The 55,110-nt window shown below is 48.9% G+C and overlaps 3 protein-coding genes across 5 annotated transcripts; all 3 read left to right on the top strand.

Annotated features, from left to right (window-relative positions):
- The first annotated feature begins 9,236 nt into the window (after nucleotides 1-9,236).
- LOC149284160 (endothelin-converting enzyme 1-like) lies at nucleotides 9,237-19,475 on the top strand. Of its 3 annotated transcripts, none has more exons than XM_089497053.1 (18): nucleotides 9,237-9,365; nucleotides 11,254-11,395; nucleotides 11,520-11,729; nucleotides 13,987-14,111; nucleotides 14,307-14,453; nucleotides 14,730-14,795; nucleotides 14,892-15,080; nucleotides 15,346-15,488; nucleotides 15,567-15,681; nucleotides 16,263-16,373; nucleotides 16,504-16,602; nucleotides 16,703-16,780; nucleotides 17,167-17,270; nucleotides 17,579-17,676; nucleotides 18,002-18,091; nucleotides 18,171-18,361; nucleotides 18,895-18,990; nucleotides 19,299-19,475. In XM_089497053.1, the coding sequence occupies exons 1-18, from the start codon at nucleotides 9,237-9,239 to the stop codon at nucleotides 19,473-19,475; spliced, it is 2,310 nt and encodes a 769-aa protein (XP_089353179.1). The 3 variants fall into 3 exon arrangements, with proteins under 3 accessions (XP_089353179.1, XP_089353180.1, XP_089353181.1); XM_089497054.1 differs by having other exon boundaries at nucleotides 17,579-17,689; nucleotides 18,024-18,091; XM_089497055.1 differs by having other exon boundaries at nucleotides 9,279-9,379; nucleotides 11,274-11,395; nucleotides 17,579-17,689; nucleotides 18,024-18,091.
- A 12,457-nt stretch (nucleotides 19,476-31,932) lies between these two features.
- On the top strand, nucleotides 31,933-46,180 carry LOC149284159 (eukaryotic translation initiation factor 4 gamma 3-like). The gene is made up of 30 exons (XM_089497102.1): nucleotides 31,933-31,962; nucleotides 33,802-33,981; nucleotides 34,146-34,254; nucleotides 35,160-35,269; nucleotides 35,476-35,595; nucleotides 36,911-37,019; nucleotides 37,183-37,959; nucleotides 38,377-38,465; nucleotides 38,801-39,008; nucleotides 39,156-39,337; nucleotides 39,701-39,820; nucleotides 40,127-40,300; nucleotides 40,376-40,573; nucleotides 40,907-41,053; nucleotides 41,240-41,476; nucleotides 41,628-41,732; nucleotides 41,822-41,954; nucleotides 42,047-42,141; nucleotides 42,317-42,410; nucleotides 42,598-42,712; nucleotides 42,816-43,050; nucleotides 43,447-43,557; nucleotides 43,878-44,050; nucleotides 44,191-44,316; nucleotides 44,435-44,516; nucleotides 45,046-45,144; nucleotides 45,250-45,396; nucleotides 45,601-45,682; nucleotides 45,767-45,913; nucleotides 45,999-46,180. The coding sequence occupies exons 1-30, from the start codon at nucleotides 31,933-31,935 to the stop codon at nucleotides 46,178-46,180; spliced, it is 4,716 nt and encodes a 1,571-aa protein (XP_089353228.1).
- Nucleotides 46,181-46,939: 759 nt separating this feature from the next.
- LOC149284158 (heterochromatin protein 1-binding protein 3-like) lies at nucleotides 46,940-53,327 on the top strand. Its single transcript, XM_089497101.1, has 12 exons — nucleotides 46,940-46,952; nucleotides 49,617-49,715; nucleotides 49,840-49,999; nucleotides 50,212-50,371; nucleotides 50,645-50,788; nucleotides 51,079-51,159; nucleotides 51,330-51,487; nucleotides 51,896-51,986; nucleotides 52,072-52,216; nucleotides 52,508-52,619; nucleotides 52,725-52,805; nucleotides 53,051-53,327. The coding sequence occupies exons 1-12, from the start codon at nucleotides 46,940-46,942 to the stop codon at nucleotides 53,325-53,327; spliced, it is 1,521 nt and encodes a 506-aa protein (XP_089353227.1).
- Nucleotides 53,328-55,110: the final 1,783 nt, after the last annotated feature.

Raw genomic sequence — 55,110 nt, 5'->3', positions numbered from 1 at the left:
ATTATGGGATTAACACCCCAGATAATTCCTCCTGCAGCGATTACCGAGAACTGAAAGAAGACGGCACAACTTGGACATCCTACAGACGCGGCCACCTGCTCACCTCCTGAAAACGGCCACCCAAACTAAGCAGGGGCATTATTCTCCTGTACCCAGCCACACGGAGGCTTTATATTCACTAAAAGCAATGTAATTCCTACAGAGACGGGATCACAAGACCTGTCAATGAGAAGACTAATCTAACACAACTAGAATACAGATTATTGTATTCAGGATTCCCTTATCTGCCACATGGATTGTTGGGTTGGAGACCACTTGAGACTATAATGGATCTGTTGACCAGTGTAGGTGTGTTGGGTCCTTCCTTGCTCTATAAATGTAATGCCAGGTCCTTCACTACTAAGTCACCTGACTTCTCAAAACGGGGAGAGGGGCTCTTAAAATGCCCCTTCTCATGTATTGGGTACAGTCCAGCTGTTCGGCACTAGGGTCCGCCTGATGTGCCCTCCTATGCTTCCTCCAAACCCTGGCTCCCATAACTGCTGTCCTCATTCCCTGTCGGCCCGCTGGCACCTCTGTTAGAGTTAATATCTCCAGATTTTTTTTTTGGGGGGGGGGGTTGTTGGGTCACTTCTCCTTGGCTTTTTGGTAAATCCATGATGCTCTACAGCCCAATGGTTTACTCTCCAAGCCTATAGCTCGTCAGAGGGATTCCCTTATAGAATGTGTATCTATATAGCCTGTTACCCTACACGGGGATGTTCGTCACGCTGCAGGGATTTAGTTTAATGATTGTTTTTGTAAGAAACCTAATTCTTGTGCCAGCTTCCTGCTGTTTTGCGCATGCTTACACGATCGTAGCCCCTCAGCGGCTCCGGAGAACACACTTTAGCTAATAAGTTCCTGCTGGGTCGCTCTGGGAAAACAAAGGTGGTGTTAACCCTTTGTGTCAGATCACTTCCTTTAAATCCTAATCCTCCCTCCATGCACCGCGTGGTGGATGGTGCAACGTGGTAACGCGGCTTTGGGGAGCGCGTCGTCATTGCGTCCCAATTGGGTTATTGTGAGATGTCCCCCAATAATCACTGGGGGTATTTGGGCATGGATCTTTTATCTGTCTGCTAAACAAATAACACCCTTCCATGCTCGCTGTAATAAAATCACCGCTTCTCCACAGCGATAGGACATACATAAGGTCGTACATACATCTGTTACGTATAGCACTCCAAACTTAACCCGAACCACTGCGGAAACGAGACGCGTACAAAGCTATCGCAGGCGACAGAATTATTCGTGTAGACTACATTGTAAGAGTAAAGTGATGCATTATGTTAACCCATTGTACAGCGCTGCAGAATATGACTGCGCTATATAGATCATTATTGGTCTAGTAACACGGGTCACACGTCTCATACACAGAACTGCCCTCCCAGCTGCCGTAACGCATTCCTTGTTCTGTGTTCGTTCATTACTTGGGCTGACCTGTTCTGTAGCGTTGTACAATGTCTTCTGTGCCATGGATAATGTTAACCTGTTAGGTGCCAGGTGGGTGAGGAGCCTGCAATGTCTTGTACTGTTCTCTGGCACTCACAGGGAGGCTCGCGCTTTAAAGGGTTTAAATAATAACGCATGGTTCACGCTCAGAGTACCCTGCTGTTAATCTGTTTGTACAGCGCTGTGGAATATGTTGGGATCGTCATAGGTAACGCCTTAAATGCATTAGAATAACAGAATTGACCGGTAATTTCTTAGATTCGCTCCGTATAGCCGGCTGCCTGAAATATGCCATTTACAGAATAAGCTTGGCAGCCGCACCGCGGTCGCTCTGCTCCCCAAACTGCCCTCTGGGTCAGTTAATAACCCCTAAACTGCTGGAGTACCAGAGCCTAAATACTCCTCAATCGCCTAAATCACCTGTACTCCTGCAAAATAACTTTTAATCTGCCCATACACACAATCATGATGAGCGACATACACAAGTCCCACATCTAGTCAATGCGAGCCTACGATTTAAAGTGCGATTAGAACAGACCTGAACAGCTGTGATCATAAAAATTTTGGAAAATGCACATCAAATGTTTTCAGAACAGTGATTTTCTGCCCCTGAATGCCCCACTTCCACCAGCAGCACTTCTAGATAACCCACCCGCCTGGGATTAGTGCCCCTTACCTGCCAGCCCGGGAGTGCTGAGCGCTCAGCCAAATGTCCTTGCTGTGTCAAGAGTGAGTGAGGTGTAACTGGACAGCCCAATACACCAGAGCAAATACTTCTATCCCTTTCTTTTCCTTACCACCCCCTCCTTTGATCACAGCCCTTCTCCTTCCTCTCACCCCCCCTTCAGGATTTCCCTCCCTTACTGGGTGAGAATTTAACCCACAAGCTCCCTGCTGGGGCAAGCGGCTGGAAACATGAGCCCCAGTCTGGGGGATGTAAAAATACGAGAGGGGGGCAGGTATCCCTGCGGTCAGAATTTGGCAAAATGTTTGCATGGAAGACACTCCTTTCTCAGGTTTCTCATCGTGTGCCCGTTGGGTTTGGCATGAGTGGTCCTTGGACCGGGGGCTCATTTGGATGCAGCCTGCATCTTGTTTCATCCATGGGAGCCAAGTCTGTGAACACATGGTGGACAGGCTGATCTGAGACATCGGAGGCGCAGTAATGCTTTACCGCTGCTGAAAAGCCTGGCCGTCTGCATGCAGTCGCTTACAGATCTACAAGCTTCTGACCATATGCTTAATGCCGTAAGGTGATAAACTTCTGTGTGATTCATAAGCCAAATATGACCCGTGAACCCACTGGTCAACTCCAAACATGACTTCTTAGGAAAGTTCAGCCCAGCTGCTTGCTTCGGTCTCTGCGATTGCGAGGTGACACACACCAGAAACTTTTATGGATACTTCATGCTGTGATCCCCAAACTGTGCATGGTGAAGGAGCCCAGCAGACTCCAATATATTCTGAAGGAATAGTGGTCTCTAAAACCCACCCCTCCCCCAATAAACAGGCTCATGAGGCCATGCAGGGAATATGTTGAACTCCTGCTTGACCCACTTTCTGGATTAATACCAGATCTTTAGGTTAAGGGGTCTGGTGTTTTGTCAGATTAGACTGACGTTGCTGAAACTCATGGAATTTCCAGCTGTGCAGACACCTCATTGAGGAACCAAGTCTTGGGCTCTGCTGGTAATCCTGACTCAGGCTGCTGGAGAGACTAAGACGTGACATTGATTCACTTAATATCATCTCCGTTAGTGGAATCTGGAACCATGGAATGAACCTTAGCCCTCAACCACCCCAGATACCGAGCCTAAGGCAGATATCTGGTCTATGATCCTGAGCTTTACTCCCAGTTGAGGATCCCTCATGAACACATTTGCCCTGGTGGGTTGCACATAAATGTTTAAGATTTTGGTTGTGATTGGGCGGCTGATGTAGAGAATGGGGGTAAAGCAGAATATCGCCAGCCATGTTCCAGGTCCTGAGTAAGCTTTTCCTGGGTGAGCAGACGTGGCTTTCGCTCGCCACCACCCATGGTCTTCAAACAATATAAGCGAAACTTGGTGACCTTATCAGACAAAGGCTTTGGAATGTGGAGTCTGTTTAATTAGCTCTAACTTCAGTCTTTTGATTTTGTTTAGATTGTTTGCTGATGTCGGTTTCCCTTTTTGCTAATTCTTCATTTCCTCACATTCTATAGAGGTAATTTGTCTGAAGACAGATCTAATTCTTTCCAGATTGACAATCGCATACAAGGAATGTAGATTTAGGAAACCTGAATCTATTTGCAGAGAGGGGAAAGCTTTGTCCATAAACAGCCATAATCCGCTGTTTTTTTTTGTATGCAGTTCTCTAGAACTATCAATGGTTGAAGTTTTATCAGGAGCCATCAAGGCAGGAATACGTTGGATAAAATCCTTGGATTTATCTAGAATCGGGGAAATGCTGCGGACATTTCAGCCGATCCTCTGACTTTGAGTCTCTTGTTAGCATGCATAACTTTTTAGCCTTGGGACCTTGTCAATATTTGACACAAATGTTCAATTTGCTTTAATGTAACAAAATAACCAACCATCAAAGTGTTGCAGATTTCCTGAAATTAGCAGGAAAATCAATAGCTTTCAAAACAAATTTGGTTACAAAAAAGCTTTCTTCCCAAAAAGGAGGAGGCGACAAATTGGCAATTGGTTAAGTTTTTTTGGGGCGCTTGGTCTAGACATCTCAGCTTCTTCTAAAAAAGAGTTAAAGTTTGATTATTCCACTAATCCTTGACGTTTGGAGGATTATTTACACTTCAGCGAGTGGCCCAATGGGTAACTTATCAATGGAAATGTACAACGTACGATCCGCGTGATTGCTTCAATTTGTTTCTAAAATAAGAACCACAAAGTTAATGGACCAAATGCCTAGGGTTAATGGGAGTCTCTTGCCATGGTGGGTGTTACTGAATTCATGTGAGTTGAGATCTTCTTCACCATGTGAGGTTAGCAGGGAGTCTCTGGTCCATCTTGGCCAGTTTCAAATGCTTGGAGAGCTTCGGACCATCGGGTCAGCTTGGAATTTGTGGGTGTCGGAGTTCGGCTCTTTAGCTAATGCTCAAAAACCACCATGCTGTAGACTTTACTTTGGCTGCTTACGGTCTTAATATGAAGCACACTATCTGCACAATGCACGGGACAATTTTTATTTTTGGAACTTTTGCTGTGACTCAGGCTCACATGGATACTCCTGGTTTGCTTTTTCCATGGCATGACCACCACTCTACTGGTCTGGATTCTGAGTGTTCCTGCACCATTAGTCGCATTTCTCCAATACATTTACTTCTGGTTATCTATGTCCTCGACGTGAGGTCGGTCCTTTAAGTTTCCAGAACCTGAGTTTACTCCACATGAAGCAATCTATGAAGAGAATTGTGTTCTTTGGGGTCTTCATACTGAAAAGGTGGAACTTCTGCTTCTAACTCTGAAAATGTTTGCAAAACAGAGTGGATGCTGCCCCCTAGAGGCCACATCTGCTTTGGCACATCAGCTTTGGAAGGCTGTGGCACCTCCAAGAGGCCAACATTGAAACTGAGCTTAATAACAAAACTCCCACCCATTCAACCCTTCGAACAGTAGAACACACTTTGGGACTGAGTACCCCCTTGCCAACACTCACCATATGCCAGTCTGATGTTCTGATGCCTAGTGCTGGCAGAAGTGGATCAACAGAAGTGGAAAATCCTCTCGGCAGAAGTGGTAGAGGGTAATACAGTGAAACATAAACATGTTTAGGATAGACATATGGCTTCTGAACCTAGACAAGACCAAATATGCCGCTATTTCTTTATAATCTAGTATATAAAACAAAATTTCTCGCAAAACTAATTTAGGTTACAAACAACTGCTCAAGGCAAGCAGAGGGGTTATATTCTCAAATGATTATTCTTTTGGGTAATATCATCATCTGAACAAAGTTCATCTGACTTTTAAACCAAAGGCCTTTTGGATCCTTTATCTGCCGGCACCTGGTTCACTGTCCCTATCAGTCCTGCAGCTCAGACAAACGGCTGATAATGCACAATATGGTGCCCACAGACAGTCTCCCGAGCAGAAGAGTCCAGTCTATGCAAGGGCCAGTTTGCTAAGACATTATCCGGCATCCAGTCTCAGCTGAGCATCAGATAGGTTTTTGTTTATCAAGCAAATCTTTCTTCCAGGTATATTTGAGTGCTGACAGTTTCTTAGCTAATGGCCATTGAGGCTTCTTGTTACTAGCTCATGCTCCGGCCCCTCAGTTGCTGAGATTAGGTATGGGGTATTCACCTGAAGGGAGTTGAGGGACATTCAAACACTCCAATAATAATCCTCAAAGGGAGCCCGATTAATGTTGGCGTACGGTGTTACTGTAAGGTGTTTGTGTTTACAAACATGCGGTTAGTGTGTGTCTATTACTGTATGGTGTGGGAATGTCAGAGGTGATGCTAGGGTTAGGGAGAGGAATGTTTTCTCTGGGAGATTTTAGGTGTTAGTAGGTGTGTATGTTATGTGGGGGGGCTGAGGAAATACTGCGCCAAAGCCATGAACAACTAGGTCCTATCCAAATAAACAAATATTGCAATCAATATCTTGTCAATGTTGTTTAAATGAGGACATATTCTGAATGCAGTCTGGCACTGGACCATGGCCAGCCAACCAAGGGGTGACATTTCCTCCGATGACCCCTGGGTGATGTCTCTGAGGGTTGGTTCCCTGTATTACAGGTGTCTGTGCTGTGGCAGTGTGCTCTGGTTGTCACTGGTGGTGGCTTCAGGGGATCAGATCCTGGTTTTGGGCACCTAGGCTGCCCAGTGTCGCTGTTTTCATCTCTCGCATGAAACTCTTTCACTCGTTACATTGTTGCAAGGACACTAACACTTTGTGACAAACACCTCTCTGATTTCCCAGAGACACAGAGGGGTTAAGTACGCCTATTGAGAGCTCCACCCCAGGGTGTGTGTTGGCTGCTCTGCCCTATGTGCAGGCTGCTGATTGGCTGAGAAAGCTGTCATTCAAATGGCAGGGGCACATCTGCTCCTTTTCCAGTCCTAAGCTTCCTGAAAAGAGAGCTGATCGAGAAAGTGAGTGCTGTCCTGAGTGGGGTGTGTGTAAAAAGGGGTCTGTATACAGTGACCACTGCCTTGAGGGATGTGGTGGGGGGGGGTTCTGTACAGAGAGATCACCGTCTTGAGTGGTATAGTGGCGAAGGCACAGTGTGATCACTCTCCTGTCTTTCCTCTTCTGTCGATGAGGTTTGAGGGGTGTCTGACACTAGTGACCCCTGGGTTAGTGTGAGATATTGGGTACTTGGCCCCTTCTCTTCAACAACCATGAGGAAGGTTTTACGGTAAGAATAACACCCCCTTTACTATCAATGCTTCCTAAAAATAGGCCAGAATCCACAGCATTAAAGGGGTATAGAGGTGTCCTTTGTATCTCCAACTGGTGGAGTATTTTAGGGGGGGCTGTAAGGTATCCCTCAGCATCAGAACTGGGGCCATGTAGTACCTAATTATGTTTTAGCAGCGACGGGTTAATTTCTTATCACTAGCATGTTTCACGATCACGTGTGTTTTGTGGGTACGCACTCGGACAGGCTTGTAAGAGGTGTAAGTAAATATTGTCTGCCAGTAACATGTCGCCTGAAGCGTGTAAAAGCCACTGGCAGAGTCATCTGCTTCTGAAACCTCATTTGCCTCCTGTGAAAATTTCACAACCTTCCTGCCCTGCAGTTACGTCGGCTCCCCTGGTGAACGACGCTGCCTCAGGGTTTTAATCTCTAAACCCTATCCCACTGGTTCCTCCCTGTTCTCTTGCGTGGTAACCAGGCCTAGATTAGTCTTGGCGTCTGTATGACCTCAGCATGGCGTTGGGTATAACCGTCTGTTTCCCTGAAGTGACTGGAAGTGGACAATGGGTCACTCCACAAGGTAGAAGTGATGACCTCATACCTTTCTGGGAGCTATCTCTCATTCCTGTACTTTTAGCTGGAAGTCAGAATGTCCGTGTTTCCTAGGGAAAGTCCGTACAATCGCATGCATTTGCTTTCCCATGTCTTGGCATCCTATTGCAGAATTAATTATGCCCCGTGGGCAGGTATTTCTAGTGTACAGCACCTTCCCTGTATAGGCCGGGGTTGTACACTGTGAGGATAGGCATGGCTCCTGACTGTACTGCAGCTGGATGTGGCACGGGTGATTGGAGCTCAGTCTTGGGTTCATCAACCCCACTGTATCCACTATCGAAAGCGTCGTCAGATCTTTGCGTTCCACCACCCACCCGAGGAATGCTTGCTGTCGTCTGCAGGTGTAATTGGAAAGATTCGGTAATATGGGGTAGAGCTTGGGACTTCTCGTGGCATGAGTTGATGACCTTTCATCTTCTGGTGTCACCTGTCCAAATGTCATTTCATTTATTTGCCTGGTGTGGGGTAAACGGATAAAACTAGGGTAAGACTGAGGCCTGGGTGCCGCGCATTCTGTCCAGTGTGGGATACGTAGCATATTAATTTACTGTATCATCGGTGCTATTTTGTTTGTAATTAGGGAAACTCTGGGTAATTTAGATACTTTGTCATCGAAGCTACCGCTGGCCTGTGGGAGACATACGTGTATGCCGTGTGATTGCCAGTCACTCACTCAATAGATGGTTGGCTTTTGGATTTACCCTTAAGGTATTATACAGTGTGAGTGATCATTACTTTATAATAGTGACAGGGGATGACATTCTGTCGGAGTTCCTTGTTTCATGTTGAGTAGGCGCAAGGTTTTGGCGTACGTCACATCTGGTTAGGGAAATAACAAAACTTTCATTTTCAGTGCGAAGATGTCACCCTTAAACCGGGTGTTTAAAATAAAGCTTCATGCGCGTTCCGGTCTCTGTTTAAACATAAAGCATGGGCTGTAATTCCCGTCTTAGTGGGATTTGGCCTTTTAGTAAGCGCTGCTAATTGACCTGTAGACCTGTCCCAGCGTGTTACTAATTTCCTCTGATCCCTGGGCTCCCACGGCGAGTGCTGCAGCAGACCCAGCGGAGCTGTGCACAGAGGTGTGTTGTAGGGATCTGGTCAGGTTCCAGTTGCGTTTTGGACATTAGCAAATTGGGTATGTGCTTTAAAGTTGCCAAATTGAAAAGCAGGTCAATTACGCTGCCATCACTGCCCCCTGGAGCTTGGTGCCTGTGAGCAGTTGTCAGCCTGATGCAGAACTTCCTATACAGCACACATAGGGTTAGCAGAGCATGTGGTTGTCCCTCCCCTCCCTGTGACACCAAATAACCCCCCCATGTAGGAGGGAGAGGAGGCGCTATCTGCCAAACTGAAGGCAGGACAATAGGGCAGGCATGTCCCCTTCCCCCGTTCCCTCTTCTCCCTGGGATGTTTTGTAAGCCTGGCTGGTCAGTGCTGCTCTCCCCGGCCCCCTAGTCCTGGCTGGGTCCTTTATCTTGGTCAGTGGCCCTAGCGAAGGGTCCTGGGGGTGAGGGTTACATAAGGTGGCTGTGTGGGTGGTCCTGCCCACAGTCCTGTGTTTGTTTGAGTTCTGAGCCCCTGTGAGGATACAATGTTCCCACTCGGTTCTGATCTTTCCTCCTCACTGCACTCTCTGGCACGGCAGGAGGGGAAGCCAGTGTGGGATTTACTATTAAATCCACATCTTCCAATCCCCCTACTGTTTTTTTGGGAGTTGTCTCTGGATACTGTATGTGTGCTCTGTTCTCATCCCAATGGAGGCTTTAAGAGACTCTGTTGTCCACATTACTTTTCAGATGTCTGCCTACAAGCGAGCAACTCTGGACGAGGAGGAGCTGGTGGACTCTCTTGGAGAAGGCGAGGTGTACCCCAATGGGCTTCAGGTAGGAACATGCATGTAGCAGATGTGTAATTCCAGGGATCGGGTGTCTGCTCGAAAGGTTTGCAGTAATCTGAGGTGTTTTACCCCACATGATCCAGTTAGGGGATCATCTGGATTTTACTCTTCCACAGGTGTGGGAGGAGGTCGGTGCTACCTGGGACTGTGGCACAAACCTCTTAAAGATAGGACGGCAGACAATTTCTAGCTTTCATTTAAATCCAGTGCAATTTCTTTTGATTAGAACGAAGAGTGAGTCTGATTTATAACTTCTTGATTATAGGATACATTTTTATTAGATTAGTGGGTGGTTTTGTCACTTGGTGGCTTTAGCCTGGCCTGTGCCTTGGTCTTTTGCTCTGCTTGGGGCAAGTTCTAGATAAACCGGCCTGATCAGATAGTCCGTCTGTAAAGTTAACATAAACAAGAACAGCCAACCTTCGGATGTTGAGCTGAAAACCTCCCATGATGTTTAGCCTTTGACTAGAAAAGGGGCCAATAATGGAGATGATTAACCAGCTTCATGTTCTGTAATTTTCACAGGGAGGTGAATGGTTTAGTAATGTGCCTTTAGTCTCAGGCAGACGTTGTGCTTTACCGCTGGTGCAAAAGCAGACCATAGCTGGGCTTATTGCAGCCCAGTGCCTATGGAGGGTGCCTGTTAGTGAGGCGCTCCTGGGTGGAGCGAAATTTCCACTTAAATTAATCCTGATGGAGTCCTGCTTGTAACAAACAGGAAATCTGATCAGGCACAATGGGGAGGAGGTTCTGCTTGGATGGTTCACATTCCTGATATGTCAGAGGCAGGTAATGTGAGCCCTACCCAGTCCTGTACTAGTAAGGGTAAACCAGTAATCTCCCTAGGATTAACCCTTTCCTGGGTGGCTGCCAGGCATGTGGCATGGGAATGGGAAACTTAATCTAATGCTTGTATCCTCCACCAGCTTCCCCGTATCAGGAAGATTTTCCTGTCCGGAGAGAATAACAGAACTTTGGTCATTCAATGTGTGTTAAAATGACAAGAGCTCGTCCTGTTTGGCGTCTTGGGTCTTGCGCATAAATCCACACACTTCCTGGATTTGAGATTGGAGCACTTGGAAGGGAATTGGACAGTGAAGGCTGTTTGGAGGCCCCCGACCTCTAGCTGGGGGATCAAGAACTCCTGGAAACCCCTAGTATTGGGTTTGGGACCAGAATTAAGCACAATTAGGGATCCCTGGCCTAGTTTTTGCTGGAGACCATGGAAACCTCTAATAGGAAGGGAGCAAGATGGGATCTGTTTCGGTGGATCTGTGTGCCCTGGCAAGTTTGTGAACATGTTGTACTGATAAGCACTTTGCAAAGATCAACAAGGAGACCTTTGTGTCCTGGGTCATTCACAAAAGGAAGATGCTGGAAGATCTGCTCCAGTTGAGGTGGAAGCAGACTCGATCCAAACCTTACTGTCTGCTTATATTATTATACCTCTTTTCTAAACATATTATCCATTCTCTCCCATGCGTTGATGAGACGTCAGTGAACTCGCAGGCTACTAACCGCAGATAAAGGGCATCCTATGAAAAAGGTCACGCAGCATCCTTAACATCTGCGTGCAGATTAATAGGACCTGTCAGATCGCACTTTTTTATGTAATGCGTGTTTTCCTGGTGATGGGACGCTTTACCGGATGACTTCAGGTTTTTTTGGAAGTCATTTGTCAATACAGTACTCCTGGAATGTGTTGACTGAGTGGCTGTCTTTTGGCACCTGCTGTACAGTGCCGGTGACCAGGGGTTTCCTTCCTTTATCCTGCAGGGATATGGGGCCGTCGCTGTGTTGGATGGTTTAGTTCTCTTGTGCTTGGCACCAATCTGGTAAGAAACACTAATTACCTTTTTTTGTTTGGTTTCCAGGTCAGTCTGCGTGGCGTTAGGCAGCGCTCCAGCTGTTGGACGGAAAGGACACATGTGGAGAAGAGGCTGCTAGCCCTGGTTGTCCTTCTGTCTATAGGACTACTAGCCTGTGTGCTGTCCCTTGCCATACAGTACAGAAACAGTAAGTTGTGCATGGAGTAGTTTTAAGGAGCAGGTTAATGATGGAAGGCATTGGTGTTGAAGCAGCTTTGTATATCATCCAGATGTTGTGCCTAGTAACTTCTTGTATCTTCCTCTGGTCACAGATCACAATGTCTGCCTGTCGGATTCCTGCATCTCCGTTACCAGCTCCATACTCCGCTCTCTGGATCAGTCAGTCGACCCATGCCAGGATTTCTACAGCTACGCGTGTGCCGGATGGATCAGATCCAACCCCATTCCTGATGGACATTCCCGGTGGGGAACCTTCAATGATCTCTGGGAGCACAACCAGGCCATCATGAAGAGACTGCTAGGTAAGGAGGCATCCTGACCTGGGGTAGCTTTGCTTGTTTTTCTTTTGCTATGGAATATTTGTCTTGGGTTAATAATTTGCTGTCTGGTTCTAGGAATATAATTAGGATGGTGGTTGGCTTTTTTGTAATAGTGTGGCATCTGAAGATGCTCCTTGCGCAGTCCATGCGGGGCAGCTTCCATTAAAATACTCATCCCAGCCACATTCTGTCCTATGCCTTGTGGTTTTATTCTGAAAGATTTGCGGACCATTTGGTATCGGAAGGCGACTCTAGCAACCTGATGGACTTTCGACTTCTTCTCTTCCCCCTCTTTCTACTTCTTACTATTTCTTGCTTCCCCCCCCCCTTGGCTTTATAATTTATTTTTTTTTCCTCCTTCCTCTTCTCTTCCCCCCCCCCCCCCGGTTTAAAAAAAAATAAAAAAACTGAGAGCTGTATGACATATTGTATGCCCATTATACCGATGTGTGTACATTTTTTTTTTTTTTTGTCTTTACACACTGTACGGCAGTATATTTACTACGTTATCCGACTGTAATGCACATATGTTATTTTTCTTTTTTCTGTTCGCTTCTCCATGATGTACGGATACTATGTGTTCTCTTATGTCTGATCTCAATAAATTTCAAGTGATGATAAAAAAAAATAAAAATAAATAAATACTCATCCCAGTGATATCTGGGAAGGGTTTGTCTTGGCGAGTGGCATCCAGATGTGAATTTGGTTATATAAGCCTTGTTTGTAAATTATTCAGTTGCCGATGGATCAGGAGTCTGTTTTTACAAACGCTCGTCGCTGTAGAGGAGTCTCGTCTCAGATCAGAGATCTCTTCCTTCTGCTGCTCGTCCCCAAACAAGTCCTGGTGACACTGGGGCAGGGGAGACTCAGACTCTATCTGGAGCATTTTAATTATACTCCTGTTCCCTGCACCATAAAAATATACATATTAACCCTTTTAATTGTCTGAATCTGCTTTGTTTTAAGGAGCAGGTTAATGGTGGAAGGCGTTGGTGTTGAAGCAGCTGTATCTGCTTTGTATGTGTCTTCCAACAGAAGTGGTAGAGGGTAATACGGTGAGGGTATTAAACACGCATGGGATAGACATACAGCTCCTGAATCTAAGGCGAGACCAACAAATTATCAAGGTTTGAGTCTTTACAGCAGGAAAAACCGTGACTGGAGGGGCTGAATGGGGCCGATCTGCTGGCAGGTTCAGAGGTGCTCAATATTTATCCAGAGCTCTATATAGACAGCTGAGTTTATAAAGTCAAGAAATCGGTCCAGTAATTTGCTATAAATTGGGAGACATGCTGTAAACAAGTCCTTTTAGGGGACTTCAGGTCCTAAAGTGTCCCTCTCTGGCCATAACACTGGTTTCCAAAGGCTTATAACTGTCCCTTTAATTGGAGTATGGCCCCCATATCTGTGTGTTTAATGGCACATATGATTTCCCTGCGTCCCAGTTGCCTTTGATGCAAGATGTTCATTTAGCCCAAACAGATTGGCCACGACTGCTTTTCTAGTCCTTGTTTTGACTGTGTCTGTCCATGAAACTCTTCCGACAGCTGGTGCCTTTCCTGATGATGATCCGATAGTTTGGGCCGACATGCTGATCACGCATTGGATTAACTTTGCGTTTTTTCCCTTGGTCTTTGAGTGTCTATTACCCGACTTACATCTCCATCCATAGAAAGCACATTCACTGGGGCGTTAAACCCTTTTTAATAGTGTAACTTTCAGTGGCTTTTAGAAATTGCTTATAAATCTTATCTCTGAGGACACTGACAGTTTGCTGGAGATATGGGGACATAAAGAGGCACATCCCAGGCCTCATGAGTTACATGGTAACAGCGGGGAATGAACCTCTGTCTTTAATAACATCCAGACTCACACAGCTGGCTCCCACTCGTCATAAAGACTGACAAAGCCTGCAAAGCTTATGGAAGATTGTGGCTGTGAACTGGTTAAATTCCTTTAGTGACCCTGGGGCAGTTTCTGCAGTCATCTCTGGGATTTATCAAACGATGATAATATATGCAATAATGTGTCGCCAGCACCCTGCCAGCGAGGCTTTTACACCTTTAAATCAATTAAAGGGCTGCCTGGCATTTAATTGCTGAAACATGAACTCAAACTGCGATGTAATTAGCCTTCCACGCCTGGGTGTTTAGCATGAGATAAGAAACAAGAACCTGTTGAAAAATTCAAGATTTGGGTCTTGTCCAAGTATTAAGTTTCCCTTTTTTTCCTAATCTAGAAAACTCGACAATGAACATCAGCAGTGCAGCCGAGCACAAGGCGCAAAGATACTATCAGGCTTGCATGAATGAGACCAAGATTGAGGTGCTCGGCTCAAAACCCCTGAAAGACCTGATCGAGAAGGTGAGGACTGGGCACCCTCTACAAAAAAAAGTACTACTCTGCAACCATTTCATTGCGTTTTAGGTGCAGACACAATAAGTGTATAGGGAACATACAACTGGTGTGTTATACAACATCGCTGATCTGTCCAAAACACAATATACTGTGATTTTTGGTTGGTGAGTGACTGTGTTTAACCCTTTGATTCTCTCACAGCTTGGTGGATGGAATATCACAGGCCCTTGGCATCAGGATAACTTTCAGGAGACCCTGCAATCAGTAACTGCGTATTATCGCACCTCTCCCTTCTTCTCAGTGTCCGTCAGTGCGGATTCCAAAAACTCCAACAGTAACGTTATACAGGTGAGTTCGGCCGAGTAGGATGGTATTATCAGAACCTTACCGTTAACATTCTTTTAATACTGTCAAATGGGGAAAGCCGGATTTGCGAATGTCTTTGTCACACACCATGGGGCGCAGTCAAAGGAACTCACAACATTGCTGAAAAGCAAAGCAGAAACTGGAAAATAAGATTTCTCTCATAGGATTGCTGCTGGTCACAGTATTTGAGCTTCATTTTAGGTGTATAAACATGCTTTTTGTTCTTTTGGTTCAATTGATCCCTGTCATCTCTTCCAGATCGACCAGTCTGGACTGGGATTACCATCCCGAGACTATTATCTGAATAAAACTGAAAACGAGAAGGTACTGTTTGTCCTTCAATGCTTTCTATATCAGACACATTTCCGATTAGTTTTGAGGACTAAACCTCTTTGAACATAACATGATCCCCTCTCTCAGTTCCTCACAGGTTACTTAAACTTCATGGTGCAGTTAGGAGTGCTGCTCGGGGGGAGCGAAAACTCTACGAGGGAGCAGATGCAGGAGATCTTGGATTTTGAAACTGCTTTGGCAAATATCACTATTCCTCAGGAGAAGCGCAGAGATGAAGAACTCATCTATCACAAGATTACAGCTGGAGAGCTGAAGGTAATGCTGCCAGAAGATCCTTAATGCTCTAGCGTGTGCAATTTGCCATACCTGGGCTATACAGACCTCCCCACCAGAGGACTTGTTGAAGACGGTTTTTGGCTTGGTAGAACCCATAGTGCTACATCATGGGTATCCAATGGCAGATCGTAGGAATTATATTTATGCAGTACAAAGCTTTTGGCTGGGTCCCTGCTCCTATTGGCTGATTTTATTAGGACATGTATTTACTACAAAGTGAATAATTTTAGGGTCTACTTTGCAGAACCTGGCACCTGTGATTGATTGGATGCCCTTCCTTCAGTCTGTCTTCCATCCGGTAGAAATCAACGAATCTGAGCCTGTGGTGGTTTACGCCAAAGAATATCTTACAGATGTGTCCACCCTCATCCATTCCACTGACAAAAGGTAACGTGTGGGGTGACATTGGTTGGGTGGTCAATGCTATTGGTTTATCTCGTGCTCACTTATCTCTTCTGGTCCTAGGATTCTTAATAATTACATGATCTGGAACCTGGTCAGGAAGGCCAGCTCCTTTTTGGATCAGCGTTTCCAGGATGCCGAGGAGAAGTTCATGGAAGTCATGTACGGAACCAAAAAGGTGAGACTTAGGTCAACAATTCAAAGGTCTTGGAATTATTCTGGTGGTTTCCTAAATAAACAGTATTGGTGACGTGACGGAGAATTCATCTGGTTTTGGAGATTTAGGGCTCAGTTTCTTTTACTCTGGGGGATGGTGAAAAGAAGGGCAGATACTTTTTGGTTATGATGCCCCCTCTGCTAAGCAGATAGCGGTTGTTTCACTGGTCAGAGAAATCTTTTACTAATGTAAGATATGGCGTTCGTCATCCTCCTCCACAGCATTTTCTCTGTTCCTCCCCGATTGCGGGGTGATGGGACTTCTTATCTGGCCTGATGCTTTTACAGCTGTGGGGCTGAGCTGTTTATTTCCTTCCTGTTGTACAATATGTGAGGATTCTTTACATTCTCAACATTTTTTGTTCTGCAACCTAAACCCATCAGATGTTCACATCCTAGATATTTGGTCTCGGAATAAAGGTAAACATTTTCCATACTAAGAATGAGTGCCCTCCGGAGGACCAAGAGTTGACACCTTCAGCTTGTGTTGATATTTTAGGTCATATTTCAGGCTCTGTTAATCTGTATTCTCCTCTTTCTCAGACCTGTATCCCTCGCTGGAAGTTCTGTGTCAGCGATACAGATAATAACATGGGCTTTGCTCTGGGTGCCATGTTTGTCAAATCCACATTTGATGAGAACAGTAAAGGTCGGGTAAGTGCATGTGCAGGCAATTGGGTGAAAATACAGTTTCTCAATCACAAGAGATTCTGGTGGCGGACAGACAATGGGCCCAGGAGAGAAGCCCCTATTGATTATCTAAATAAGGATCCTTTGGCTTCAGGCTTTACAAATGATCCGGGAGATAAAGACAGCTTTTGAGGAGAGTCTGAGCAGCCTCAGCTGGATGGATGAAGAGACTCGCAAGGCAGCCAAAGAAAAGGTGAGTCTTGCCTGCCAGGGAGTGAAAATTTCCGGCGGCCAGGAACAGTGACGGGGAGCGAGCGATGCACAAATGTTCACTTGTCTTATTCTCTGTCCAGGCTGAAGCAATCTATGATATGATTGGTTACCCAGGCTTTATCGTGGATCCAAAGGAGCTGGACAAAGTGTTCAATGATGTGAGTGAATTCCCGATGGGGGTCCTCTTATTCACTTTTTTTTTGGGGGGGAGGGGGTTGGTTTAGTAGCTGGAAGTCTAACTTGCTTCATGTGTCACCAATACAGATTCTGGTGCAAAGTTCTACACGTGCAGTTGCCATTGAAACAAACTCTGTTTAAAGCACCACAATTTCTCAGTTTTTCCCTGATAAATATGGCAAAATTGTTCAGCACCTGGAAAACCCTCGAGAAATAAATGTGTCCCTACAGGGAGTCTATCTTTATCAGGAAGCTTGTACTTGGCGGGTTTCGGGAGCTGGATTTGCAGAAGTTGTGGAGTATTGTGCGAAATGCTTCCTGCTCAACCCTCTACCAGCGCTTAATGGTGGAATTTGTTATCTTATAGTACGAGGTGACGTCTGATCTGTACTTCGAGAACGTCATGATGTTCTATAACTTTTCCGGGCGTCTGACCGCTGACCAGCTGCGCAAGGCTCCTAACAAGGACCAGTAAGTCCTGTGAGAAATATGTTAAATTATTAAAAGTTTAAATAAGTCTGACGTGAGTGTGTGAAATGCATCTGCGGGAGTCTAGCTTTAGGGCTTTAGTAACTGGAGAGAGCTGCTACAAAACACAACAGATTTGTACCACATGACAAGGGCAAAGAGGGTAAATACCTAAATGTTGGGCCGTATAAGGGTAAATTGTATTTTCTGGCTCCCTCCTGTGGCATCTGAGGATATTAAAGAGCTATATACTTATGTACATGGACAGGAGCAGTAACAAGGGCATTTCTTCTCTCCCCCCCCCCAAACAGGTGGAGTATGACACCCCCAACTGTGAACGCCTATTACTCCCCCACCAAGAACGAGATTGTGTTCCCTGCCGGGATCCTCCAAGCTCCATTCTACTCCAGCAGCTCCCTGACGTACGTACACTGCACATACTGGGCTTATAGGAGGAGCTTCCCACATGCTTTACTCTTATGCAGGGGATAAATATTTGGTTAACTGGTGAATAGCAGAAAAGGGTTTTTTTTTTTTTTTACTCAATGGATCCCAGTGGTTCTATTTGAGCCTCTCATGCACCTTTCAGCCTGGCAGGAATAGTCCTGCAGCTCTGTATCTCTCCAGGGCAATGCTGTCTCAATGTTGTATCCGCACCTCATACTGAAAGCTCTAGGTGTCCGCAATTAACACCTTCCACAGGTTGAAGGGATGGCTCTCAAGTGTTTGTACAGACTCCTTTTTGTTTTCCCCCAGGGCGCTAAACTTTGGTGGTATTGGTGTTGTAATGGGACACGAATTAACACATGCCTTTGATGACCAAGGTAATTCCCGTCCATGTTTTCTGGCTCTTGGACTACGGAGGGAGATCTGATTTTTAAATGTCTCTGTCCCCCTCCACAGGTCGGGAATATGATAAAGATGGGAACCTTCGCCCCTGGTGGAAGAACTCATCTGTGGAGGCCTTCAAGAAGCAGACAGAATGCATCACAGAGCAATATGAGAATTACACCGTGAACGGAGAGCCCGTGAATGGCAAACACACGCTGGGAGAGAACATCGCTGACAACGGGGGTCTCAAGGCTGCGTATCGGGTATAACATATGCAGCTTTCACGAACCAGATCAAAAATGATAACTTTTAATTTCCTTGGTGTAGTTTGGTCCCATTCTATTGCTTGTAGTCTATGGAGTGTTGTAACTATAGGTTGGTTGTTATCCTCAAATCAGTTGACTGCTTGTGAAGACTACTCGGTCCTGAGGCAAGCCGGGCTAAGATGCTTGCTTGAGTGCCTGATCTGGTGATTGCTACAATCCAAGCCAGACTGGGGCAGTTGGGTCACATCTACCCCGCATGGAGGCTAAGACTCTCCATGTTGCTGTTGAGTCTCAAGAGGGTTACGATGAACTGGATCAACATGAGTGATGGAACCACATAAGACATGGTCTCCAATACGGCCCCATGAAGTTAATAAATACCCCACCCAATGCAAATGATGTCCTGTGACATTACATGTGCCCCTGAGCTCTGGGGAGGACTTCTAACAATACAAACCTCTCGGGCTTTTCATATAAGAAGCATATCCCGATCGTGCCCTTTCTCTTACACATTACCCCTGTTTCCTCAGGCATACCAGAACTGGGTGAAAATGAACGGCAAGGAGACGCTCTTACCCTCTCTCGGCCTCACCAACGACCAGCTCTTCTTTGTAGGATTTGCTCAGGTAAAGATGAAATATCGGGTTCATTGCTAATAAAACTGTATAGAATTAAGATGTGGATATACCATCCTGCCCTTGTTAGCCTCAGGACTGTCTGCAACATGGGACAATAAGGGCAGTTGTCCCAGGCATAGCCTAGGGGTACATAGCATCTGTCCTTTTGGCCCCACATTGTTGATGACTCCAGGCAGCTTATAGAAGCCGTGCCCAGTTCAAACTGGCAAGATGGGGCCCGTCTGATGATCCTGCCTAGTTGGAGACGGTGATAAATGCTGTAGAATTCCCTTTAATGACTGATGGTTTACTTGCAGGTCTGGTGCTCTGTGCGCACCGATGAGAGCTCGCACGAAGGCCTCATCACCGACCCACACAGCCCTCCTCGGTTCCGCGTTGTCGGCTCGGTCTCCAACTCAAAAGAATTTGCGAAACATTTCCAGTGCCCTCTGGGATCACCGATGAACCCAATCCGCAAATGTGAAGTGTGGTGAAAGGTGGAGGCGTCCAGCTAGTGGATGGGTGAAGAGCGTGTAGGGGTAACCACTAGCTGGGAGGGACACATTGCGACCTCCGAACTTCATGACAAATCCTCTTCCCTGAAGTGCCGTTTTTCCTTTTCACACTGAATAGGGTTTGGTTTCTCCTCCGGCAGTCACCCGCTGCACTAATGTGTAGACAATCGTTTGTGTTGTGCCATTGTACACTTTTCCCGACGCGTTTTGTGGTAAACTGTGTTTGAAGTGGCATCGGCTAGCCTCGCTGCGGTCTGACACGCGCCGGTTAGCGGGTGGGATAGAGGTTATTTCGTTAGTGTTCACGTCTGTGTGCATTTAAAGGAACAGTGACGCTGCTGCATTATTCAGTCTTCACCATTAAATTGCCTTTTCCTTTAAGACTTCACACGATGCCTACAATCCTAGTGAAGATCTGTGCCAGGCTGTAATGTATATATTCTATACGTGTGTGTATATAAGTGTGTCTGTATATATTTATATCACATCTCCATGTCTCTGATTAAATACTTTGTAGCTTTGTAATTATTTTGTATGACGCCTTGTCTTTTTATGGAGGGTTTAACTTTAGTGGTCAGGTGAGCTGGGGACTTAAGAAGCCACAACCTTGCCCCCCTCCTTAAGGATCAAAACATCTATTAGCTAAGCGGGTGTTGGAGATGTGCTGTAGGCATTAGCTTGGAGATCCTGTGTGTGTGTGGGGGGGGGGTGTTGACATTAACAAGCTTTTTATTGCGAACAGCAACACTTCAGTGGTTGAAGCTGCAGCTTCATTTGACGCATAATAAACAGACTGGGATTGACTCTGTAAGTGGCGCCTGGCTCGTTTTGTGCAACATGAAATAAATATCACTCATGTTGTAGACCGGCGGCTGCAGATCATGGTTACACACAGCGGGGATGTACCGGTTAAAGATACAGCATGCGCGCTGCAGGCCAGTAGGAAGCGCCACTCTCCCTCTGGGGTGTCCGCCAGGATGACATGCAAGTAATTTTTGCTTCAAAAAACATTATCTGTGAAGCTGCAGACGGCTCGGACTTCACGGCCCTCGGCCCACATCTGCTTCTGATCTGTTTTCTGGGAACACGGGGAGTGGAATGTGGTTGGACGGGTCACTGAACATACAGCGGATTCAGTGCATCGGGGTGGGAGGATGCGGATTCAATATGGCGGAGGGGCCCTCTGTGGCTGGGCCCCGCTTCCAGGGAGTGTTTAGGGCCTTCAAGCCAAAAGGGGAGGAAAAAAGGCTTTAAAATCTAGTTTAAGAAATAATGTAAAATGAATGATGGAAATAATGATTTGGGAAGGGTACGTAGTTTCATTGCTCGGATGGACGCGCTGCTAAAGGATCGGTCGGCCCCCACATTTCACCCGGTTTCTTTAATACAGGCGTCCTGCCCCCTCCGGGGGTGTTAGAGATAATACGGTGACCCCATCTGTGGCTTCTTGAGCTTGGCTTTGTAGCAGCGGAACCGGTTTCCTCGGGTTCGGAATCGGCTCTTCAGGGACTTGCTTCCTGCTTGTGAAACGCGTGTTTTGTGAAGCGTGTCTGTCCCACATAAGGGGCCACTCATCCCCCATCCCTGCGGTCTCCGCCATTTCTGTAACGTGTTATGCAAGTCCCACCGGAGGGCTGCCAGTCACGAGGGGTACCGGCCGCATCTGAAGGCCAGGAAAGGTTGCGATGTTCAGCAAGATCCTGCCCCGGTCTACAGAGGTACCAATGGGGGCATCCCCTTGATTTATCGTTATGTGCCCTATTTGTGTGACTGGGCAGGGGCATTAAGAAGAATTTAATTTACCCTGTTTAACGCTATCAGGAAGGAGACAGACTGAACAATCGAAACAGGGACACTTGGCGGGTATGTGTTGGATTGGCACAAGTGGTGCATACAGTCGCTGTCCTGTCAGCAGCCTTTTACACCATTAATAATGATCATTATAATAAGAATAAAAGGGTGGAGCACTGGCGCAGGACTCCCGCTTAGACCCCGCTACCTGTCGTTCCGCAGGCTCCGCTTCTCACTTGGGATTCCTGGTCCTGAAATTCCATCCTCCATCAGTTTGAGGCCTCCTCCCGGCAGAGGCAGCGCAGATCATCCCCGAGCGCCGGCCGAACACTTCCGAAACAAGCCGAATTTCGCAGCTTTATCCCGCCCGCCTTGCGTGGTCCCGCCCTCACGGTGACAGCCCGGTCGTGGCCCCGCCCCTCGCGCGGACAGTCCCGCTGCGGGTCCGCCCTCTGCCCGAGCCCCGCCGAAGGTTTCCGAGCTCCGCCGATCGTCCGTCCTGCCGGGCTACTGGAGGCGGAGGCAGCGCCATGTTGGATGCTCCGTTTGCCGAGTGAGGAAAATCTACCGGCATCTCCCCGAGCCCCCACTAAGAGCGGCTCCCGTGACGGGGGTCTGTGTATTGGCCCCTGCGCGATTGCCACGGAGAGCGGCCGGCCCTGGTTTGGGGTTCCCGCTCCCGGGGGCCCCTCTGCCATGAGTTTACCCCAGAAACCGGCCCTGAAAGCTGCGGCACCGAGCGGGGGGCCTCCCCCTACTGCAGGGCCTCCCCCCGCAGCCTCTTCCCCGCACCCCGGCATCCGGGGCCTGCAGCCGCCGCCGCCACCGTATCCTTTCCGTGGGGGCTGACGGGAAAAGGGGGATCCTGAGGGAGGAGTGGGGGCCTGGCACTAATAAATGGGGGTCTGCACCCTGATAGAGGAGATGACATGATAGGAATGGGGGGGTGGGGTCTGCACCCTGATAGAGGGGCCTGACAGGAATGGGGGTCTCCATCATGAGAAGCATTAAGGTCTGCGGTTGGTGGCATGAGTGGGGACTTGGTGTTGGTGAATGCAGGTCATTTTTACCGAACCCTGATGGGGGGGGGTTGTAGCTTGAGACAGAAGGGGCATGATTTACATTAGTTTGGGGAGAGTTCCTGTATGGGACCCCCGATACACTTAGTAGCCGAGCTGGTGGGGTTCTCTCTGTGTACCCCCAGGTTCTGGACACTTCATCCAGAAGCAGGCCAGGATCTGTCATTGCGATGGCGGATGATGGCGACGCGTGTTCTGCGTGCTCGGCTCTGATGCAACGGCCCCTGCAGCTTCTTTCTCCCGTTACACTCTGGTATATGGAAGCCATTTAGGTAGCTGGTGGTGTCCCAGAAACAGGGTGCTCCTCAGAGCATGCGCTCAGGGGGTACTTAAACTGACCCCACCTTGACAATGGACATAAGTTCCACTGCACCCCAGTCTGGGACTGGAAGGAGGACTGGGGCGATGTGGGAGAATCCTGCGCTGCCTTACGACTTGTCTCTGGGAAGAAGAATATTGCGCTGCATCCCAGCGCATTATTGGGGAAAGTGCTTTCAGCTGGTTGAGTCTTGCGCTGTTTGTACCCGACCAGGTACTCGCTCTGCACCCCACCGCGCAGGACGCTGCGGCCCAGTGATGCATCGGGTTTGCGCGGGAGAGTAAGTGACATTTACTCTGTTACATGATGATGTTGATCGTTAGCTATATTTTTAAAATCTGATGTGGGCGCCACATTCTTCATACAGAGAATGGATGTTCCACAGCTTCCTTCCACGTGTTTCATGCGTGGTGATATGTGACGTGTTTTCTGCCTCCGACAGCCCAGCCGGGAGATGGTGGGAGGCTGCAGCGTGCCGAATCCACAGAGTGACCCCAAACACCAGCGCTGGAGGCTTCTGGAAAGAACACGGGAGAAGGGGTGTCTGGTGCTAGTGGTTGCCCCTGGCTGGGGTGGTATTTGGATGGATGGTTACTCGGCGTTGTGGTGCAATAGGAAATCGGCGTCCTGTGAGTAGATGTGCTGGAACCGCGAGGATGAATGAAGGTCAAGGAGCCACCAACCCCACAACACGATATCGAGATCGCGTCCCTGCTGTCTCGTCATGGTTTTGAATGGGTTCTTGGGCAGAGGCTTCGGAGACACGCATCATATTAAAACAGAAAAATAACCAACGCAGTCTCCGGGATGCTGCCTGCGTCGCTTTTTTTGGCACATCAGTGTTTTCTTTCAGAGAGAGTGTTGTAAGGGGATGCAGGGATTAAAGTGACGGAACCAACCAAACAGGGCAGGTCTATATAATGCGTGGTGGGGAACGCGCATAGCTAGAGATACCGTTGGCTGCATTGACAGTAGGGCGGCTGCGTTCATGCGCAGGTAAGCACGTGGCTTTGTCTGCCTGGTGCGTCTTAATGCAGCAACGCATTACGGGAAACGTCTTCAAAGAGCCAGAAGCTGCGACAGAAAAATAGTAAACTGCTTCAAAAAAATATTAGCACAGCAGGGTTCTGCTGACTGGGGTAAAGATAGATCTGGTGCCGTGCCGTGTGATGCTGCGGCCCAGTGACGCTGGTGCTGATCTGTAAGCCTGACAAATATTTGTAGCGTTCAGAAGCCACGTATGTGGGGCTCCTCCCGGCAGTCATGGAAAGTGACGTTGTGAAGATGCGTCTGTCTTGGGATTTGGCCGAGGGCTGGTCCTTTACACCAAGCTTTAAACAGGACCGGCCAGGTCGGTAGACGGTGACTCTGCTCTTGTCAACATATAAAGAAGTGTGAGCGCCGGTAAAAGCTGCCGCTGGGGGTCATCATGCTATCTAATAAAGATGAAGGGCCTGACGGTTTAGGTATTCCGGCCGGTGTGTGGCGTTAGTACAGAGAAACCAACTCGTATTCCCTGTTGCTCTCCAGACCACCTGTCCTAGCGTGCGGGGCTAGTTACTGTGCGGGCCCCGCTCGCCGGGCTAGTTTACTGTGCGGGCCCCGCTCGCCGGGCTAGTTACTGTGCGGGCCTCGCTCGCCGGGCTAGTTACTGTGCGGGCCCCGCTCGCCGGGCTAGTTACTCTGCGGGCCCCGCTCGCCGGGCTAGTTACTGTGCGGGCCCCGCTCGCCGGGCTAGTTACTGTGCGGGCCCCGCTCGCCGGGCTAGTTACTGTGCGGGCCCCGCTCGCCGGGCTAGTTACTGTGCGGGCCCCGCTCGCCGGGCTAGTTACTGTGCGGGCCCCGCTCGCCGGGCTAGTTACTGTGCGGGCCCCGCTCGCCGGGCTAGTTACTGTGCGGGCCCCGCTCGCCGGGCTAGTTTACTGTGCGGGCCCCGCTCGCCGGGCTAGTTTACTGTGCGGGCCCCGCTCGCCGGGCTAGTTTACTGTGCGGGCCCCGCTCGCCGGGCTAGTTACTGTGCGCGTGTGTATGTTTAAGGACACGCGTGTCCTTAAACATGCGGGGCCTCTAGAGACGGTAATATTAACGTGTGGCTTATTCTCTAGCCCCGTGGCCTGGTAGCCCTCGAGCTGGACAAGGCTTGCGTACGTTAGCTGAAGGCCTGATTGACATTGTTATGCGGTTCACACTCAGCTAATGGAAACATTGGGCTTTGGTGTTCTTGCCGATGATAGATCGGTACTGAGTAGCTCGATTGCTTGCCTGGCACGGCACCCGCGTCTTGCCTAATCTCAGGCCGAGCTGCGTGATTCCAGCTGCTTTCTGTTTTTATTCTCCCTCTCTGACCTTTCGAGAAGCGAAGTGCCCATAAGGAAGTTGTTTGTTTCCTTTTGCAGTACCGAGCTGTACGCGCGGCGCATGAGCATTGAGCAGCAGATACTCTGTTCATGCAGCCAGTGTTAACCCTGCAGCCAGTGTTAACCCTGTAAGTGGCAGAACATCTGAAAAGAGACAGGGACTCGATTACTATGGAGGTCTCTTACATTGGGGTATCAGCGTGACTAGTGGCAGTCGGCGGGTGCTGTTTATAGGGGTCCCGTGGTTGAGTGTTATGGATTCTCCTCTGTGGGGGAAACGTGGGCAGTTGCTTTGCCTGGTGGGTTTTGTCAATGAAGCGGCAGGTGATGCGCTCCGGTACGCTGCTTGTTACCGCTGACAGATGCCAGAGCGAGTGAACGGAGCCTGGCAGTCGGGAAGGTGGGTGACATGGTTTGATCATTTACCTCCCATGACTATGGCATTGGCCCCTACGCTGGGCATTTTAATGCGCCCAGCTGCCCCATTGTGTGACATGTGGAATCTGATTGCTGCAGATGGATGCTGGGACTTGGCAGTGTTTTTCAGGACAGGATGCACGTGAAAGTTTCCGGAGCCAGTGTCTTTCCTGTGTGTCGTTGCGTGGTCCGGGTGTTCAGGGTCCTGCTATCAGAACAAAGCCCCTTTGAGAGTGCGTCTTCTGTCCCCTCCATCCCCGGCACCCTTTGCATTGTCACGTAGCGGTGACATCTCGGGCCGCGCTATTCCGCTGTGTGCTGTTGCCCGTTCACCGGTGCCGCAGCTCTTTCTGTTAACCCTTAGCTATGCCAAGAGCTTCATGTGTTGAGGTCTTTGCTGGCAGTCTGGAATATACTCTGCGCTGCTATATTGTGCAGCATGTGACCGCTTTGTTTACTGCCTGTCTGGCAGCTGGCTGTGCAAAGGTTACCTAATGTATGCAGTGCATGAGCACAGTGTATACATTCCACCACAGTATCTCTCTGGCCAATCACAGGGCTTCCTATCTGTTGCCGTGTAGACTGCGTGACATTGTGTTCCGACCTCGAGTAACCCCGAACGCGTTGCTCGTGTTTTTTTCCCGTCTGGGATTAGATGTCCTGTGCTTGCGCTGGGTGGCCGTGTTGCCGGGTCTCTGTGTTCCTGAGGCAGACGTGTTCGCGCAGGGTGTGATTGCGAGCCGTGTGATCTGCCCCCAGCCTCAGTGCTTATACAAGCCTGTGTTTATCAAATCTCCTTCCAGACAAGCATCGCTCCCAAGCTCCGTGTTTTGTGCAGCTGCCGGCCTCTGCCAGCCTCTCGTCAGGTGCGCATCCCGCGGGGAGAATCAGACAGCGGCTGCTGGGACAGATTGATGGGGAAAGCTGGAGTCTACGCACAGGTACAGGGAGCTTCTCGGTTGTTGCTGGCAGGTCCTTGGCTCTTGGGGTTCCCTGTGGGTCAGCCGTGTGTGCACCCCGATAAACTGATCTGCTTAAAGTGCTTTTGTCTTGGTGCAGCCTTGGTGCATTAATGAGCGTTGTGGGTATAAATACTGTGGGGGTCCCTGAGTATGGAGCACACATCTGGCACCGGTGTATTCCTCGTGCGGTGGGCACGCTTCGCAATTATCTCAATCAATTGTTTTTGTATTCCCTCAGGAGCCATATACCTATCCCACACGTTTAAATTCCCTGTGTTAACCTGCTGGGAAGCTACTCATCCACCACCCTATCCATAAAGCAAAGCTTCCTTAACCCCTTAAGGACAATGGGCGGTCCCTAAACCCATTGAAAACAATTCATTTTGAGTACGGGCTTTGTCATTAAGGGGTTAAATACAGCGTTTTCAGAACACAACTCGCAGCCCACTCAGGCCGCCAATCCCAGGCTAATTTCAGTAACAGTAGTAAGGGTGGGCTGCTGCCCCAAACTGCCAGCTGATGGGTATTAAACCTGCTGAGGAAGACTGGCCCTCAGTATGTTCCTGAGATCTGCTCGCTGCCTGGCGCGTTTCAGAATCACTTCTACTTGTGTAGTTTTCTTCTTATTTTCTGGACTGTGGGGGGTGCCGTGAGTCGCGGCGTGACCATCTTCTACCGTATGATGGAAGTTTGCTAGGATGTTAGTTACACTCGTTTATAGTGTGTACAGGTATATATAATATATTTATTCAGCTTCCCCTGTACAGGTATATATAATATATTTATTCAGCTTCCCCTGTACAGGTATATATAATATATTTATTCAGCTTCCCCTGTACAGGTATATATAATATTTATTCAGCTTCCCCTGTACAGGTATATATAATATATTTATTCAGCTTCCCCTGTACAGGTGTGTATATAATATATTTATACGGCTTCCCCTGTACAGGTGTATATAATATACTGTATTTGTCCGATTATAAGACGAGGTATAAACCCTCGTCTTATAATCGGGGTCGTCTTATAATCAGACCTCAAATAGGTCTGACTATGAGACTAAGATCCAGATCTCCCGCAGCGATGCAGGGGACCTGGATCCTCCTGTGTTATGCCCCCCCCCCCCCCCCCAACTTACCGGTGCTTCTGAGTCCCCGGTGCTTAGTCTGGGCAGCGTGTAGAGCTCTACGCGATTCGCGTAGACAACTTCCGCTCAAGCGCGTAGAGCTCTACATGCTGCCCGGACTAAGCACTGGGGACCCAGATCCTCCTGTGTTATTCCCCCCCCCAACTTACCGGTGCTTCTGAGTCCCCGGTGCTTAGTTCGGGCAGCGTATAGAGCTCTACGCGGTTCACGTAGACAGCTTCCGTTCAAGTGCGTAGAGCTCTACACGCTGCCCGGACTAAGCACCGGGGACTCAGAAGCACCGGTAAGTTTGGAGGAGGGAGTGTTAAATGGGGGGGGCATTAGGCATTTTTGGAGGCAGAGTGCTCCGTGAAATGCCTTTTAACCCCCTTAATGCCACTCTGTCTCCAGAAATGCCTTTTAACCCTCTATGCGCCACTCTGCCACCTGAAATGCCTTATACCTCCCTATATGCCACTCTGCCTCATAATATGCATTTTAACCCCCTAAATGCCAGAGTGGCATATAGGGGTATAAGGCAATTCTGGAGGCAGAGTGGCACATAGGGGGGTCAAAAGGCATATCATGGGGCACAGTGGCATATAGAGGGTTAAAAGGCGTATCATGGGGCACAGTGGCATTTAGAGGGTTAAAAGGCGTATCATGGGGCAGAGTGGCATTTAGAGGGTATGAGGCATTTCTGTGGCAGAGTGGCAAGCCTGGGGGCAGATGTGCATAACTGGGGGGGCAGGTTGAAAAAAAGGAAATAAAAACAAAATATTTCTCAATCATAGCTTTTATTAACAAACAATAGTTTACATGAATTAACATTTACCGGTAAAACTTTTTTCCTATAGGGTCGTCTTATATTCAGGCTTTTTCTTTTTTTCATAAATTAATATTCAGATTTTGGGGGTCGTCTTATAATCGAGCAAATACGGTATTTATACGCCTTCCTCTGTACAGGTGTGTATAATTATATAATATATTTATACGGCTTCCCCTGTTCAGGTGTGTATATAATATATTTATTCAGCTTCCCCTGTACAGGTGTATATAATATATTTATACGCCTTCCCCTGTACAGCTGTGTATATAATATATTTATACGCCTTCCCCTGTACAGGTGTATATATTATATTTATACGGCTTCCCCTGTACAGGTGTGTATATAATATATTTATACGGCTTCCCCTGTACAGGTGTATATAATATATTTATACGCCTTCCCCTGTACAGCTGTGTATATAATATATTTATACGCCTTCCCCTGTACTGGTGTGTGTATAATATTTGTATGGCTTCCCCTGTACAGGTGTGTATATAATATATTTATACGCCTTCCCCTGTACAGGTGTATATCATATATTTATACGGCTTCCCTTGTACAGATGTATATAATATATTTATACGCCTTCCCTTGTACAGGTGTGTATATAATATATTTATACGGCTTCCCCTGTACAGGTGTATATAATATATTTATACGCCTTCCCCTGTACAGGTGTGTATATAATATATTTATACTGCTTCCCCTGTACAGGTGTATATAATATATTTATACGCCTTCCCCTGTACAGGTGTGTATATAATATATTTATACGGCTTCCCTTGTACAGATGTATATATAATATATTTATACGTCTTCCCCTGTACAGGTGTGTATATAATATATTTATACGGCTTCCCTTGTACAGGTGTGTATATAATATATTTGCACGGCTTCCCTTGTACAGGTGTGTATATAATATATTTATACGGCTTCCCCTGTACAGGTGTATATATAATATATTTATACGTCTTCCCCTGTACAGGTGTGTATATAATATATTTGCACGGCTTCTCTTGTACAGGTGTGTATATAATATATTTGCACGGCTTCTCTTGTACAGGTGTGTATATAATATATTTGCACGGCTTCTCTTGTACAGGTGTGTATATAATATATTTGCACGGTTTCCCTTGTACAGGTGTATATAAGCACAGGTGTTTTTTCTATAATAATTATAATAATTTTGAAATTTCAGGGATAACGCGTCCTTGTTTGCACTTTGGTTCTTTCTCTGACAAGAGCCAAGTCGCTGGGGCCAATGGGGGGGGGGGGTGCTGTTCACTCTCTACCTCCTGGATAGTGGGGACTTAGTACCCATCTGTGGCAAGATTGGGCCGCGTTCTGGGATCTGTGTGATTACCAGTCCCAATAACCCCACTTGTTCTGAGCATGCGCTCCCAGCAGATGATCTTTGATTATCTGAGTACTCTGTAGGGGTTTGTGTCGGCTCGCGTTACTGTCCCGGATTCCGTCATAGTACGCAATATGCAGTAAACTGCTCATTGTCCTTAACGGCTGCGTTACAGGATATCGCGGGGAGCGCTGCAGCAGAGCCTCGATGAGCGGATCTTCACCCCCTCGGCGGTGTCTGCTGTCTATAGCACGGTACGTATGGGCCCTATGCTTGTGTCGCTGTCGTTATACCTCTAATGGTGGCTGACGTCGCTGGGTTGTGTAGCAGACTAAGTGCTCCCCCCTGGTAACAGATAACAGTATTCTTTCTGATGTTCTCTCCTGATGTGGCCGCTGCCCTGGAACAAGCATTAAGTAGACTGACCATGTGCTTTCTCTGCTCAGCAGCATACATCCGTTCATCATCAGTTGTCCCCTGTAGTCCCGGGGGCCGAGGTGCTTGTTCTACTCAGACCTTTTCCCTGCAGCGAGAATAAGGCATCTTAGTGTGTGGCCTGATTACATAGACCTCCATCTATCCAAGTGCAGAGCCATCCTTGTACACCCGGGTCTTTACCCATGTGGTGGGCACCTAGCTCACCTGCAGGGTGCGGTCAGAGGCTCTTTAATGCTTTATATAAAAGGGTAACTGGGAATCTTCGGGGATCTCTAGTCCTGGTGAGTCGGTTCACTGCTTTCCTGACAGCTTCTAAAGCCGGGTAATGTGTTACGTTTCTTCCCTCGCAGGTTGCAGCACAGGTAGCGAGACAGCCAGGGCCTCCAGCCCCCTCTCCATACTCTACACATGACTTAACCAAGGGTCACCCAAACCTGGCTGCCACCCCTCCTGGACATGCCTCATCCCCCGGATTGTCACAGGTAAGGCCTGGACCCCCAGCCTGCCCCCTCTGTACGCTGGGGGACCGGAGGAGATAACCTTACATGGCATTTTAAAGAACCGATTTGAGCCTCTGTTACCCGGGTCTCGCATACAGAATATATATTGAAGAACTGGTGCAAATCGCTAAATGTATCGTTGAACAGGAGCATTCCACTGGTTTCCATGGCGACTGCTTTATGCTTAGCCCAGAATGTGGCTCGTAGGCTGTGTATTATTTTGCATGTTACATGTAGTGTTTTCTGTCAGTTTAATTTTCCTGTTTCCGTAACACGCTTACGGGTTATAAAGGGCGCGTGTTTGTCCATACATTGTTCCGTGTTCCATCTCCGCGCTCGTTTCCTGGGGTGACCAGTGCGCGTAGCAGAGGGTATATAAGGCCGGCTAGTAGCTGCCCCCTGTGGTTTTCAGTGGGTGCTGCTGGTGGTCTCGCACCTCATCAGCTCGTTAGTTCAGAATATGCAATATGAATAAAGTGTGTTAGGTAACGGCCTGGACCCGTCTGTGCCGAGCTGCGGTGTTCAGAACTTTCTCTTCTGTTAATAAGCGTTGCTGAATGGTAATATTTTTAATGAGTGGCAGTAAATCCCCATTAGAGGTAATTAAATTCTGCATCCTTTGTAATTGTTCCCGGCCCCGAAGGAAAGAAGTTGTCTCCGATATATCCACGTTGCGTTTCGCCTCTGCATTGCGCGCTCTCCCTCACCCCTCGCAGAGGTTTATTTTTAGGCCTGTAAGTGCGTAGCTTAATAAACACTGCCAGGGCCTGGCTGCTGCGAGCACTCGGGATGCCTGGGCTGCGCATACAGAGTGCACACTCATTAGTCTGCCTATCGGAGAGACGAGGAAAGAGATGAGTCATTCTGCCTGCCGACGGCTTCCTGCTTCAGCACTACACGGCGGCTTTACTTAACATGTTTACTTTACATGTGCTGCCGGAGGCTGCCCGGTGCCGTGTTTAACCCCTGAAACAAAATGCTTGAGCTTCAGACTTTAAGATCTCTGATGAGTTTTTTACTGATAACCGGCTGCATTGAGACTTCTGCAGAAGACGTTTGCTGGTGTGCAGTTTCCCAAACTCTCTGTTAATGATCCTCTTGTTACGCGCCCCATAGCCCGCGCCCCACTCTCGTTACCCACACTCACTGTTGCCAAACACCACAGCATCCACTCACAATCTTTTTGTGTAACACACAGGCTTCGTACGTCTCTGGACAGAATGCTGCGGCGCCCACGCTGGTCTATCCTCAGCCTCCGCAGACAATGAGCACGCAGCCTCAGACCCGCTCTCCGGTAAGAGCCATTTTCCTTCAATAGCCATGAAATGCTGTGTGTGTCGGAGGAGAGGGTGTGTTTCGGGTGTCCTCACAATCCAGGCTAACAGACTGACTCCCAATACAACAAATCTGGCACCTGGCTGAGCCTGGGCTGCGTTCTGGGACAATACAACAAATCTGACAACGTCGTGTATAGAAGCGGCACGGCGGCCGCGCTCCGGGAGGGTATAGAAGTGGCACAGTGGGCGTGATCAGGTGGGGTATAGAAATAGTCACTGAATCGCGATTCCTAAACACGTCTAATTTTGAGCACTGAGAGTTCAGGGACGTGAGTGCTCACTCGCTCTGTGACCTTGTGCTGGGCCGCTTGCTGTACTATGTATACACAGCGCTGGGAAAAGCGGCTTTTCTGTGGTCTGTCTGATGGTTCTCATCTGATTCCGAGCCCTCAGATCTCACGCTCACCCCGTTCTGTCTGCCCTCGTATCTCAGCCGTGCTTGGAGTGTTTGTGGTTAACTGTCCGTGGGCACCATATTTGTGTTGCGATTCTACTCTCTGTGCCTCTCCTATTGTGATCGTCTTTCTTGCTCCTTCCTGTAGTTTGCCGCTGGACCTCGGCCAACACATCACCAGGTAACGTGCTTTCTGTGGCCCTCTGTCTCTGCCCTTAGTCCTTCCTTGTCTCATGTGGGCTTATGTCGCCCCGCTGTTGGTGGCTAACACTGTTTGCTAAGTGTCAAAAAAGCCAGAGGGCAGCCACGGCCGTCAGACAGTTATTTACTATAAATGCAGAATGAACGTATTCCGAAAGTATATCGACTCATGAATGATTTCTGTCAATCTGGCATCCTACAGGGTAAAGACATTTTCCCGATACCTGTGGTGGCCCTCTGGCCCTCACACTTGTCCCTGTTGAAGGTCTGAATGGTGTACATGTTTGGAAAAACAAGGCAGCCACCCCTGGGTAGAGCCTGCCGGGCCGGCCGGTGTCGGGAGTCTGCAGAATGCAGTCCTGGATCACAGGCGCCTGCAGCAGAATCTTCCTCTTCACGCTGCGGCTGCATGTGATGCTAAAGTTTAACAAACAGGGAAATCCTGTAAGGGGATTGGAAACATTTAAAGGAATGCGTCACCGGGGAGGAAATACGGTTTTGCTGCTGCCTGGTTTTCCTTGCTGTTCGCCTGCTCTGTGTCATAACCCTTATTGCTTCCTCACTGGTGAGATCTGCAGAGTGTTTCACAGAGTTGTTGTTTCTCATCCTGTCTGCGTTAGGGACTGTTTCGGGCCAGATAACTATAGTGTGTGAGGTTGTTGTGTCTTCTACTGATCTTTGTGTGTCTTTCATTGGCTTCCCCTTCTCTGCTGCTCTGATTTCATTCTCCAAGGGAGGATTCAGACCCATCCAGGTAATTGACAGAGGGCCGTATGTATACTTTACATCCCACAGGTTACCACAGGCATCCACTGGGAGTCCCATAGCAGCAGTCACAAGGCCCTTGGTGTGTCCCCTATAGCACAGGACTGGCAGGGTTTCTCGCGATGGTTGGGCTTATTTGTTGTTTTTAATGATAGATGAATGACGAGGCAGTCCTGTCAGAAGTCGCTTGTCTTGATGACTCGACTCAAGCCAAGGTGTTTTATATGAAATGAGTTCTGCTGAGTGTCTTGAGGATGCAGCCGTTAGCTGTTGGGGTGGGGGGGTAGACACTTGGGTATGAGTGGAATTCGTCATTTGGCCTGTTCCTTGTGTGCGAGAGCAGGCTGTTATACCCCGAGCTATGTACTTCCAGCAGCAAGACATGGGTGCCCGCGGGTCCAGAACCGCGTGTAATGTTACTTCTTCTCGTGTACAGTTTTTTCAGAGGCCGCAGATACAGCCTCCCCGTGCAGCCATTCAGAACAGCAATCCTTCCATCCGACCGGGAGCACAGACGCCGACGGCCGTTTATCAAGCCAACCAGCACATCATGATGGTCAACCATCTGCCAATGCCATATGCAATGCCGCAGGGTCCGCAGTACTGTCTACCGCCGGTAACAGCCAGCTGTGTGATGCGCTGTAATGTCTCAATGGTCTACAAGTTGTAAAGTTTATATATATATATAGAGAGAGAGAGAGAAAGAGAGCTGGACGAGTTATACACAGTCTTTATTCTGGCCTGGGAACCTGCATAGTAAACTGCTGTTTTCTCTTCTAGTACCGACACGGAGCTCCTCCGTACGTGGGACCCCCCCAGCAGTATCCGGTACAGCCTCCCAGTCCATTCTACCCGGGCCCTGGCTCTGGGGAGTTCACTAATCCCTACGGTAAGAACGACGTCCCGGATCTATAGATTAATGCAGATTAGTGAGAGTTAAACCTGTTATTTGCTCGCTTTATTCTCTGGCTGTGGTTTGTGGCCCCGTGGCCCGCGCAGTGCCCTATTTGCTGGAATCATACTTTGGTTTCCTCGTCTGCACGTGGTTTCTGCTGAGGCAGCAGAGCTGGGATGATCTGCAGTGCAGCCTTCGAGAGCGCTGCCGAGCTGTTTAATTCCCTGCAGACGGCAGCGCTGGGGGTTTAAATCCGGAATAAAATCACTGCCCCAAACTGGGCAATAAAAATCACTGCCCCAAACTGGGCAATAAAAATCACTGCCCCAAACTGGGCAATAAAAATCACTGCCCCAAAATGGGCAATAAAAATCACTGCCCCAAACTGGGCAATAAACTAGAAATAACATTTCCTGTAGACTGCCTTCGTACCGCGTGTCCTTTACATATAGGGCATCGCTTACCGCAGCGGTGGGAATCCGTTGGGTCCGGTGACCCTGTAGGGACCCCGCTTGTCAGGATATCATGTTTAGGTGACAAGTGACCCGATCAGTATAGGCACCAGCAGAACCATTTCAGAGGTTTCAGGATGTGCCCAACTCTTAAAGGGTATTCTGTAAAATAATATACCCCATAATATAATATAAATGGGGTTGATCCTTTGCGTGATTGGCTAATTGGTTCATCGCTGTCTCCCATTGGTGGTGCTTCTTGGCTTTTTTGATACACCAGGAGCGAAGGCCACGGGTAACATTTGGGGGTATTTTTTATACATTTTATTACCTCCTCCTAGTATAGTGTGGACTCTTGAGAATATGGCGTTGGTTCGTAGGCCGTACCTGGTACCCAAACCTTTCGCATTAATGAACGTGGGTGATTTGAGTTACTTTGCGTTGCAGGAACAGCGTTCTACCCGAGTCAGCCCGTGTACCAGTCAGCGCCCATCATAGTGCCTCCGCAGCAGCAGCAGCAGCAGCCTCCACCTCCCGCCAAGAGAGAGAAGAAGACGGTAAAGGAATTTGCCTCCTTCCTTAATCATAGAATTGCAGGTTGGACTTTATAGCCGTGCTTTGCCTTCCAGAGAAGTATGCTAAACGGTGTGAGTAACGCGGGCGGGGAGATATGCGTTATAAAGCACAATAAAGAGAGCTGCAGGGTTTGATGCGTCGTTAGATGTCCGTCAGCTTGTCAGACCCTCTCTGTCTGTCTTTCTAGATCCGAATAAGAGATCCCAACCAGGGAGGAAAAGACATCACAGAGGAAATCATGTCTGGGGGCAGCCGGAACCCAACGCCGCCTATCCTGCGACCCAGTTCTACACCAACACCACCTCAGGTGAGTGTACAGCACCTGTCTGTGGCGTCAGCCGGCCGTCTACCTGAAGTGCATCCGTTATGTTATCTCCTAGGACAGGGATTTTTGGCAAAGATGACTTGTGTTTTATGAGATTTCCTGAGCTCTCTGAAGAGCTCCCGGTCTCACCGACTTTGGTTTTTTGGTCGACTTTGCGTTGTCTCGCGGTGACCGCGGTCCTAAGCCTGCGCTACAGACACTTCTCCCTGGTTGTGTCCTGCTGTATACGTAGCTTGCGAGGCCAGAGTCCCAGGACTTGATCTGATGAACCTGAGCTTCGTGGACTCGGTCGCTACAGCATGCGTCGTGTTCCATGCGGAGTCCGTGCCGGATGAGTCTGTTCCCAGCTCCTTATGACAGGCGCAGGAGTAGTTTTATTCCCGTCCTCCATTGTTGGGTTATGTCTGTATTCCTGACGAGATGCCTTCTTATTAGCTGCTGTCTCTTTCTAGGAATCTCATGTCTGCCTCGCGTGCGTCTCATGAGTCAGCATCTTCTTTTTACTGCCCACGCGTGTCACTCCCGGTTCTGTAGTGTGACTTTTGCAACACGGAATGTTCTTTACACGGCTGTCCAGTCAGTGTATGTGATTTCAGGGCCTTGGTGGCATTTAGCGCGTTTCGTCCTGACAGAAGGGGCCTGGAGACTGCCAGTAACGTAGTGTTTTCTTCATAAGCCGGTGGAAGATTGTTAAAATACCTTAAATGCCGGTTAAGACGTCTGCCGGTGATTAAAAGAGATGTTTTCCTGGTGACGGGGCGCTTCGGTCTGCAGTTAAGCTTGTTCTGTGATTTATTGCCCTGACTCCTCGTGGTGTAATCTGCAAACACCTGCCCAACCGGTCAGATCTCCAGCGAATCCCCCGCATTAAACGCGATGTTGGGGGCCGGCTCTGGGAACCGCGCAGATCTTCTTGTTATTTCTAGTGATTGTCGCTCCTCGGTAGGGCCGTCGCGGGGTCAGACATTGTTTGGTTTTTTTAACACTGTGTCAGGGACGCGTGTTCGGGGTACCAGGGCAACGGTAGGACTTGTGGGCAGAAAAAGAGTTCTTTTTAATGTCTGTTTTTGTCTTTTTTCCTACTTGTTTCCTCCCTCCCTTTTCCCATTTTATTTATTTTTATTGGACAATGCTTTAACCCCTTTTTTTTTTTTTTTTTTGCCGCTATATCTGTTGCCTGCTTTAAACCCCTTTCCTCTGTCCTCTTCTTTTTGCCCACATGACTTTTTTGTCCCACCTTTACCAGCTTTTCTGTTCGCGCTCTCATTATCACCCTCTTTTGTACTTCAAATCCCAGCAGCTGCCTAGCCACGTTCCAGAGCACAGTCCGGGGATCTTTGGGACTGTGGAAAGCTTCCATCTCAGCGCCAGCATTCCCGCGACCGCTGCCAGGGAGCCCAAAACAGGTCAGTGCCCGGCAGTGCATGCCGAAAACTATGCTGAGGCCAGAGCTTCACAAAGCGCTTCCATACCAGTCGAGAAACCCTGTTGGGCATAACAGTAACGGGGGTACGAGGCAGCCTTGCTTTTAAAAAGAGTGTAATGTTTTTTGTGTCTTTTTTTTTTAAGAGGAGAAGCCAAAACCAGATCCTGTATTAAAGTCTTCTCCTCCCCCGTGCGTTCGGCCTGAGGTTGGAGACACCAGGAAGCGTAGCGGAACGGAGCAGCTGATGGATGAGACTGAGCTCGCGCACGCAGCATGCCTCTTGCCGCTTGTAGCAGCAGCTCCAGTTGCAGCGCCCGGCTCTCCGGCATTTCCCTGTCTTCTGGAGGACACTAGTGAAAGTGACAGCGCGCTGGAGGAGGGAGGTTCTCCGGCCATGGAAATTCACCCGGATGCCACCGCAGATGAGATTGAGGAGGACCTATGCAAGGATCGTCTGGGGCTGCCGGTGCCCTCTGACATTCTAGCGACTGCAACCACTTTGACTGCTCAGGAAATAAATGGCATAAGCTATGAAGTGACTACAATGGACGATATATTGGGGGGAAAGATGATGGGGGACATGGTCTCACCAGAAGTGCCAGAGTTGGCTTCACCATCTCCCACGGACATTGAATCCCCTTCAAACGTGCCTATCTCTTCCCCAGCGCTCTCGGTCTCGCCGCAGCCAGAGTCTCCTCCACCTCCTCTCATAGCTGCTCTCTGTACCACTAAAACCTCTCCTCCTGCTGCCGGTCTCCCACACGTGGGCCAGGAGGACGTAGAAGAGGATCTGGACTCCAGAACTTCCATCATAGATAGTGCAGAAGGCTTCACAAACACAGGACCGTTGGAAGCAGAGACTGAGCTTGAGTGTAGCGTGAAACTTCTGAGCTTCACCTCAAGAGAAAGCCCAGTGGAAGGTAGGCAGAGCTCCCTGTCCATGGTGCCACTTGCCAATCCATTAGCCTCCAATAGCCGCCTCCAGATGTCTTTATTAATCACGATAAAGGTAGAATTTTACCACTGAATAAAAAAGGGAATTTGGTAAATGTAATATGTCTGAAGAACCAGATCTGCTTTTTAGAATGTCAGCCGTCACATGTAACGTGCTGTAAATGAAGCGTACGCCAGAGTTAGAGGTTCATATCGTGTCACAGACTGCCGCCCGTCCCTGATATTACTGAGAGTTCTGAGCGTTTCTATCTCTGTAGTGTTATAAAAATACCTACTTTTTACAGCAAATTGCTTTTCTGCTCCGAGGGTTTTGTCTCTGCATCTAGGAAATTGTTGGTTAACGACATGAATATTATAGTAAATACATGAAAATGTGCTTGTAGCCCACACAGTGGCAGCTGCACCAAAGACGAGGCATAAACCCAAAGATGGAGGCCCAGACGTGGAAGAGACATTACAGCCAGAGGAAGAGGCAAGTAGGGGCCGGGCCCTGTGGGCACGTTCTCTGGGTGAGTAGCTGAGTCACGGCCACATGCCCTGAGCTAACGTTCTATTCTGGCCGCGTTACACGGAGCTGCCAGACTTAGTCTGACGAGTCACATGACCCGGACACCGATCCGGACTATGTGTCCATGGGATAGCGGCGCGGTTGTGCAGTCAGGACTGTCATCTTGCTAGGGCACTCAATTAGTTGCTAAATGTAGATTCTGTTTCACGTGGCAGCCTTGTGAGTGGTTTATTTCTGGGTCCTGTTACAAAGCCGTGTCTACTGGCCACATTATCCTGATTGCGCGACTTGTTCTGTAGCCACAGGATAAAGACGATGTGTTAGAGGACAGGCCCGCACAGCTCGAGCAGGTGAGCGTCACCAGTCCATACCTTATCATTGCCAAATCGCTGGAGGAGAACGGTGAGGCCGAGCCCGTGCGCAATGGGACAGATTCTGTGTCTGAGTGCGAAGCGGCGGACGTCCCGTTGGGACCGGCAGAGGGTATAACGTTCCCCTATAAACCAGGTAGTGTGTGGAATTCTAACATATCAAAGTGTTTTGATTATTAACCATTTGCCAACTGTGAGGATATTGGCTCCCAACCATACATTTAGATGACAAATTTGGGGGCTGTTTTAACATCTTCACTATGCACCCCTTTGCTCTGTACAGGAGGCCTAGCCGAGAAGCCCTCTGAAACGCAGCCGGATGCCGTGCCGGTGCCACTTGCCACCGAGCAGTCTGAGGGGAAGAGACAGTACGACCGGGACTTTCTGCTGGGCTTTCAGTTCATGCCGGCCTGTGTTCAGAAGCCGGAGGGCCTTCCCCCCATCAGCGATGTGGTCCTGGACAAAGTAAGGAGCGAGGGAGGTGATGTCTGTGCGCTCTCATGTGCGGGATGTTGGGAGCGCATATTACTGGGGTTATTCATTCTGATCATCCACAGATTGGGTGTCATGGGACAACTGAGTTTTGGCCACTAGCTTTTTATCTTCAGCTCTTCTTAAAGCCGTGCTGTATGTGAAATGTCACACAAGTCTGTTGGCTGCCTCTTCTGTGGCCACGGAATCCTTGTCGTGGCTTTGTTTGTCGTACGGAGAGATGCATTGGATGTGACCACAGTGTGTGCGATAGTTTAACAAAGAGTGACATCTTGTTAGACATAATCCTTTGCACCGTTTATTCTAGAACCTAACGCAGTGCTCTCCCATACGCAGATCAATCAGCCAAAACTACCCTTAAGGACCCTGGATACCCGAATGTTGCAAAGGGGGCCAGATTTTACCCCTGCCTATGCTGATTTTGGGCGGCCAGCACCAGGAGGTCGAGGGGTACCTGTAAGTATGTGCAGTGTGTTCCAGATTGTTTGTGTATACAAGGCCCTGTTGGGTTTACTTCTAAAGTATGTTCTGCCTGTTTCTGGGGCTTAGTTGGACGATCTCCCGGTTCAGTCATGGGCAGGACTGTTTGATCCATACAGATTCAACATCACCTGTTCACAAGGCTCCATAAAGCTTTGCGTTATCTCTGTAGGCGTAGTCTGTGGGGCCGTGTACCCCGTAAATGGAAGCTCTGATCTAGTGCTCAGTGCCATCAAACATACAGTATGCTTCTCATTTAACGCTCTGCCTTTCTTTCTCTAGTTACTGAATGTAGGCCCAAGGCGCTCGCAGCCAGGCCAGCGGCGGGAGCCCAGGAAGATTATCATGAACATTTCTGTAACAGATGATGTCCATCTGAAGAAATCCGAGAATGCCTGGAAGCCCAGTGTGAAGAGAGACAGTATGCCCGACGACCCAGAAAACCTCAAAACTCAGGCAAGTTCCGGCACAGACGGCTGCATGTTGAGCTGCATCCCGAATGCGTAGCTGAGCTTTCCGTTCTGTCCCCAGGCTCTCTTCCGTAAGGTCCGGAGCATCCTAAACAAACTGACACCGCAAATGTTCAACCAGTTAATGAAGCAGGTGACCGACCTCACAGTGGACACAGAGGAGAGGCTTAAAGGGGTCATCGATCTCGTCTTTGAGAAAGCAATTGATGAGCCCGGCTTCTCGGTGGCGTATGCCAACATGTGCCGATGCCTTGCCACAGTAAGCATGACTGGATGCAGAGCTAGTTTGGAGTTGGGTTGCTCATGGGAGTCTCGCTTCTTTTCCTAGCGGTATATTTTTACTTGTTAAGCACAAAGAGATGTACCTAGCGCTTTAATGCCAGTTAGCTACACTATAGACAGCAAGTAGCAGTATTCATACAGACTGATGCTTTGGCGCAGGAGGTCCCTGCGTTCCATGTCTAACTCCAGAAAATTAATCTTTATTTCTGCTCTAGTTTATAGTGAAAGATGAAATGTGGCTTTCATGTTGTGTGGCTGTTGCTGCTGGGTCACGCTGATATGGTCACATACAGTCTTCATTCCCCCACAGCTAAAAGTGCCGATGGCCGACAAGCCCGGAAGCTCTGTAAATTTCCGTAAGCTGCTATTGAATCGATGCCAGAAGGAGTTTGAGAAAGACAAAGCCGATGACGACGTCTTCGAGAAAAAGCAAAAGGATCTGGAATTAGCTAAAACTGTACGTAACCGTTTCAACGATGCCGGAGGGGGTTGATCTGAAAAGGAGGGTTGGGGTGAAGTCTTCTTCCTCATTCCCGCTTTCCTGAGCACTGGAAAGCCGATAGTTCTGGGTGTTTCAGTTGCCCCTGTTTCTGGCTGGTCACATTGTGAACCTTGCCCCATAACTGTTCTGTCCTGTCTTCAGCCAGAGGAAAAGTCACGACTTCAAGATGAGCTGGAGGAAGCCAAGGACAAAGCCCGACGGAGGTCCATTGGGAACATAAAGTTTATCGGGGAGCTTTTCAAGCTGAAGATGTTAACTGAAGCCATCATGCACGACTGCGTAGTAAAGTTACTCAAAAACCACGATGAAGAATCCCTGGAGTGTTTGTGCCGGCTACTCACGACCATCGGCAAGGATCTAGACTTTGAGAAAGCCAAGGTGAGGAAATAAATGCAAACCAGCCGTTCATTGACATCCGTGTGTCAGCAAAAACAGATGGATGCGCGGGGTAAACACTGAAGGGGATTTAGGTTTCCAGGCATTTGGTCTTCTTGTTGTTTTAGTATCAAAGTTTCTGTGTGTTTTTCAGCCGCGCATGGACCAGTATTTTCATCAGATGGGGAAGATCGTAAAAGAACGAAAGACGTCGTCAAGGATACGCTTTATGCTGCAAGATGTAATAGACCTTAGAATGGTGGGTGCCCTGTAGGTGTTGTGTCTGGTTCTTACTGAAAGGGTTTCTTCACTACAATCTGCATTTTAAAATATTTTGCAATTCAATAGTGCAACTGGGTGTCCCGCAGAGCAGACCAGGGGCCCAAAACCATAGAGCAGATTCATAAAGAGGCCAAGATTGAGGAGCAGGAGGAGCAGCGGAAAGTCCAGCAGCTAATGACCAAAGAGAAGCGAAGACCAGGTGAGGGTCAGCGGCCGACTTGCTCGGTGTCTACCTCTCGCCTGTTCGGTAAGTAGGCTGCTGTGTTCACAGGCTGTGTTTGTCCCCAGCAGGGGTTCAGAGAGTGGAGGAAGGCGGCTGGAACACTGTGCAAGGGGCAAAAAACAACCGTGTGTTGGACCCGTCCAAGTTTCTGAAAATCACAAAGGTAGGCATGGGGAGGGTCCCAGATCCCCTTCTGGTGTTTCATTGTATGTTTCTGAGTGTAACACATTGTTGTGGTCCCATGAGAAATAGCCTGGTGCGGTGTTTGCTGAGATAGGTCCTGCTCGTACAACGAGTAAATCTTTGTAACATCCTTGTGTCTTGTGTTTTCCGTAAAGCCCACTATAGATGAGAAGATTCAGCTCGTGCCGAAGGCTCAGCCTGGCAGCTGGGGAAAGGGAAGCAGCGGAGGAGCAAAGGTCAGCGAGACGGGTAAGGAAATGAGCTGCTGCTGAGCTTCACCGCGTCTGGTTAAACCTTTGCCGGGACGGATGGTCCAGAGGCTTTGCTGCCTGGCAGTGATAGGCTGTATGTGGCGCTCTGTGCCAAGATTTGTGTATTAAGCCATGTTATGTCAGGTTCATCCGCCGCTATTAAGCAGCGCTTTCTGCCTCTCCAGAATCCTTGCGGCCGGGGGCCCCGAGCCTAAACAGATTCTCTGCTCTTCAGCAATCTGTATCGCCAACCTCAGCCCCTGGGAGCGTGGAACTAGATCCCCGCAGGACTTTGACCAGGTAATGGAGTGTCTGGCTCTCACAAACGGATTTGGCCAGAGGGCCCCTCCGGTCTGGTGCCAGACATGTTAACGGACGGTTTATTCTTGGCTTTATTGTGCAGCCGAGGAAGCGCTGGCCGAGAGAAGAATGACAAGCCAACAGTATCAACTGCTACGCGGCCCGGCAATTTCATCCGGGGCAGCAGCAGCAAAGAGTTAATAGACAGTCAAGAAGAGCTGAGAAGAGAAACGCTCCAGACTGTGAAGCAGCTGATGAGCAGCGCGGAGCTGGAAAAGAACCCAGCAGCCGAGCGTAGAAACAAAGACCCAGGTGAGAAGCCCCGGCAGGGCTCGCCGGTGTCCGTATCTCCGCTGGAACGCAGGTGCGTCACAGAGCGGCTTCTAGTAACACTTCACACCAACACCAATTTAACAAAGCCTACAGTTTAGGGTGTGAATATAAACCGGAGAATGGACAGAGCTGTGATCAGAACATTCAGTTAAGAGTTAGACATCACTCTGTTTTTAGCAGCTGTAAGGCAAATGTTTAATCCATGAAGAGAGATGTTCATTAAGTGATCCTTTTGCTGGTTACGTGTAACGTGGCAGAGATAAGGTTATCACCTTTCTAGTAACTCCGCGGCAGTGAACACGATGGATATTATGTAACTGGCTGTCGGGGGCCGGATAGGTGCATCTCTGTGACTGAATGTCTGACGCATCTCCCCAGCAGCTAAGTCTGAACCTCCTGAGCCTGATAAATCCGAGACTCCAGACCCGGACAAGTCTCCCCCGTCAGAGGAAGAGATGGAGCGGAAGTGCAGAGCCATCATCGACGAGTTTCTCCATATTAATGACTTCAAGGTAAGGCTTCCCTTATGGGGAAGGGTAGAGAACCCGTCCGGATTTCTGCCCCGTTGCCTGTCCGATGTATTAGAACGCTGCGGTGTTGTGTTCACCAACATTGCCAGGCAGAGTCACTCGAATGTAGGTGTGGAGGTCGGGCACCTTGTGCTGCGTGTAGCGGTCGGGCGCCATAGGCCCCGTGTGCGTGTAGCGGTCAGGCACCGTACGCCCCATATGCGTGTAGCGGTCGGGCACGGTACGCCCCGTGAGCGTGTTCTCCCCTTGCCATCAGCATGTGTCACTGGTGAAGTCCTTGTCATTGTTTCCTGTGACTCCAGGAAGCCATGCAGTGCGTGGAGGAGCTCCGGGCCACTGGCATGCTTTCAGTATTTGTGAGGGTTGGTGTGGAGTCCACCCTAGAACGGAGTCAAATCACAAGGGATCACATGGGGCATCTCCTGTACCAGCTGGTGCAGTCGGGCAAACTCGGCAAACAGCACTTCTTCACAGGGTGAGTAAATGTCCCCTTGCCTCCTCCTCTGGGCCCGTCCTCTGCGGTTCCTTGGTGTTCTCCTGCTCCTGGTGGGCCCTGTTTCTTAGCTCGGGGTCCGTCCTGGGTAAGTAACCTGATCATGTTGCGTCTCCTCCCAGTTTTTCCGAGACTCTGGAGCTGGCGGATGATATGGCCATCGATATCCCGCACATCTGGCTGTACCTGGCGGAGCTGGTGACCCCCGTGTTAAAAGAAGGCGGCATCTCTCTGAGAGAGCTGATAGTGTGAGTGGCGGAGATTGGTTGGGCTGTTACTTGATGCTGAAAACCTTTCTACAAATTATCAGGTTTACATTTTCTGCAGAAAATTTTGTAATAATCTGTGTTTTTTTCTTCTTTGCAGAGAGTTTGGCAAAGCCCTGGAGCCTGCGGGACGCAGCGGGGTCTTGTTGGCTGAAATCTTGCACATTCTATGCAAACAAATGGTATGTGGCAGACTGCGCATGGAACCTCTCCCCAGTGACAGGTCAGGTTGGCAGATCCGTTGTAACCCCCTCTCTGTACAACCCACTCAAGGAAATCGAGCTAAGCACAGGAGACAGAGAGGAGAGAGACTAGAATGTTCTCTGGGCAGGTTCTAAGCTATGAGAGTGCCAGCATGTGTTCCGAAGGGCACCGAGGGCATTTATCATCAATATCAGAAAATCGATAAACTTCCGGGCGGTTTTTAGTAATAATTTAGGGGAGAAAGGTAAAGAGGCTTGTGCTACCCGCTACATCGAAATAAACATCCTATAGCTCGAGACACAGCAGGTCCTGTGGGGTAAGTGGCCGACCTGCCCTCAATCACCGGATCTGCGTGCTCCGTGTACAGATACGGCTAGAAGTGATCCCATGCAGCACTCTGTAACGCGCGCTGTTTGTGGAACCTCCCTTTTTATCCGTGTTCACTGTGCGGTTTGTAACCGTTGGCTGAGTGGCTTTTACATGGCTGAACCCGTTCCTCTCTTTCAGAGCCATAAGAAAGTGGCCACTTTGTGGAGAGAAACTGGCTTAAAGTGGAAGGACATTCTGCCTGAAGGCCAGGATGTTCCGAGCTTTGTCAGCGAGAAGGTGAGGGTATATTCATTACTTGTTGCCCTTTATACTGTATATTTACCCTTTCATGGTCACAGTTATAACGTACCGCTCCACGTCTGTTCTTCGTTGTGTTGCCAGAACTTAGAATTCACGTTGGCCGACGGCTCCGGCCCATCGGAAAACCTGTCCAAGAAGGAGGTGTCGGCAGAGGAGCTGAGTCAGCGTCTGGAGCAGCTCGTTATAGAAGATAAAGCAAACGATGAACAAATTTTTGACTGGGTAGAGGTGAGATGTGGAACTGGATTCATGTTTAATGGTGTTTCCCACAGAGAGAATTTCTCCCCGGGTTACCGTATTCTGTACGGGTTAGTAAAGGATGTCTGTGCTACTCTATGGTCAGTTATATAGACTCCTCTCTGCCACCTGCTGGCCAGTCTGCCATGCACTCCTGCAGCAGCTGGGGCTGCACTCAACTTATTTCCCTTTCAGGCCAACCTAGATGAATGCCAGATGAGTTCACCTACATTCCTTAGAGCTTTAACGACCGCGGTGTGCAAAGCGGCCATTCTAGGTGAGTGTGACTGATTTAGGGGCTTAATGTGAAGAGTGGGTGTCCGTGGGTCTCACATGCAGCGCTCCCTCCTCTCTCTCGCAGGGGACTGTTCTTCCTGCCGTGTGGACACTACCTTTCTGAAGCAGAGGGTTCCGGTTTTGTTGAAATACATGGACTCTGATACGGAGAGGGAACTACAAGCACTTTATGCACTACAAGCATTGATAGTAAAACTTGATCAGCCTCCCAGTAAGTGTTGGGGGGTTATTTTGGGGTGACACTTGTCAGCCCGCTGTAGCTGCTGGCCTTTCTCATCGCCCGTCTCTTTCTGCAGATTTATTGCGCATGTTTTTCGATTGCCTCTATGATGAGGAGGTCATTTCAGAGGATGCCTTCTACAAGTGGGAGAGCAGCAAAGATCCCGCGGAGCAGAACGGGAAGGGGGTGGCTCTGAAGTCTGTGACGGCCTTCTTTACGTGGCTGCGAGAGGCAGAGGAGGAGTCAGAGGACAATTAGAAACTTTAATCAAATGACATTATACAGACCCTGCGCGGCCTCTCACAGAAGGCGAGGGCCTCCTTCAGCATCTTTATATACATTTTTTTTTTTTCTTACTGTTTGTTTTTTTTTTTTCTTCTATTCCCGTCTTTGCCAATCAGGGTAAAAGCTGGTAAACACAAGAAAAGGAGAGGGGGGAGTGAAAGAAAAGAGATTGAGGGTCACCGCGGTCAGGGTTGGGAAAGGGCTGTCCGCGCTGGCAGATCATGGAGAAGTGGAGGCTTCAAAAGAACGGGGGAAATAAAACCCCCGCGTGCGGTGGGAAGGCACCTCCACAAACTATTTATATAGGTAAATATTTGTTTTAAATCCCCGCCCACCTTTTATTTTTTTCATTCTTTTTTTTTTTTTTTTTTTTTACAAAAACCAGAATAAAAGACTTGCCCTTAAATAAAAGTACAGATCATTTCAGAAGCAAATAATTTATTACGTACAGACTCTATAAGCCCCTTTTTCCTCCCCTTTAATTTGGGGTCTGTAAGATGCATCTTAGGTGAGTTTGAAGGTTTCTCCCTCACACCGTCTCCCGCCTTTCACATGGAAATGGAGTAATGGTATGACGGTGCGGGAGGTCTTACCGCAATAACTGGAAACGGATTGCTCTGTGCCCCCTTTAAAAGTCCTCTTGCGTCGCTATGGTTAGCTGTAAGTAAATAATGGGTTAATGGATCACAAGTGCTGATCCGCGGTGGCAGGCAGAATAGTAAAGCTCTGGCGATGCCGGTACCGGGTATGTAGCTGAGGCTCTGTGTTGGCGGGAGGTGGCCGCACACTGATGGTTTTCAGCCAAGCACTGTGATGTCATGCGAACCGATTGGCTGCAGCCTGATGCCTATACCCCCCTGCTAAGAGATCCCACCCTTACTCACACTAGGAGCCCCATGGATGTATATCACCATTAACCCTTCAAGCTGTGACAGTGCATTGATTCGCTCACCTTGCTAGAAGTCAAATAATAAAATTGGGGAGGGGCAAAAAGGAGGTACCGATCCATGGTGCGCAAGGGACGAGGTGCAGTCTGTGAAGTGTGGTGGGAGGGGCTTGTCTGCCGGCCCGTGGAGGAGCAGATGCCTGTGATGGCCGCAGGGCTGCTCGTCAGATGCTTTTCTCTTACATTGTATTTCTATTCATTTTAGCCTCTGGTTTCCTATGGAAAAAAAGGCTAATAAAAAATCCCGCACCCTGTGTGTTGTCTGCCGGTTCTTTGTGTCTAAATACAACCTTCGGGTGCCGGGGGGCTTCTCATAATCTGAATGATGTTACCAAAGCCTGCGCTCCGGCGTCTGCGAGGGTTTCTGATGGGCAGGTCTGCTCGGAAGGGGCAGCATGAGTGATTAGTCCAATAAAGGTGTGTGAGGAGACAAGGAGGTTAATGGAGGGGTGAGGAAAGATGGCAGAAGCAGTTCTCCCTGAATTTTTGGAGATACATAGCCGGAGAGGGGGTCCAGAACCGGCGTCCACTTGGTTATGATGCCCTGCTTGGAAACTGGGATCCCTCTGCATTCCAGGACATGAACCGCGCATAGAAACTCAAGCATGCCCGCCTTTCTAGGCACCCCAGGGGGGTTAGCGGCTCGGTGGTGGAACTGCAAAAACCTGCTGGACTCCTCGGGAGGTGGCATGAGGGTCATCTGCGCAGCTTGAGGTCACCCCACCAAGTGCGCTCCGGTACGCCGGACTCGTGAACATTACTCTGCGGTAGCCCAGTGCGGGGTGGACATCGTCTCCGTCACGTCTAGTTGGGGCTCTTTGCTTTTTCCACAATCTGGTGGCGCAAGAACCACCGTAACGGAAGGTCACCGACGAAACATTTAAACAAAATGTCCCAAAAAATGAATGTGTGAGAAAAGAGTCTCCAAACAGAGCTGACCTTCGGAAGAGGGGAAACAACGCAGTTTATGGTAATAAAGGGCTGGACGCCATGCGCAGGTGGAAGAGCTGGTCCCACCTATGAGGAAGCTGCATTGTTTGCTGCAGCCTGCATGGCGTGTGTTACAGTTGCAGTATTTCATGTAATGTGTCACCTTCCTGGGCCTGAGTATATAGGTGGTTCCTAGTTATGTCTTAATGGGGCCCCGCATGCTGTGGCTGGATAACAGCTCCGCTCTGCTCCTCCGTTGCCATGGCAGCGGAAGGGCGAGGCCAACGGTTGCCATGGTGGCGACGTAGGGCACGCACTCCGGGGGACGAGCCATGAAGGGGCGGGGCCTAGGCACGGCGAACGCGAGATAACACGACGGTCAGTAGCTCCGGAGAGCCGAGGTGATTGCGGGGCCCCACGGAGGGCGAGGAACAGGGAAATGGGGTTCCAGGGTTGGGGGCGCAGCTTTAGAGCCAGCCCGGGGGGGGCCTCAGGGCAGCGGCCGCCATGTTTTAGGCCTGCAGAGTTAGCGATACCAGTGGCCTAGGGCTGCCCTTACCCAGCAGGGCCCTTGCTGGGGATGCAGGGGCCCATCGCTACCACGGAGGTGTTCTGAGATTCCCCTGCACACGCGCAATCCCAGCCCATTCTCGGGTCAGCCGAAAGATGCTGCGACCGCTGATAGGCTGCAGAATGAGCAAGGCCCCGCCCCCCCATTGCTGTTTCTTTGTTTTGTGCTTGTCTCGCTCTCCACACGCTGTGCACCCATTGGCTTCTAGAGCTGCGGGTGTGCGCTGATTGGCTGGCGTAACACCTGTTTGGTACAGGTCATTCTACCTCTCACTGACCACTGATTGGGGCAAAACCTACTAACTGTTCACTAGACATGCCTGCCAGCGACAGCCCCTCGTTAACTGCCCCAGACGCCTTCACCGGGGAGCTGCACTGGGGATGCTGGCCTTGCAGGATGTAGTAGTGAGTTGGGACTGGAATCGGGGTGGTAATCAGTTTGCTGTCAGGAATAATCGGGCTTTGTGAATCTGCCAGTTTTGCCCCAGGGCCAAGTGGGGTTATTAGAATAATTGTACCCCTCCCCATCGTCTGTCTGCATTCCTAATCGGACTTTGACTCCATTCCCAGATTGTCCAAAATGCCACATTTAATCCAGAGCAACAAATCCCGGCCAGAGCCTCCGATCTTCGCAGAGAAACTTCTGTGACCCGTGAGGTCACCGTAGTCTGTTCTATGTGAATTCGTAAATCCGCTAGCAAGCGGGGTTACTGCGCCGGGCTCTTTATTCCCGCACCTGAAGTGTGTAATTATATTTTCACGTTGGCCGGAAGAGTTGCGTGGGGTTAATGTTACCCCATGGTTGGCTGGGGATGGTGACTCTTTAATGTAGAATGTGATGGAAGATGGTGTCCACACGTTGGCATTCCCCTGATACCCCAGGAATTTCTTGAGGTTGCTCCGGAGGAATGCATTGGCTGGTTTCCGGATTTCCGGTGACATATCTTTGTTTTCCTGCCCCAGGTCTCGGAGATCCCACCATGCCGATTCGCCGCTCAGTCAATTCATCCAACCAAGAGACGGCACCAAAAAGCCGGCCTGCTGAAAGCGATAAGAAAGCAGGTAACTGCGGAGGGGGGGGGCTGCCGGCCCATATAGGCAGCTGCGTCCAAACCGTGCGTCCATAGTCCAATTAGTTAAAGAACGCTAGCTCACGGTAGATAAAGCGTGTCTGAATCTCTCCCAGAGCCCGACGCCAGTTCTGAGGAATCTGCTTCCACTGGAGAGGAGCAAGAGACCGAAACGCCCCCAGCTACCTCCAGTGAGGCCGAGCTGCCCAAGGAGCAGGAGCAGGAGCCGGCAGAGAAGAAGGATGAAGGGCAGCTAACTGAGCAGAGCAAGAAAGAGTAAGAGGCCTTTGTATTGTTGCACAGGGTGCGGGTGTCCTGGGTGTTGGACGTATCGATGGGATTTATGGTGGACGGTGGTATAAACGGTAACCGGTGAGCGCACCAAAGGATTTATTTAGTCTCCAAGTCCTTTCTTTAGCCTCTCGGTATTCAGAGTTTTGCTAGAACTTCAGTGGCGGATCTTTAATACCCAGTCTTGATTTTAGTAGGGAAAAGGAGCAATCCAAAGAAAAAGAAAAGAAAGTGAAAAAGACCATTCCATCATGGGCAACTCTGTCTGCCAGCCAGCTGGCCCGGGCACAGAAGCAAACACACATGGCTTCCTCTTCTCGTCCCAAGATGGATGCCATTCTTACCGAGGCCATCAAGGTTAGCACTGGAGAGTCCCTGTCGCGGATCTTCCACACAGCTTTGCCTGTACCTGTATAATGCAGAAAAGAAGGTCCCAGTCCAGCAATTGTTTTTTGGGGGGGGGAGTACTTCATTCCTGCACTCAATGCGCCATCTTGGTTTGGCACCATAAATACAGCAGAAGTATTTGCATTGCATCCTTCCCTCGCCATCCCTGCATCCCACCAGAAACCAGCAGGGAACACGACTGACTCGGGAGGTAAGGAGGTCTCATGATTCTGTCTCTTGCAGGCTTGTTTCCAGAAGTCCGGCGCATCTGCAGTTGCAATTCGAAAGTACATTATCAGCAAATACCCTTCCCTGGAGTTAGAAAGGAGAGGGTACCTGCTCAAGCAAGCCCTTAAGAGGGAGCTTCAGAGGGGAATAATTCGCCAGGTGAGCCCTGGGCCCTGCGTTCTGCACTTTTATAAATATTCTTGTGGAACTAATCTGGTATCACATCAGATGCTCACCGATGTGCCAGGTATCCAAGGACGATGCACCACGAGAAGAATTCTGACTGTCTGGCACCGTACGGCAGCCGTTAACGCTCTGCGATTTAGCCAGTGCTGCTCTAGGAGATGGAAGAAAACCCGAGGCGCTGGACACAGCCGTCGCTGGTGGGTTAGGCAGGTGTTGTAGGCTGTGACTATTCGTGATCCATGACGTTAACTCTCTTCCCACAGGTGAAGGGGAAGGGGGCTTCTGGCAGCTTTATGGTCACGTCAAATTCAGGGAAATCGGCCCCCAAAGCCAGAGACAAAAAGGTAAATGAAAGCTAGAATAATATATTTAACTCAAGCTATGTTTTATATATGCCGAGGTTTGGTGCCTTTTCATTCAGAGACCTAATTGTTGCATTAGTCGGAAACAAGACTGTCTCTCAAAGAGTTTTATGTGAGACCTTTGTACATAAACCCGGTTATTCCCATTACAGAAGAGCAGCTCAGCCGTGATAGCGGAACAGGTCAGTGTCAAGCTTGAAGACATCTTGCCGTTGGCTTTTACCCGACTCTGTGAGCCCAAGGAAGCCTCTTACAGTTTGATCAAGAAATACGTGTCTCAGTATTACCCCAAGCTGAAGGCTGACATCAGGTACTGACTGGAAACATGTAAAGGCCGCTGCCGGTCCCTGCACGGTGGGTCGGATCGACATCACCAAATACTATTACGGCCCATTTCTAGTGCACACACGGATGAGGAGCTGTTTGGTTGACCTGTACCCTCTCCTATGTAATGCACACGTTACAGGTTACGCTGTATGTGCAGATTCATTGTCACAGAGGAACCATCCTGTCCTGAGTCGTGGGATTTAATCATACATTCCTCTCAGGGACCTCAATTAGGCAGGATTTTGTGCTGCACGGGGTGGACAATGCCAAATCAGAGCCAGTTTTAGGGTGAAGTACAACCTTTAACTGCCGTGAATGATGGGCAGGGGGTTATAGGCAGACATTATCTGTAGAGCTTCACAGTTTGGCCTCTGTGTCTTTCTCCATACAGGCCCCAGCTCCTGAAGAATGCCCTGCAGAAAGCCGTAGAGAAAGGCCAGCTGGAGCAGATCACCGGAAAGGGAGCTTCCGGTACATTCCAGGTCAGTGAGGCCTGTTTGTTGGTTTAGGTGGCATTTGCTGTTTGGGTTACGTGGCACTCATTTCCTTATTTCTTTTGTGGCACAGCTGAAGCGGGTCCTAAGTGGCGGTCCATTTGAAGACGCCATCCTCTCTGCCATCACAGCCATGAATGAGCCTAAGACCTGCTCCACCACCGCCATTAAGAAATACGTGTTGGAGAACCATCCAGGCGTGAACTCCAGCCTCCAGGGTGAGAGCTGAAGGCATGTGGGCACCTGCATCGGGTGCTGTTTGGGGCCCAGATGCTCTGTTAGAGTTTCTCATTGCAATAAAGTTTTTTAGAATTGTATGTTGTGCATCTCTGGCGACGTCATACACATATCCATATTCACAGAGAGGACATGGCTTCTACAGGGTTCACCGCTCCTGGGAATTTAAATGTTTTGCCCAGTCCTGGATGCGTAAAAGGCTTACTTTGTGTTAATACACACCTGGTGTGACTTTGTGCTTTAAACACCCTTAACATCTTCTTGTTCTTCAGTTCATCTGCTGAAAAGGACTCTGCAGAAGTGTGAGAAGAATGGCTGGTTGGAGCAGATCTCTGGGAAGGGATTCAGCGGTAGCTACCAGCTCTCCTTCCCTTATTACCCCAGGTGAGTTGGTTTTGATGTGCCTGCGCGGATAGGCACATGCTGATATAGACATAAAGAGCTGAGTTTGACATTGTGGTCTTCTCACTGCATATCTTCTCCTGGCAGCCCTTATGTGCTTTTCCCAGAAAAAGCCGAGAAGGAGGATAACGAGTCTGAAGTGGAAGAAGAGCCTCCTCCAAAGCGAAGGTGAGACACGGCTCCATTTACGATCCGACATTTTACCATCACTGTCTCTGAGCTCAAGAGATGGAGTTCTTACCCTGTGATATGGCATGTCCCTTTGTGACTTAATCTTATTCCGGTGATAAATGTCCTTGTGGCCCCTCCACTGCTTGTTGGGTTACTGAAAGGCGTTTAAATATAAATTAAATTTGGACGTTGAATACTGTGATGCGGCTTTACTCGTTTTTGCTTTACATGATTCTCCGCAGGATGCAGAAGAAAGAAGCTCCCCCAAAATCCAGATCCAGAGCCCCTCCCCCCAAACCCAAGAAACCTGCTCCGGCCCCTCGAGGGAAAGCAAAAGCTCCCCCGAAAAAGGCTCCCCAACCACCTCCTCCAAAGGCTAAAAAGGGAAAGCCTGCCCCACCTCCTCCCCCAGCCCCCAAGAAAGCAGCCGGTCGGACCTCCAAGAAACCGGCGCCAGTCAAAAAAGAAAAACCTGTGGCCAAGGCCAGCCCGAGGAAGTCCATGCGCACAAGAAAGTGACCGAACAGCTGTATATACAACACCCCCCCTTCAACGCACAAGAGAAATGGCTCTAGGGGGGAAATTTACAGGAAAAAAACTTTTCTAAGTTTAATGCGTGTCTTCATTTTATCCTTTTCCTATTTGTTTTCTGAAAATGGTGCAACCTTAAGAGTTTTTAGTTTAGATGTAGCTGCTGTGAATCTGCCTGTCCCTGTCTGGCCTCAGACCAAAACCAGCAAATCTCCTGATCATGCTTATCGGCCCATTTCGATAGTTTAATGTCAGTGTTTAAACATTTTTATTTTTTTATATTTGTTGAGCTGAAATTGGCAGTTTTTGGTGGCAGGATTCATGCCGCGTATTATGAGAGAATCTGTTAGTGGCCCATAATCCAAATTAAAGGCTTTTTTTTTGTTTGTAATAATTTGCTTCGTTATTGTGCTCCTGATTATTGCTCCACTGTACTGTTTTGCCTGAGTTGTTATTACTCTCCGATGTAAACGCTGGCACCATTCACTCGGTAGACCATCAGATGGGGCTGCTGCCGGCCGCCCTGTTGCTCGTTCCACGCAGGCCGGGTCAGTCTTCCTCCTGGTCTCCCGCACACCGGTCTGGTTTGCGGTAGAAGGCTGACAAGCGATTAATGCATCTTTTTATGATTTGGTTGGAATCCATGACAGTCCAGAAGAAATGTATCTTGACCTGGGTTCTCTCGTCTGGCTTTTTACGCATTAGCCACTTGCCGCAGCCCCTCTCACTGCTACTAACCCGCGGCGGCGGATCCCTGTAGCACGTTGTACAGAAATTCAAGTAGGAAATGTGTTTCTTTTTTAAGCCAATTGTGTCTATTTTAATTTGCCATTTTGTAAAGATCTGAGTGAGGATAGCAATGTGAACTGATGGATATTCTGTTTGCTACAATAAAAGAACTAGATTCCGCTCGTGAGTGTGTGTGTTACTCGTCATCCTCAGACAACCAATCCTGGCCCTGGGATGGAGGCCGTATAGCAAAGACTGTTAGCGTAATAAAGGTTAGAGAGTACGGATTTCTCCCTGAACCCATCCTCATTTCACTTTAAAGAAAACAAAAATGGATTCCACAAGATGCCATCGCATGGAGACAATAAATGTCATGAAGCGACCCCATGGCTGCGCATGTGTGAGACAAACCCTCCGTCAGGCGTGTTTTATTGGCATTTGACGCCGAACACCTCGTCCACGCAGCCCGCGTCTCTCGGCACTTCTAATAACAATATGACGCATTTACACACTGCAGCTATAGTCCGAGCTATAAATACAGTACAAAGAGAAATGAAGATGAACACGAGGATCATACAGGATCTACTCTCACGTAAAGCCGTGAACCGATTGCCAGAAGCTGTTTCCCCAGATATTGTTTAAGGAAACAGTAGAAAAGACAACTGTGTGATTAGCAAAATATGGAACGGTAACCTGATTACTTACAGTTGTGCGATGCGCTGGGAGTCGGTCCTTCCATAGAGCAGGTAACAATCCAGTGTATCCCAACTGTTGGATTAAAGAGAGGGAATGGAATCAATGAGCCTTGTGTTAAATAAGATGACTTCCCTGCGCTCGCTCCAGAATCCCCTGCCCAACAGTATTGATACTGGCGCTTTTACACTATCCTGGTAGATGCCCCCAAATAAGCACCTATTACTCCACTCGGTCACTTCTCACCCATTATGAATAGGCCCCTCTGATGGTGCCTGGAATGTAAACGCAGTCCTGTATCTGCAGGGTTCAGCTCATAGGCTTGGGCTCAATTAACTTAGTGGTGAGT

The sequence above is a fragment of the Sceloporus occidentalis genome, unplaced genomic scaffold (genome assembly GCF_023333645.1).
Source record: "Sceloporus occidentalis isolate IW3139 unplaced genomic scaffold, rSceOcc1.0.p SCAF_98, whole genome shotgun sequence".
NCBI lineage: Eukaryota > Metazoa > Chordata > Lepidosauria > Squamata > Phrynosomatidae > Sceloporus > Sceloporus occidentalis.
This window is presented reverse-complemented; position numbering and strand designations above follow the sequence as displayed.

What these genes read in the sequence shown, in the direction of transcription:
- LOC149284158 (XM_089497101.1), top strand. An exon ending in AGAGGGGAATAATTCGCCAG is followed by an intron (nt 50,789 to 51,078) that starts GTGAGCCCTGGG and finishes CTCTTCCCACAG; the next exon opens with GTGAAGGGGAAGGGGGCTTC. An exon ending in CGTGAACTCCAGCCTCCAGG is followed by an intron (nt 52,217 to 52,507) that starts GTGAGAGCTGAA and finishes CTTGTTCTTCAG; the next exon opens with TTCATCTGCTGAAAAGGACT.
- LOC149284160 (XM_089497053.1), top strand. Translation starts at nt 9,237, where the DNA reads ATGGAGGCTTTAAGAGACTCTGTTGTCCACATTACTTTTCAGATGTCT. An exon ending in TTACAGCTGGAGAGCTGAAG is followed by an intron (nt 15,081 to 15,345) that starts GTAATGCTGCCA and finishes TCTACTTTGCAG; the next exon opens with AACCTGGCACCTGTGATTGA. An exon ending in TCTTTGTAGGATTTGCTCAG is followed by an intron (nt 18,991 to 19,298) that starts GTAAAGATGAAA and finishes GTTTACTTGCAG; the next exon opens with GTCTGGTGCTCTGTGCGCAC.
- LOC149284159 (XM_089497102.1), top strand. Translation starts at nt 31,933, where the DNA reads ATGAGCACGCAGCCTCAGACCCGCTCTCCG. An exon ending in AACGTTCCCCTATAAACCAG is followed by an intron (nt 39,009 to 39,155) that starts GTAGTGTGTGGA and finishes TGCTCTGTACAG; the next exon opens with GAGGCCTAGCCGAGAAGCCC. An exon ending in TCCATATTAATGACTTCAAG is followed by an intron (nt 43,558 to 43,877) that starts GTAAGGCTTCCC and finishes CTGTGACTCCAG; the next exon opens with GAAGCCATGCAGTGCGTGGA.